The sequence below is a fragment of the Tyto alba genome, unplaced genomic scaffold, assembly GCF_018691265.1.
Source record: "Tyto alba isolate M040663 unplaced genomic scaffold, T.alba_DEE_v4.0 Super-Scaffold_2, whole genome shotgun sequence".
NCBI classification, from domain to species: Eukaryota; Metazoa; Chordata; class Aves; order Strigiformes; family Tytonidae; genus Tyto; species Tyto alba.
In genome coordinates this window covers 48,595,819-48,650,962 of record NW_024881282.1, presented here as the reverse complement: position 1 = coordinate 48,650,962, position 55,144 = coordinate 48,595,819, and the positions used below count along the sequence as shown (strand labels likewise).

Sequence of the window (55,144 nt, the reverse complement as noted above, 5' to 3'; positions counted from 1 at the left end):
TTATGCTACCTCACATTGCGGCACCTGATGTTTTTTCTGTTCACTTCTGAATCTAGAAAAAATCACATAATTAAAGATGTATCTATAATGATTACTTGGCTATGGTAAAAAAAAAGAAAAAAAAATAGAACACACGTATCCCCAGGATCCCCATCTCCTTTTCTCGTCTCCATCAAAGATAAAAAAAATATTAATCAAGCTATTTCACGAATACAAGATCTTCCCACTCTATACAGTGCCAGAAAAAATGCAAGTGGGTGTGGATGTGGCTAGATGCAGCGGCACAGCTATGACAAGTTGCAATCTTAGTACAAGACTCATAACATTAATGTTCCTCTCTGCTCCCAACTGACCTAATGCTCTGCATTATACATGGTGCTCATGATATCCCATATGAATGACAGAAGGTGGGATCAGCGGCTTCATGAGAGGGCAAAGATGCAGAAAGATTAAATGATTTGTTGTTTGGTGAAGCCAGATAACAGAGTAGCCATGGACGTGATGAATTCGGTGAATGATCTCCAGTCATGATTTATGCAGCCTTAGGCAAAGAAAGTGAAGTTGCTGGTTTTGAAAATCTTGAAGTCCTTTTGAAGTGTCTCCATTCAAGTAAATAACAGTGCAGAGTGGGAAGGACTTCTGTGGGTGCACGAACACGAGGAAAGTTGCTTACTGTTAGGCATCTCTGGTTTTCAGCTCATGCTTTTCCTATTCATACATCAGGAATAGAAGACTTTAACTCACAGCCAGGGTACCAAGATGCCTTGAGCAAGAGTTAAGTAGATTCAGTGCTGCACTAGGTGTCGTTGGGGCTTACACATGTGAAAATACTCATAAAATTTGGGCCAATAAGTGACAGGGTAAACTCCTTTCCTACATCTCTCTCTGTCATCTTCAAAGTCTGTGTCATCACCAGCCTGTAAACATTTCAGTTTTCCTCCTATAACCAATCTTGTCTGATATTTGACATTTCATAACCAGGGGTTCTGTCTTTTTGCTCAAGCCTTAAGGAAATTAACTGGTAGGAGTTTGGCATACATTTTCATGGGGAAAAAGGTTACCAAATTCATGAAGCACTGTTTTACACTGCTACTGTGGGAGGCAAGCCCTGGCAACCAAAGTACAGCAATTTTATAACACAGTGGTCATCATTAAGATCCACAGAACATGCACAGTTGTACCTTTTCCTACCCTTTTCCACAAAGAGCTCAGTGGGTGTCATAGTGCCAGTATCATGGTTCATTTATTTTCCAATGCACCCTGCTGTCAGTGGAACCTAAGATATGTAAAATGCTGTACTAGCAATTTCATTATTTTCTTAATTGATACATTCCCTTAGAGTCATTCTGCACCACCAGAGCAGATCAAAGAAGATCGGCTTTCACTCTCAGTCCCGTGGCAGAGCCAGAAGCATCCTAATTCCAAGCAACACAGGAAGATTTCTTAACCACCATCATTTGCATTTTCCTGCGTGCTCAGCTATCAGTACACGCTGTTCCCTTTGCTCGCTCTTCTCCCTGTTCCCTTATGAACCATTCCATTGTCCTTTTGCTTCATCTGCTCTATTCCACCTGTTAATAGAGATCTTTCTACTTTTTTATATTTATTTTTCACACTGTGCTATTGCTTCAATTTCTCTCCTTCCTGCATGCAAAGCCCTTTTTTTCTATTTGCTGTTCTCACCCTGGATTGTTCTTTCATAATCTCTCCCTCCTTCAAGCATACTTCTCCCTCTTTTATCCCCTATCTCTTTCCATTTTCATTGTCAAGACCTGTTATTCTTTCTATCTGAGTGCGGAAAAGGAAGATTGTCATGATGACTCTGCAGCCCTGAACCTGAAGGCCTGGTTAAAACTGGAGCCCCTTTGTGCCGCAGCCTTGCAAACATATCGGTGCCCAGTCCCTGCCCAAGGTGAAGTCCTTTTCCACAGGAAAGGATGTCAAAGGCTCAGAGGGGACTTAAACACTTGCCTTGTACCAACCGTCCTCTTGAAAATCGCAGGATAAACACACAAAGGGCTGGAGAGATGATCTGACTTGCTCAGAGACACAGACTGCAGTTGTGGAACAAGGGATAGGAATTAATTGCTCATGTTCCTGTCTGGTACATTAATGGTATGATAGAAAAGAGGCAGCAACATCAGATTTTTTTTTCCCCTTATGAAAAATGAACCAAGTAAATGAAGCAGCATTTGCAATTAGCCTCACAATATGTGCAACGGTCTGGATTTTTAAGTAAGAAAACAGTCTACATTTCCCCCACTCTGTTCAGTTGGTGGTTTAACTTCAGATAATCCTAAAATGACATCCCTCTGAGGCTGATGACAGACTTTGAAATGGCCTGCAGTATCCTATCTTCCCCTCATAAGAGAATGTTTTGGTCTGACTACCTATTATGCTAGAGATTTTAGCCTTTACAATTAACAGTGCCCCGAAACAATTGTATTTCTAAGACCCCAGCCAGAGCATATAAGCTCCTAAATAACTGAGGCAGGCAGCACCAGCTGCATTTCCATGCTGTTCTCCAGGTACTTGGGTCATTAGCTCTGGCTTTATCTTGCAGGTGCTGGACATGGCCAGAAGACACCATGCTCAATTAACAGCTATTCCTTCAATCTCTTCAGAAGTCTGCAAAAGAGTGGTGTCATTTCAGACAGGGGTCAAAGACACTCAAGGAGCAGACCCTGAGTAGCTATTGTCATGTTCTTTGCAGCATGGAAATATGAGCAGCGATTAACACTTCTCTTCTAGTGTATTTTTGTTGTTAATGAGCATTTTAGTTTCTGGTGTGGTTCCCTAAAAGTAAAATGCTTTGGACTGACTGTATCCAGCTACAAGGCTGTGACTCTTGATCTCTCCAACTGTGCTTTCAGCACAGCGGGGCTGCCTTTGAATTCCCCCCTGGCTTTCCCTTCTGCTAACACAAATGGCGAGGAAGCAGACCCACGTGGCTGAATCGTATTTGTGTATTTTCCCAGGCAGTTCCTGAATCCCGGAGCCTGCTCAGAACAGAAATGTCAGGCGCAGCGGGACTTAGTCTGGCATGTGGGTGGGTTTACTCAGGCATGGAAATCAAATCTGGGCCCAGGAAGCAACACTTGATGGCAGCGGGATGGGGCTCAGCCTGCAGCTGGAGCTGCAGTTCGACTTGCTGGGGTGGCACAGCACTGGTGGGAAATCATAGCACTCCTTTTCCTGATTTTTTTTTTTTTTTTTTAAACTCTGCTGCACTGGGTATTCTGACAGGCTCACTTTAAGGCTTCACAAAAATTAGAGAGGGAGAAAATGTCAGCTGAATTCACATCTTAAATATTCTGAAACGATGAAAAATAAGTGAATTTCTCATAACTTCTTCTTTCTTCAAAGTGGGAAGAAATCACATTTGTATATTTGAATTCTGAAATGTAAACAGGCACTCTGGCCCTTGGTGTTTGGTGTTATTTATTTTTAATAATGAAAGTAAACGAGAAAAGGAAAACACCTGTCAAGCATGCAAGCACCTTTTGAACATGCTTCATACACCTGTGAGAAAAAGACTGGCAGATTCTCCCTGCCCTTGAGCCCAGAAAGGAAATACACTCTGGAGGAGGCTAAGTCTAAACAGCCTATACTGTGCTCCTACCCTCACACTTCTCTGTCTGCCCAGAGAGAGGAAAAGGCAATACGTGGGCTTTAGAATTTAGCAGGAATAATTTGCTATTACACAAACACTGTTTCCCCCAGATAGATAAATAAAGAGAATGAAACAAAAGGATGCATTGCCAAGGAGAGAGAAAACTCCGGACCATCAGTACCAGCCCCATCCCACTGGATCTCCAGCTAGAGCAGTTCTGCTAAAACTTGCAATACTTACTTCAGGGACTTCACAAGCAAATGTGATATGCACTTTCTGAAAAGCAAGCAAGCCAAAACCTTGCTGGTTTGTATGAAGACCTACCTCTGCTTCTTCCTTGTTTGACAGCACGTGTCTGTGCATCATTTCATGACATACCTAATGGACCACGAATAGCTATGGCTCTTACATGCAGAAGTTTCAATAACAAAGATTGCCATGGACATCAGAGATTCTGTAAGGATATAAAACTTCCTGATTAGGGGTTTTCTGTAGCTTCACACATCAAGATGAGTCTACCTTTAGTCAAGCGCTATATAGGAAAATGTTGGCAAAACTCTGTAAGGCAAACAGCAGCACTGTGAATCAGCAGCAGCCATTTTATAGACTATAGCACGGATAGATAAAATTGTTCCTAGACTATTACCTACTCCTACCTGAATGAATTACCGTGTACACCACTGATAATATCTTGGCACACATCAAAGGTAATGCTGACTTTATACCATTAGCTGGTAAACACAGCAACAGGAAAAAAAGTCTTGCAAGTCAAAAACTAAAGGTCATTTGGTAGCCTGACTCCTTTCCCTCTCATGTCAGCAGTGGACGTCCCAAAAGACTTCATGGAAAGCTACTATTTCATTTGGAAATGTTCCCTTCTTCCCAGGTCTCTCAGAGCGCTCTTATAAGCAAGGGAACCACTGCCAGCTTCTTGCAGCTATCCTGAGCTGTGTCACCAGGTCCATGGCCTCAGTGTCCAACCCTGCTGTCTACAGGCGCCTTGGTGAACAAGGGTGAGCAATGCTGTGTCAGCTCTTTGGATTTCAGCAGTGTCCGTTCTGCATGTGATTCAGAACCACAGTCTACCCACATACATCATCTGTATAACCACGCAATCCTGTTTTTGTTATGCCTGCCATTCCTCCCACCTTCCTTCCTATTGCTTGTGTCATTACCTTATTGCACCTCAGCCACAAGCAGACTATGAATTCTTCAGGACTTCTTATGCTTCCATATCTTCTTGACTAATGTTAACTACCAGAACTCAAATAGTCATTACAAAACAAACATAGACCTCAACAGCTGGGATAAATAAGATGCATACATGTAATTTCAGCCCCTAAGGTCTGTTTGACCTAGAAACCCATATTCACTTCAAGCAATTCCTCTTGTGCTTCCTATTTTAGGTCAGAGATGAAGCTGAATCAAACTGCAAGGAAATGCAATAAATAAACACGATCATTTTATGAGCTGAAAGTCTGGTATGCTTACATTCAATTTCCTGGTCAATTGACAGCTGGATAAAATCCAAGGAGTGAACAAAAACATTGAAGAAATAAAATGAAGAAAAATTGAAGAAAAAAATCTCTACCAGGAAAGCTGCCTGGAAGGAAAGCAATTTATATATCACTGCTTCCTTGTAACATAGTCTTCCACAGACTCAGAATACTAGCTGCACCTTATTTTGTATTTTCAGGTTTAAATAAGATATGTGCAAAAAAGAAGAGGTGAGATGCCAAGAATACACACAATGTCCTCCAGCATTGGCTTTCCAACACAAAAGATTGAGTGCCTAGTCAGAGGAGAGTGATCCAAGGAAATGGAGGCGGGTATGTCTACATGGTAGGTGAGACTGGAGTCTGTGGTCAGAGCTCCAAGCACCCACCTAACAGGAGGGATTAGGGACATGCGTATTGAGTTGTGCACACCAACATGAGCCATCTTATCTACTTCAGCTTCTCTGCATGAGCTGCAGCTTCTTTCCTTGATGTGGGCCATGTGGTCTTACACCGGTGTGTAGGGAACTATGAGACCAACAGCAAAAGACTGAGACCAGATGTGTACCCAGATCTGTAACCCTAACACCCTGACCCAGCCCGGGGCTCCCCACTCACTGAATGGGTGCTTCTGTGCCTAAAAGGTCCCCTGTAACAATCTTCCTGATGCCAGGGTTAGTGAAGACGATGCTCTGCCTGAACAGCCAAACGCTGTCTGAACACCTCAAGGCATCTGAGGTCCAACCCTTGGCTCAGCCTCCTGATGGGATGTGCGTTTCCAAAAGGGATGACAGCTGTGTTTGCAGCAGCGTCACAGTCAGAGAGGCTTGGGAGCTAGGGTCACCCTAGCTGATGGGTGTGCAGTCTCACACCTCTTCCTTCCCAAAAGGGTACCTTAGTCGTCAGATCATGGGTGGATTTTGGAGAAATCTCACACATATGTCAAAATAAACCTGTGCTCAAGGGTCAACAGGATGAGGAAACTCATTATTGAGCATATTGGATCTTGCAGCAATCTGCAGATCTAATTGAATGTGGTCTGAAACAGGCTCTAAACACTAAGAAACCACAACTCCATAACGGCCTTTTGTCTAAATTTCAGCATGGGGATGAGGTATCCAAGCCAGTATGCCTTTGGCATGGATTTCTTTTCTTCTTTGCTCAACACTTTTTTCTGTGCTCAATGTACTTACCCAGCCAGCTGCAAACCTCCCCAGAATCGCAAACATACTGATGAGTCAGTGTAACGCAGTCTCCAGCTCTTTGCCGGGAAATCTGGCAGGCTTGCTGATGTTACAGCATCAAATCAGTTTCTGCTATCTTTCTTTGGCTTCCTTTTGCCTGTGTTGCCAGGGCTTGATTTTGCTCTGATTTACGCTCAGAAATTACTGCTCGTAAGAGATTTGCAATAGTGGAAATGACAGAAAAGGATTGTAGTAGGAGGGCAAGGAAGCAAAACAAATGGAAAAGCCCAAACCCACCCTGTGCTGACTGGTTTGTGAGGGCTGTGACCCATGGGGACCTACAGCTGCCGGGCTGCCGGTGTCGCCTCTTTGTGCCAGCCCCGGCACGGCTGCCCAAGCTGCTTGCCCAGCAGCTCATGTCCAGATGTCCATACACCAGGAGCAGGGTGGGCAGCTGAGGTGGAAGTGCTGTCAGCCCCCTGAACTCCCACGACGTGGCCCAGACCCCTGTGGTGGGTTCCCCAGAGCCACCACTGGCTCCTTCAGCCAGGAGGGCAGGGACACAAGCCAAAGGTCCCAGTTTGCCAAAGACAGTGTTAGTTCAGGGAGGGCAGGATCTGCACCAGGAACTTCTCTGAACATAGGTGTCTACTACAGGCAGAAATAAAACCAGCTGCAAATTGACCTCCAGCAACATTGTCTTGAGCAGCACTGGCCACACTCTGTACTGAAAGAGGAGACCCAGGCACATATGCCATGCAAATGTCAAAATAAACCTGTACTCAAGGATGAGAAAACTCGTTATCAAGAGAAAAGATGCTGGCATTTATAATAGTAATTACTACATGGCTTACATTAACATATGTTCAAGAACATCACCAGTGATCTTCTTTACCATCACCATATTTTAAAGAGAAGACTTTCTTTCCCCCCGGTGTGCTTGTGTAATGTACAAGCATATTAGATCTTGCAACAATCTGCGGATTTAACTGAATGTGGTCTGGACGTGGCAGGTCCTGCAGGCACCCAGGTCCACAGGCAAAGGGGGTGAGGAGACAGTGGAGGCGTAGCCAGCCAACGAGGGAGACAGCACCCACCCATCTGTCCAGCTGTGCTGAGGGGTCCTCAGTGGGACACCTCTCAGCTTTCTGTCCTTCCACTCTTAATGGGATGAGAAGAGCCCTGAAGGTGAGATTTCAGCTGCACAGCAATTTGAACTCAAGTTAGGCCAAAGACAAGAAGCCTGCAGCTTTCACCCTGAAGGCGTCTGGTCCAAAAAGACCTCAGTGCTGGCTGTCAGCGCAGGGTGAGCTTCAGCCCTTTAGGAAAGAAAAACTTTCAGTAGAGGTGAACACACTCTTACCGGCCATAAGCTTCCAAGAGTTAGACTCACAAATATGCTTCATTTTCTAATTTTTTTGCTGACTAAGCCCACAAAGTCCAACACTTCCTTTGGAGGAAGGAGAGCTGTGCATTACTCTTTCACCACCCACCCCAGCACTGACAATGCCATGCTGCCAGTAACATGGCAGTACTGTGCATGCCCACTCAGCAGGGCTGCTGCTGCCATATTATATATTAAACCATGTGTTTAACATTTATAGGTCATTTTGTCCTCATCTGCATTATAATTTTGTTGCGCATCATAAATGCAAAATGAGTTTCACTTCTCCCTATGCCTTTAGTTTATTGCATTTACATAAAGCTGTCGAACATTTATGAGGAATTTTATAACTTTATTAAATGAATTTCTTCAACCACTAAGGAGATCACATTTCCACAGTAATACTGTTATTTCCCAAACCCTATTTTCTGGTATCTTTGGCCTCACTGAAGTGGCACATTTTTCATTAAACTTAGCAGTACATAAAGTCATTAAGGTGACAGTAGTGTGCCATTATAGCTGTTGTAGCAATGCTGGGAGTGACTTCACCCTTGGGTCACCTGAAGTAATTATTAAGTAAAGTGTCAAGAGTTTTTGAATGACTTAGAAAACTTAGAATAGCCTTGCTGTAAGTACCTCTTCTGTGCAGAGAGCATAGAAATCTGACCTTCGTAGCTCAACTCATCCAGAAAAAGAGAGCAAGCTATCAAACACTGCAACCGATACAGCCAAATAGGCATCCTTTCCTTCCTCTCTAGTGTTCTTCATAAACCAAATCTTTTTTTACTCCCAGCAACATGTTTTCATTCTGATGTTTGTCTGCTTTAGTGACTAAACTTGCCTGCTAACCCTGAGGGCTCTGCTGATCTTCCTGCGTGTCACAGCCTGTCATCAGCGTCACAGTAGCTCTCATCTGATGAGGGAAAAATGGATGCAGAAGCAACAAATAACCTTCAGAAGTGGGAAGCAGCCAGCTAACAATATAAAGCCTACCTATTTCCTTCCCTGTACAGCATTTAAAACTCACTAGATGATTCAAAACCTTCTAAAGAGACATAAGTATATCCCTGAAGCAGCAAGCTGTGGATCTGGGTATTTTTCATACAAAGGTCCAAAACCACTTTGCAAGTGAGGGAGAGATAAATTTAAATTCACTTCCCAAAATATCTGAACAAGCCTGGAGTAATACAGAGCTAGTGATATCTCTTAATACTGTCTGAACTGGATGCATAAATTACAGGGCAAACTTTCTAGCAATGTGTCTCAAGGCGAACATTTCACCTTGGCTTCAAAGGATGATAATTTTTATCATATTGGGAAAACAACATTTATCAGACACTTTGCACAAGTGGCACAAGCACAACAGACACGTGGCAGCCCAGAATCATCAACGCTGTAAAATTTACATAACGTAAGCCTGTAGCTTTGGTTACAATGAACTTTTAAAAGTTGTTACAGTCAACATAACTTAGGATTTTCAGGGTCCAGTCTTAAAATTTAAATGGGTTCATTACAGAGATTTTTTTATAGTGGCATTCCTGAATCATTTATTATTTCTTACTTTTTGGAATTGCTGATGAACTCCATTTTTGGAGATCACTTACATGCTAAGAAGTCCTGAGTGCTTCACTGTGACAAGTACAAAACACAGCTGAGACTGTAAACTCTGCAGGGCAGGAAATGTACGTGCTGTACGATAAGTAAATGAGTTTAGGCACGATCTTGCAATTCATCACTTTAGGTAGGGCTGATGGGAGTCTTCTTTATCCTATTATGTAGACTTAAAATAAAAAACCCCAAATCCTTACCAGTCTGTAACAGTAAGTGTAGAATTCTTTTATTCTGGAAAAGAAGGGGGTGGTACTACCTCCAGCAGAAATTCAATGGAAAATTGCAGCCAAATGGTTCGGCCATTTCCAAATCTCACTCTCCTCTTGCCTGCTTATGTTAGTGTTTCCAGAAATGGTTTGTTTGAACAGCTGCAGCATCTCCCTGCTGTGCTGCAGGGACTTGAAATGCGACTGGCGATAGAGGGAGGAGGCAATAACCTTGGGTTTTGGGGGCTAAAGCTGTGAAAACGCATTCAGGTTTGGCCACATTATGAACCTTGCAGGTGATTTAAGTGTGTGTGAGTGGGGGAATAGGAAAAATATGCTACACTGATGTTCAGCATCATTACACCTGTGCCAGCTCAATCACCCAATCCCCCCTCCACCCACTCTGAACTAAATGGGGCAACTGCTGACCTTGCTGTGGTGAGGCTAGAATAGCTGCATGTAGGAATGCACTCAGATTTGGGAGAGGAGGGGCTGCTGAGGGAAACAGTCATCTGAGTTCAAAACATCTGGAGAAAGAAAGAAAAAACCTCATATTCTGACTCTCATCTCGCATCTGCTCAGCCAGAGAAGAAAGGCGAGGGAAGGAGGCACCTTGCCAGATGACCCAGTGTTGGCAGCAGTAAAACATCCAGTTACCTGCCATGACTGCCAGCACAGTGAAACAATCTGTGTCCCATGAAGATGTGCACTCGGCCAAGGAGGTGCATCCAGCCATGGAAACCTGCTCCAGAGCTCCCACAATGGTGAGGCACGCTCAGTCATACAAGAGTCAAATATAACTTCCCTCAGGTGAAGTGTGCTGGGAGCCTTATGGACAGCTGGTGTCACCTCTTGTGTAAGTCAACAGCACTGATTGCACCTTTGGCTCTTTCCCCGGTCACTGGGTGCTGCCTTTGGGGTGCAGGAAGCCACATGCTGCTGTCACGGGGAACCGTGGTGCCGCAGTTTTGTGACTGTGGTGAGTCATGGATCTGCGTTGCTGCTTTGCACAAAGTCTTGAGTTTCATGTTTACGGCTTTTAACAGAGACCAGACATAGCAGTCACGGCTTGGGAATGGCTGTCCTCCAAGGGTCTGGTGACATACCTGTTGTGACTGACATAAGAGCTGGCTCTTCCTGGAAGAAAAAAAAGAGGAGACAAGAAGGGACTGGGTGTCCCACAGGACAAACCAGATTTCCCCAAGTCTCTCTTCTGCTCTCCACCAATCTGAGAAGTGCCAAAGTTCTGGGGGTTACTCTAGGAGGCTTATGTACAGCAGGCTGCAATGGTGTGGATGTCTAGTGAGGCAGGTTTCTCCAAGGGTGCTGCCAAGCTGTGGGGAAAATGTGGTACCTGATGATGATACAGTTAATGTGGGGAAGACATGGGCTGTTCCAAAGGGCAGCCAAAGAAGCAGACACACAACTGTGCTTAGCATACAAGTAAGCCAGTGGATTTCACTTAAACTGGTTGTCTTTTAGCCATAATTTTGTAGACAGCAACAATTTCACTCAAAGCATTGGAAAACATCCCAAACTGGCGAAGAATGTGGTTGTTAACATAGTTGTCACTATAAATGTAAAATAGATCTTTCAGCTCCATGCTTAAAAATAAATGGTGGTTCCCTGTCTCTTCTGTGAGCCATCTTCAGTTGCTTCTTCCCTTTCCATTGAAGCTCTTGCTCTTGTTGCTTCACAACATGATTATGCTGTTTCTCAGGCTATTTTATCCCATGCATGCACAGCCATATGTGTGCACAGCTATATATGCTATTTATACATCTATATATAGCACACAGTTATATGCATGCATTTCTATAGATAGAGGAGACAAGGACAGACTTTTGCCTTCTACAGAGCTGGCAATATTTATGGTGATTCCTGTGCTCCCTATCTGTTTGGACATCTTATATGTCCTTCATGTAAGCTGAGTTGCCATCATAACTGCTTCCTTCATCTAGCTCAAGCACCGGACATGTTGCTAGTGCTTGTAGTTTCTAATCAGGAGCTTCACGATTTTTGATGACTTTCCTGAAGCCTCAGCTCTGGAGACGAGGGTTTATAGGAGAAACTTTGCTTTCTCCAATTTTTTTTTCCCTTTCCATTCCTTTCATTGCCTTGCCTTCCTTCTTTCTTTCTCTGAAGTAATCTTCAAGACTTTTGACTACAAAAACATGGACAAAAGACCTTAGATACTAGAAAGCAATTAAGGTTCTTATTTTATTTGTAAGATCTCATGGGCTTGAATCACCCAATTCATAATTTTTCAATGCTTCAGAAGAGCAAAAATAGAAGTGTGTTATTTTATTGGCAGTTCTCTGTTTAGAGAACCTTGTTTACTATCTACCAATTACTTGATAATTTCTTCTGCATTCTTCATTAGCGATAATAAAGGCCCATTACACTGCCTGTTTGACTAGGCTGGTTTAAGTAATTTCTTTGGGCCATTACTGTTACTTGCAACGACTTGTCCGGCTTTGTATATTTTTTTAATTCAAGGTTTTTATTTTGTATATCATTATTGATGCAGTCAGAAATGAGTAGTTTTTAATGGTGTTAATTAATCTAAGATCCTCTATATCACTGCTTACTTTACCTCAGATCTTTTGCCTCGCATATTTTCTGTCTTTACCAATTTTCTGTGCATATTGTAAGTGGAAGTACATAGCCTCTTTCATGGACATCAGGCCTTTTTTTTTTTTCAAATGTGCCCGTTCTTTCAAAGAGCAGTCACATATGAGAGCAAGACTTATTCCAATTGATAGAGCGTAATCTATCTCCTATTGCTGAGATCAGTCTAGCTAATTTATTGCTTCTTGTTTACAGCCTGAAAGAGAACAAGATCTTTTCTCATAAATCTTCCCAGGAGCCTCTAAAATGCAATATTTATTGCTCTTAAATTTCTGGTTAAATAATATTCAGTCATCTCTGAAGCAGTTTCAAATGGAGAATGTTCCCGAGGACAGTTAAGAGTTAGCAATGTCTTTTCATAGTGTGGGATGACATAAATGACAAATGATAAGTGAAGACACCATTAAACTTCATAATTTCTTTAGATGAGTTTGCCTGACACCTGTTTAAATTGAACACCAGCATTTTCAGAGTGAATACCAATTTTCTCCACAAGCCTTCATATGGAATTTATAGGGAGAAGAGTATTTTGATTGCACAATTTAAAAATTCCAGAACTAAAAGAGAGTTAGTATTATGCATAAACTGTGAAAGATCATTGCATGAAACCTGCCCTAAATGTTCTGCAAATAAGCATTCAGTCTAACCAAGACAGAGTAAAAGCAGCTGTGGGGGATTTCAGTGTACCCTGGACATGACCTGTGGGTCTTGGTACACTACATGGTGAACAGTGATCTATTTCAGGCCAAAGCCACACTGACCTCATCTGTTCACAAACAAGCTGGCTTCCCTCTCAGATTAAGAGGTCTTTAATGACAGCACCCTAATTACCTCTAGCTCATTAGTGTGCAGCAGAAGTGCTAGTTTAGTTACTTAGACAGATGTCCTTTCCCAGGTCCAGCTGTGCCGGTGGAATAGGTTGCCTTTCCCCATCTGGGCCAGATGGTCACTGCTGCCCTCTTGCCCAAGGTCACCATTCCTTCGGTGTTACCAGAGCAAGGGCTCCAAACCCAACTCAGTTAAAATAAGCCAGGTTCACAGAAACTAGCAGTTTAAACTGTACACTTGAAAAATATTTGAAATTAGCAAGAGAAGCAAGAAAATAAACTTTCAAGTATATTTTATAGCCATAAACCTGCCTGTGATTTTTGGCACTCCGGGTTTCATACAAGGCTACAAAGAACCACACAGCTGAATTGGGCCTTCACCGGAAGGTCAAGGTCATCTGACAGACCGCTGTCATGGTTGAATTGGGTCTGATGTCTCAAACATTTATGCTAATTTTAGACATCCCTCGCACTGCTCAGATGGGCATGTACTTTTAGAGAACTTGATTCAACAGCCCATCTCACTTAAGTTTCAGCGTCCTCAATGACAATACAGTCACACCAATGTACATGTGAGAATAATCTGGCCTCTAAAACCCTTATTGGTAAGAACAAGTGAGAAAAGGAATAAAAAAGAGAAACCAGAGGCTGAATTTTCAGAGAGGACTTCAAAAAACCCCGACTCTTCCAATTCTGTCATGAGTTAGCAGAACATTATAGATAACAAAATCCACATATGTTGCCACACGCTGTCCCTTGTGACCAATGCAATTAATTAAAACTCTTTCTAAAGATGTGCAGCCAGATAAATGCACACTGGTTGCCTGTGCAGATCATATAACAGCACAGAGCCAAATCTCACTTGCCTGCCTTGTATAGAACTCCTGTTCTAGGTAGAAGCTCCTTGCCTGAGGAGCAGTGGCCTTAAAGATATGAAATAAAGCCCTCAGATCCAGTGGTACCAGTCACACCTGTGATCAGTGCTGTCCTTAGGAGCCCTGTTGGATCTTGGTCTTCATGCTTACTTAAAATATACAAATGTCTCGCTTTTGTAACAAAAGCCAACTGAAGGGGGTCCATTTATTTTAAAGTATTTGCTGTTTTCAGAAGTCCTAGAAGGTGAAATGTGCACCACTTCTAGGAAAACCCTTTCTCTATTCCTGTACCCATATGTGGCTTTGTTGAAACTGCATTTACCTGCAAAGAGGTCTCCTTGAAGAAGTTTCTGATCTCTGTTGCTGCAGTGAAGCCAGGATATTTCTCCCTGCTGGATTTCCCCACTGCAAATGTGTTCCAGATCTGTCTCTCAGGAGCCAAGATTCAACAAAAATGAGTTGCCAGCTACATGAGAGTTTTACATGTGTAGCAAGAGTAATGGAATGAGTGTAACAGTTTATTTGTAGAAGTAAAAGCAAGCAGTCTAAATAAATGAAGCAACTGATAATTGTTTAGACATTCAGAGGTTTTGTAAACATTTCATTAAATTGATGGGATCTAATGCATCCTTCCAACTTTTTATGACATGGAAATTTATGTGGATAGGCCCTTTAGCATATCTCTCTTCAGCATTTTGTTTCCAGGCTAGTTAAGGCACTGAGACATCTAGTTCTCAATTAGCCAACAGGTCCATGACCTCTGTGGACATCAGTTTTGAAATTCCTAACCAGGGAATCCAGACCATCCCACAGCTATGCCTAGACAATTTATGTGCTTGCAAATCTTCCGCTGCATAGAACTGTAATAATTTATTGTTCTTCAGTGGAAAGCCTAACCTTAGAGGAAAGCCATGAGGATCACAAGTCATTGTCAAATATTTTTTATTTTTCTAAGGAAAAAAAATGAACCTCAACATGGTAAGCTAGTAACTACTTAGAAACAGAAGGAGTGTCTAGATCTAAAGCTAAAGGTTGGAGACCTACTGCCTTCAGCTGTTATTGCATCAAAGTGCCTAGTGATCCCAAATGCAACATCTATCGCCATCATTCAGGGGAAGATCAGACCAAATGAAGTCAGATCATCTACAGCAATGCAAAGCCCACATAAACTCTGACATTCCCCTTCCATCTCCACTTCTCTTTGATTACAACTTTTGGGGTGATTTTTTAAGACCTCTGCCTGCAGTGCTGGCAAAAGTTCAACTATGTTGGTGGCACCATATAGCCGGCAGAAAACAGCAAATAATACTCTTTATCAAAGAAAACTGGTCCTGAGCAGAGCTGTTTGATTTATGCATCAAAGTTGGAAAAAGGAGAAAAATGCATCCTCTAACCATCTGGCTGGGGTTGATAACACAAGCGCAGGTGATCAAGGCCAGTAATGTGAGTTTCTGTGAAAATAAAGCCAGTCTTCAGAAAAGGATCTATGTGTTCTTCTGCCTCTCCCTTGTTTAGGTTCACGTCCTGTGTCCTTGCTGCTTGCGCTCACTCCAGAAATTTGCACAATGCAGAAGTGAAGCGAGTGCTGACTGGGTATGTCCCGATATCTGTATAGTGCTGGATGGTTCCTTGCTTCCCTTATGTTTGGTTTTCAGCTGGGGAACTGAACAGACCACAGAGCTAATGGGGTACAAATGTCTTTGTTCTAAATTCAGGGAAAGGAGCTAGATGAGCAGGACCTCACTATCCTCACTATCCTCTTCATATTCAACCCGTGGTTCAAACTTTGTGCTCTTGGGATCACCTGAGGTCTGAAGCAATTTCTTTATTTTATGCCTTTTTGGTTTTTCTGTTTGATTTTTTAGAAAATACATGGGAAAGGTCAAATATCCCTTATAAAAACCATACTTTCTGTTAAAACATGAAGTCATTGGAAGATAAAAAGATGTTTTACTTTCACAATTTTAAGATTGTGGAAACAGTAAACTGGATTGTGGAAAAAAATGATGAAACAAATCTGAAAGGTTACCTTTTCCCTCAGCTGTTCAGTTTAATTGCCATGTTTTTAAGTTAGTGAACACAGAGCAATATTTTTCCAGAAAGACCAGTCTGCCAATACTGATCAGTTAACACACCAGAAGGTTCCTCTTTTGGTCACATGACAAAACAAATGACATAATTACAATAAATCTTCCCTGTAAGTCAAGAATGTATAAAACTACGCTGACTGCATACTGCTGTAGAGTGTAACAAAAACAGGCGTAGAGGTGACACATGCATTACTATCAAATGCTGAAGACAAGGAAGAAAAGGTGGCAGGGTGTGTTTGTTGTGCTTCTCTGGAGGGGTAGAACAAAGATAACAAGATAAAGGAGGATTCTCAGACTATAAGAGTCATACTTCTGTTAAGCAACATTATCAAATGTTTAATTATTGAAATATGTGAGGAACAAAGTGCAGTATGAAAATGGCCATTACCAGCCAGCTGTATCATCAGACTTGTAAATCAAAAAACAATCAAGGAATCCGTTGCGAGAAGCTGAGGTCAGTATCAGAGCTCCATCATTTAATGATGCACCTAAGAAGTAGTATGAGAGAATTACTAACACTAACTTGATCCATTCACTAATAATAGACAGCAGTATTGAAAGGAAGTGAGGATTGCACAGGGGAGGTTTATCATTTCCCAGCATGGGCTATACCTGAATGTCATATAAGGTGGTGGTAGCAGCTCAACTGTCCATCCTTGCACTGGATGAGGGCTATATATGCCTCTCTACTGCCCAGCCCAAAAAACACATTCTAAACGCATGGTAAAATAACCAATTCCAACCTCTTTATGGTCATGGCCAACAAATTCCCAGCAGTTATACAATACGTGCCTCCAAAGCAATATTTCTGTAGCAATATTTCTGTAGCCCTGTTAGCTCTGTAGTACACACAACACAAAACACAGGAGATTAGACTTTTAACACACAAATTCTAATAGCTGACAAATAATAATCTTTGGCTTTCAAAGCTTTGGCAGGGAGCCATTTAAGAATTATAGGCTGAGCTGTGAAAGAAAAATGTGTTTTGAAATCCCATTTTTATTAGTTAAGCTATCATTATTACTATTCAATTATAGTACAAATGTGCAGCTTTCATAATGCAAAATACCATTTCAAAGTCTTTTGACAAGATTAGCTGCAGTGTGCTTCTCCCTATTCAGGCCCAGTTCTTCAAGATACCAGCATGCCCCAAAACCCCCCTGAAACCTACTGACAAGGCAAAATAGAGGGGATGAGACATCTAAGAGCAGCACAAAGGATCAGACAGGCCTTCCTTCTAATTAACAGTGGCAATAATTAATAATAGTCAAAAATATCATCTCTGTTGGGTTGTTGCTGGGAGAAAGACAAATCAACAGGACAGACTCGCCGTTTTACAGGCATAAGAAAGAACAGTCAGAAAAGAGTAATCTCTGATCAAAAATGCTGAGAAGGAGAGGTGGGATGAGAAATGAGAAGGAGCCCTCTGTTTCAGTAATGCTGCCTTGTTGATCTTCCCTCCCTCCACCATGTGGTTTCTATTTTCTTGTATTAAACCGTGCTTCCCCTCCCAACATTTTTTCATGTGGTTGCCAGTTTGAGGTCAACAAGTACTAAGAATGGACTGAAAAGAATTTCCAGGATGTTTTTTAAGACTATTAATAACTTTAGCAGCTATTCAAGCAAACAGCTCTCTGTGTACATCATACTCCAGGGCGTAAGCTCATTACTTGAGAAGGCTGATTCAGAGTTTCCTCATGTTACAGATCATACAGACAGTCAGGTAGGTTATGGGCCTTCGGAAACAAGATGTCACTTCCAGTGGGATGCTGAAAAAGAAGGAGTCAATACTGTACCCATCAATGGCAACGTTTTTCAAAGGCAATAAAATTCCAGAGACGGGTCTCACAGGGAATTTTTAAGTGTTGACACTTACAGGAGTTCACTTCTTAATTTCAAGGCACCCCACTGCACATCAGGTATCCTCAGAGTCCTAAGATGTGAGGTAATCCTCAACAACATGTAGCAAGACTGAGGTACCTACAAGTGAGATGTGCAGAAGACGGCTAAGCCAGTCAGGCTGCTGGAGGTTACAGGTAGACGTGGCACTTCTGGAAATACGTGATTAAACTCCATCGGTCCTGTGAGGTGAAAGCCCTGAGCAGCATCCCTCACCACAGTGATGCAGGGGGATTCAGCTGGGACTTGAAGGAGAAAGGCAGCGTCAAGCCCACAATGCAGTGAATCATTCAGACTAAAAGGGATCTGATCAGCAATGTTCAGGACAACACACCTCAAATTACACTGAAGCCTTGTGTAGGGCAGACTACCAACCGGATGATGACCTGTGCTTCAAACAGCACAGAATACCTTGGCTTCACATTGCCCCAGTACACTGTTTTAACCGATATAATGGGAAATGTGGGAAGACATAGTCATTCCTAGCTGTCTTCTGTGTGAAGCCTGACCTGGTAGATATGCTCTGAGAATGCCATTGGGGAAAAAAAAAAAAAAAAAAAAAAAAAATAGGAAAAAATCAGGCCTGGAACATGAGAGAGGTCATGGAGGAGATGATCCGAGAACACCATAGAGGCCTGGGCATGAGGCAGCCTGAAGACACCAGGTGTGGCTGCTCACACAGATGTCTCCGTTCATGTGTAATCCCCTCTGCTTCCAAGGGGATTAAACATCTGCCCTTGAAATGCTTAAAAACAGGCCCCAAAGTCTATTTTAAAGCTGATTTTTATAAATCAGAAGATGATGTTTACAAAAAAAGAGACTGAAACTTGCACAGGAGGAAAAGAAGCACTATGCCAAACTTCAGAGTGATATACGAGGGCATAAATCACATGTCAGAAGGGGAATATGAGGGAGTTAAGTGATGAATTCAAACCCAGAAGAATATGTTCTTGATAAAATGTGCTATCTTGGACTCCTTCAACAGACAGCAGCTTTTGGGCATCCAGGGCTTTCCAGCATCCTAAGAAATTATGCAAATTACTAATTTTTTTTCCCACAGGCTTTGCCTTGTGTTTTCCCTATTGATTTTGTATTTCAGAGAGTAAAAGAAAAAAAACAAAGGACTGTTTGGAAGAGATATTCATTTTCTTTCTTGCCTCTACCCAAAATGACACAGTTTAACAGAATAAAGATCACAGACATATATGGATTTATTTTTGAGGTCCAAAGTTAGGTCTGATTTTTATATAAGCACCAACACACCTCATCTGAGTTTCAGAAGTTTCCAATACTCATTCACAAAGGTGACTAGAGCAGAGGAGTGAACCAAACCTTCAGCTGACAGGGCTAGAATGGAAGGGCGGTAAAGCATGGCTCCCGCAGAGAGAAGAACGACATTCCATCAAATAATGTGTCTAAAGATACAGCTGAATTGTTCCTCCTCCATAGGAACTGAAGCCCTCTTTATTTTCCAGTTTTCCTGCCAGCTGTGCCTCTGAAGAGGCATTTCAGGCCTGTACACATTACACCAATTTACCCCAGCTAAGAGCCTGACCCAAGTAAAGAGAAACTATGGAGCAAGTTGTCTGGTTGATGGGTGTCGAAGTAGAACATGGCCATACCACAACATATCGCAACACCATGGGGAAGATGCTTACTCTTTTTGTATTGAGCATTGCAGCTAAGTTTACTGCTCATTTCCTCAACAACTCACATTTCCTGGATACTGTGAATCTCAAGAGTACTGTCGGCGTTAAATGGGTGCTAAATACATACCATAAACAAACCTGGGTCCCTCCTTTACCCACCGCCTCTGCAGCATCAGAACCCCCTGTGCTCATTGACCTCCTCGGGCAGCGGCATCGTGCCCCGGCAGAGGCACAGAGCACGCACATCCCTGCACAACGGGAAGAGCTGCAATGTTGAGCTGGGCTTTCCTCCACGCTTATTTGTTATCTTGGGCAAGTTATCTAATCTGCGTCCCAGGAGCCCAACCTAAAAGCAAAATGGTGATAATCGTTCTCAGCAACGGTGTTTTGCCTGGATTTTCTAAATGTCCCTCAGGCCAGGGACTTTTTCTCACTAAAGCTTGTTCCAGCCATGATCCAAATGGGAAAACAAACACTTGTGTGGCTCTTCTTTATCGTACCAGGCAGGATGCTCCCATGCAGAGGAGTGCCCATTCCTCTCTCCTGCTTAACTCTCCCTTATTTCCCTCTGCATCTATGCAATGACTGCTCCAAGGCATTTGCATTTCAGCTGGTCTGATGCTCCCAACATTATTTACTCTTGTCACTGGAAATCTAATGGCATTTTTTCTAGTGCACATACATGTTTTCATTAACTGTGGTTAAATTCCAGCTAACGCCTTAACATGAACCCTACCTTCACTGGCAATTGCAGGAGAGTTAATATTGCATTTTCACTTCCTGCCTTTAAAAAGGAGACAACTGTATTGTTTCAAATTGCTCTGTGCATAGCACATTCCCTTCATAGTTTTGCAAAACCCGTGAAAGCTTGTGAGATATGCTAAAGGTCAACAGAAATATATTGCCCATGGGATATCCCTAGAACAGTGTCTCCATTGAATCGCTTGTGATGAAGCTTTGGGCTCTGGTGTGTACATGAGTGTGAGTGTTCAGAGGAAGGCTGGCAAGAGCCATCAAGTTTTGGGAGGAGAAAAGGGACAAAGTGGCATTGAAAGCAAATCTAAATAGGTAAAGAACAGATTTTGTGTCCTCTGAGCTAAAACAGTAAGAGGAGGCTTGGGGAACACTGTACACCAATTTTGCTCACCTCTAAAAAGGCAAACACTGCAGAGTTGGATGTAGCTGTAATCCTGGACACAGGCATGGTATGCTGTTCTGATAGCTGTAGAGAGACAACAGCCTCTATACCTCTTAGCACAAAGTGGCCGCACCTCTACACCTACCCCTCAGCAACACCACGCTCCCTGTGGAGGCACCCCCTGCCCAGTGCCTCTCTCCAGGCTGGATCTCTCCAAAAGCTCAGCCCCTGCAGCCTCCCCCTGCCCTCAAGAGGCAGAGTTGTGATGAAGGTCCTTCCTTGGGGGTCTTGAGGAGCAGAGAGGCCAAAGTGCAAAGCTCCTCCAGCAGCTCTTTACACAGTCTATGCCTCCTGACACAAGCCCATATTGCACACAGTATACATACAGGGAGTATGGGGTGCAACTCCACCATCCTCCCCCTAGTAAATCCACTTCTGGTTATCACAAATTAAGTATGTGGGAGATCATAAAGAGTGGATCTCTTGGTCAAGGGCATCACCTTTTCAGATCAAAAGCATGTACTTATATCCTGAGTAGATTAGATTAGGATTCAAAGTGGGCACGGATCTGCAATTCAGGATGCCTTTTCCTGTTGCTTTTTCCCAACAGATTCCAGGACAGAAGTTGGATACATTTGGAAGACAGTGGGTCTCCCAAAGGCACACTGTAATCTTTCCCATAGAGATGATGAAGTCAAGATGCCTAACATCAGAGTCAGAATGGTACATCATTTCTCTCATCCATGATGGCTAATCACTTCTGAGGCTCCTAGGCTCAGCTAGGTACCATTCACTGAGCTGTTCTGATTTACAGCTGCAGTTAATTTTATTTTAGGCAGGTGATTGCTCATTCTGTTTCACTGACTTTCCATTCCTAGATTTTGGAAGACCACAATGGCTTTTTATGCTAATTGGACTCCGCTTCCTCAGATTCTTACACAAACATTTAGCACAAAGCACAGACTGCTCTTTCCTCAGCCATCTGGCAGAGAAGCTGAAACCAACAATTTTCCAAGTCAAAAATCAGGCATCTGAAAATAGTGTTAATGTACTCTAACCCCTTTATATACACTGAACAAGTCAACAGGCAAGTTGGAATATAAAGAACAGGCTGTAGGAAGGGCACACTGTTCATCTTGCCCTTCAGCATCCCCAAATAATCACACTAAGGCTGCAAGATTAGGAACTCAAATCTGTCCTCCCCAAGAAAAGCAATGCTGCCTCCAACCCAGCATTTGCTACACCAAAGGTCAGGTGAGGGAACTGGGTGGTTTTTTTCAATGTATTTATGCTGACAAGCAGAAATGAACATGTATACTTAAATATACACATGCATACGCACACTTCTATGCCCAGGATGTGGATTGTTGTTTGCTGTCACCACATTACATCCTACTTGCCTTGGTAACAAAACCTTTCTAGCTAAAATTGTTTATAAGTCCCATAGTCCACACATCTATTGGTCAGGCGTGGAGAGACTGTCTTTCTAGTGTAACATACTCCAGTCTCCTGGAAGACAGAGGACTTAAATAAAGCTGGCAGGAAGGAGGATGACAAGACAAATTACTGACTGGTGAAATGATTGCCTCTCCCATGTGACACAGCTAACAGAGGAAACCGAGAACTTGATTTCAGCTTCCCGGAGCCCCCTGGCCATCCCAATGCACAGCAACAATAGAAAGAGGAACTCACCACTGTGTTTAACACCAGTGATGCGCTAAGAGGTAAACAAAACTGCACTCTGCAGTCAAGGCATGCAACTCAAAAGGACATATGCAATATGCATGTGATAAACCTGTCCTGTATACATATTTTTGCTTTTCATATTTACCTGCATAGCACAATGTAGTTCCCTTATAGTCCACAGATGTGAACTGTGTATCCATCAGGAATTCTGCTTTTGCAGGACTTTTTCAAAGAGGAATAGCCATATAAGACAGTTAATGGGACAATCACAGTAGTATTGAATGATGAGGCCTAAGAAACTGCCCAGGAGCAAGAGAATTAACATTTAGCAGAATGTTTTTCATCCCAGACCTGTCTCTAAATGAAAGAATGTCTTCATACAGTGGATCTCTGGAGTAGAAGAATCTGTAAACTCCTCCTGATCATCTCTCCAGCAAAGAGATTTTTTTTTTCCTCTTTTAAATTTAAACAAACACTTTTCAAAAGAGTTTTCCTTGCTCAGCTTTTCTAAAACATCTACTGCAAGATCAGTGCTCAACACTGTCATTCACAATACACGACAGTTTTTCCCATGTGTCCCACTTGTCAGCAAAAAAAAAAAAAAACTATGCAGAGCAGCAAGTACTTTGCAGCAGGGAGAAACCCACTCTGTTCCACAACACCTATATGTTTATCCCACAGTTTTTGTATGTGGCCATCCAAAAGGCTCATGAACAAAAAATTACAGACAGTAGCCTCTGCATTTCCAATTTCCATTCCCCATTCTCTGTGAATGTGTCAAACCAACACCACGACATACTGGCAGGAGAACATAATCTCCCAAGTAAGTCTGAAGGGTTAAATTCCCACTGAAGATGGTGGGCATTTCAATGTGCTGGGGACCTACTGGTACCTCTCCATTATCATTGTACCCCTTCTTCGATAACAATAAGACAACTATTGAAAGGAAACAACACCCTCTTTGTCAACATGACTTTACTGTTAGAACGGTTTTCATAGCTTAAAAAATGCTAGGCAAAATTGATCTCAGAGGAGGGTATCATCCCTGTACAGCCGGCGAGGATAGATTACCATCAGCTTTCAAAAGCAGCAGTGTATCTTTTCCAGCCCTGTGAGCCAAGCAGACGGATGCCTGGATGGACAGTGTGGGGGTAGCCATAGTAACCATCATCCCGTGAAGCTCAACATCTCTCTTTCTATCACAGCTGGGGAGAAAAGCCAATAGCTCGACACTGGGGCACAGATATCCGGTCAGACCTCCGCCTCTCAGCTCAGCTGGGGCTTCCCTTCCTGTTCAGCAATTTTCTAACCTCACCTCGCTTGTCTGCACTTTATAGATCGGACTAAAATTCAGTCCCAGGGGAAGATCCCTCGAGCAAGCGGCTTCCGAGCTGCTGCAGCCCATGTCGTGGGGGGATGTGCACCAGCAGCTTTCTCCCCCTTTCCAGGAGCAGGAAGCCCCTCAGCCTCCTCCCGAGCCCAGCAAACACCTCCACCTCTCTTGAACTCACCCAGAGTACTGCACGGCATGTGAAGAGAGATCAGGGTTGACCCAGTTCCCAGGCTGCATGCAGCCCGTCAGCCAGCATTCATTGAGAAGCATGGGGCTCTGAGCAGCTCTGTGCTGTACCCATCCCCACGGGAGCTGGCTGGAGGGTGCTGTCATGTGGACACTGACCTGGCTTTTCAGAAGGGATAACAGCCCAGGGTGCTGCAGCCTGGAAGGCAGCTGCTAGGCTTGGATGCAGAAGGCTGCTCTGCCAATGGCTGATGGTGTTATCCACCCTCATCGTTCACTTAAGGTTTTATCATCATTTCCATCAAGAGCAAAAACCTTTCCTCAAAGCAAAAAATTCTGTGGCACCCAAGGCAATGCGTCTAACTACCTTGGATGCATTCAGAAAGGTATTTTAAATTTTAAAACATGACTGTTGAAAAGCAGATATAATCACTTGGGTGACCAAAACCTGCACCTGTTTCAGAACCACAAAATAGTTGAGGCTGGAACTGGCCTCGGGAGACTGTTTAGTTCCATCCCCTCATCATTGTCATTGTATGTAGCCTGTACTTCATCAATTTGTCTGTGAGGATATTACGGGTGACAACATTGAAAGTCTCGCTAAAGTCAAGATAAACAACATACTGGTTTCTGCTCACCTACTGTGGCAGTCAATTCACTGTAGAAAGCTACTGGGATGGTCAGACATGATCTTCACTTTGTAAATCCGTGCTTACTACTCCCAGTCACCTCTTATCTTCCATATATTTGGAAATTATTCCCGGAAGGATTTTCTCCATCACCTTCTCAGGGATCAAGTTGTGGCTGACTGGCCTGTAATTCCCTGCATCTTCCTTCTTGCCCTTATTGAAGAAGGCAGGACATTTGCTTTCTTCCAGTCCTCAGTAACCTCCCCTAATTGCTGTGACCCTTCAGTGATGATTGAGAGTGGCCTCGCAATGACATTGGCAGCTCTCTCAACAATTATGGCTGCATCTGTCAGGTCCCACAGCCTTCTGTATGTCCAGTTGGTTTAAATATTCCCTAACCGGATCCTCCTCCACCAAGGGTAAGTCTTTCTTGCTCTAGACTTTCCACCTGGTTTCAGGGACCTGGAATTCTTGAAGGCAAATCTTAGCTGTGAAGACCAAGTGAGTGAGTGCACAAAGACTTGTGAGAGTCTGCAGCCCCATACTGCAAACCTGCTTGAATTGACATGTGTTTGCTTTGTGTAAAGAAACTCTGAAAACCAGACCTAGGTCATAATCACATTAAGCAATTGCCAGCTACTGCTGGTGACCTGATCTACCTTCAGGAGCTTAATTTGCACAGCAGTCACCTGGAGTCAGTCAGTATTGCTCACTACAACTCCGCCCTTCAAACAGTTCTTGGGCCTCGGCCAAAACAAAATTAAAACACTTCCAAATCAGTTTTGCGAACTGCGAGAACTTGTTAATTGTAAATCCCAATGACAATAAATAGATTAGGTTCAACAGCCTGTTCTGAATGGCCTAATCCAAGTGTTCCCAGCACACAACTTCAAATACCATTGACTTTACTAGCATGCACGGCAAGAGCAGCCATAAATTATTGAATGTATTACAGTTGCCACCTCCTTCCTTCTCACCCTTGTGAAGACCTGGAATTGGCTAAAGCGTGGTATGTTTACGGTGGGAAAAGGGCAAGTGAAGGGAGTTGGAAACCACCCATCACCCCCTCACAGAGCAGCAGGCACCCCATCCCAGGGGAAGGGCAGGGGCCGCACAGCCCCGCTCACCCCTCAGTGCCACGGTCCCATGCAGCCCTCCTGCTGCCAGCATGTGCGCCCTGGTGCATGCTATCCCCCACAGACTTACAATTAGATAAACAGCTAAACATTTAGATTTATTTGTATATTTACTTTGCAAGGCACACATCTGAAATCAAGTCCCCTCACACTAGTGAAATGGCTTTATATCGTGCCTTAATCTTTTTTTCTCCTCTCCTCCTTTCACCTGAGTCTTGCAAAATTACATTTGTGAAGCACAGAGGTACTAAGCAAGGAGTGCTGCACAAAGAAATGAGTAACTCTGTATTCATAGCAGAGCTTGAATAATGTCCCTAGAACCACATGCTGTGAAAGGAGGAGAAAACCAAATACTGAACAGCTGCTCATTAGAAAAGCACCGGCCAGCCTGAGCCCTGAAAGACATAGGAGTCCTGTGAGGGGAAAAACACTGCGTGACCATGTAATTAAAGGCTCTATCAGAGTGTCCCAGGGGGTTGCAGCAAGGCTACCCAAGCTTTGCAAATCTGGCACTCCTAAAACACAACTGCTTCTCATTTTCTGGGGTCAAAAACCAGGAATCCAGCCCCTCCCCCCCCGCAGCTAGAAATTGTGCTGTGTGTGGTTCCAGGGACACCTTCCATGGGGGAGTCAAGAGCTCAAATGAAGGGACCTCTGCCACTTGAGCCGACAGGAGAGCTGGCAGCAGAGTGTTTGACATCCTCTTGCTCATATGTATAGCTGGGGTGAGACACTTTGTGCTGGCACATATCTGGGTTCCTCTGGCACTTGCCAGCAGCAAAAGGACCCTGAAATGCCAGACATTGAGTGTGGCTCACTGGGTACATTAGTGAGGCCGGAGGTGGGACTCGGTGTGCCTTACCTGCACAAGTATATAATTCTGCTAGGATGTTTTAACACAGACAAAATAATATGTTCCTCTCTGGCTCCATTTTTGAAAACAGTGAAACTACTTTGGCAGCAATTTAGAAGTGAAAAATCAGCCTCAGACAGACACTCAACATGAAAAATTTTATGTCTGATGGGTATATCTGACAAAGGCATCAGCAGTTTACAACAGACATTCACACAGAAGCGTTGAGCAAATACATTACTAGCCTTGCCCTAAAATAATACTGTTCAGACTGAGAAGCCATGGTTTTACTGTTTTTGTGGAATTCAGGTGCTTAGATGGCATAACTGATCTCCAGATGTGTTGGAGAAGGAAGAACAAGTGCTGTTGGATTGTAACCGCTCCCAAAGCTCTCCGCAGAGAAACGCCAGAAAAGAAGGCATTTTTGTAATCTACTGAAATATAAGAATACCACAAACATGAACCAGTAGAACTGACATTCTGAGTCTATAGTTATCGTGCAATAATTTTGACTCAAGCTAATGGAGAATTAGCTCCAAAAGTTAATGAAGTCCAAATGCAAAAGGATTCACTGGAAAATTGCCAGGGATTAAAAAACCCATGAAGCTTCTGCTGTTATTTCCTGTGGTTTGTTTCACTCCTTGAAGCTCTGCACTGCACTTTTCAAGCTATACAAACCATTGACACCTCTGTCATGCCTAATCCTGTCTTCTGTGGCTTCAGCAGTAGTTTTTAGCCTATAGCCCAAGCTGGGAAAGGTGCAAAGCCACCTTTCTGCAGGGGTGAGTAGGAAGAAAAAGGTTCTTTGTAAATTCCCCCTTTTCAACATGTGAGATTTATTTCCTGCTTCCCCAGGGCCCCCCGGGGAGGCACCCCAATGGCCCCCAATGCTGTAGCACTGCACTCACCTTGCCTCCGGACATTTCTACTCTGCTCCCTCCTGTCTCAGCTTGGTTATCCACTCTGAGCCAAAGCCTTGTTCTTCCGCAGCTCCCTTCTGAGTCACCTTCGCAGCCCTGGCATCTTTTGTTGAAAGCAACAACTTTTTTTTTGTTTTTCTTTTTGCCTTCTCCCTTCCCTTTTGTTTCCTTTATCACTGAGTTATGAACCTGCAGAGATGTTTTGCGCCTACGGATTTCCTATGTGACTAGCTTTAATGTAAGGGAGTAAATACTGTAGGCCTGTCTATTAGTATGAATAAGTCTGTATCTATATCTATCTATACACCATTATTATTATATGTGTATATATGTGGAGAGAGCAATGTAAGTACACATAATTAAAAGTATGTAAATATAATAGAACAGTGTGAATCTAGTGAAAAATTTATGATTTAAAAAAAAAAATTAAGCTTCTAGACTTCACTAATGCATAAGGCATCTAGAAAAGCAGCCAAAATGCTCATTTTAATACCAAAGTAAAAAAACCCACAGACTTCCTGTTCGATCCAACTAACTGTGCGAAACAGAGTTTCGCCAAGATAAGGCTGTTTGCTTTGAGAAACAAAAGCCTGTGTTTGCTCTGAACACGAGTGCCGACGCTGTGCCCTGGGCAGCCGATGCCGCAGCCCCGGCGGAGGCAGATGGCAGCCGGCGCTCCCGGCACGGCTTTGATCTGCACTGACTGGTCCCTCCGAAATCACTCTGCAACAGAGGCCTTCGCTTCTGTGTGGAGTGAGGATATTCTTGGAGCCCACCGGCGGCCGGGGTGCATTCACAACCCCACCCACAGCCCCCGAGAGCCGGGCACCGGCCTCCGCTGGTATGCGGGGGGTTACGTTAGCAGACCAGAGCTGCGAGGGGATGCGAGAGCCTTCCAGAGAGAGGAGTTATTTCATAGGGACCTGGGTGCCACCACACATTTATCTTCTGCGTCAACACATGGTTTACCTTAGCCATGCAAGATACAGGGGAGATCCAGCTCCAGTGCAGCTAGCTAACTAATGCAACACCAACCATGCTAAAGAGACAGCACGTATCTCAGGAGCAAGCTCCAGTGGGCCAAGGTTGACACTTAGTTCGCATCAGTTCAGCTCTAGGAGTCACCAGGATGCTGTATTTACACCAGGTGAGAATAATTAGCAATAAGCCTACAATGTACCATGAAAAAAAAAAAAAAAAAAATCTGAGTCCAGGTCTCAAATAAGTTACGTCTCAGTATATATACCTGTGGGAAATAAATGTGCTTTGGAGTTTTTTTCTAGAGTCCTCAAGAAAGACAATGAATATCCATGTTATGGTACAAAAAAAACACCACCAGAAATCCCATTATTAGTAAAGTCTAAAGTTTTGAGACCCAAAAGTACAACCCCTTTTGAAAGTGCAGGACAACTCAAGCTGCCCACTGTCTCACAGGCATTTCCACTTGGATTTTTCTTCCCCTTAAAAAAGGTGCATAAGGAATATATCAATAAAAGGAATATACAAAGACATCTCCCCTTCAAACTACATGTTACTCTCAGAATTGCAGGTGATGCTGGCCTCATTTTGTTATTGCTGCTTTGTACCACCAAGGCAGCTGGACATGGTTAGGTTAGTGTATTTATAACCCTTTAAATAAAAAAAGCACTCACATTTGACTGGAGCACCATGTTCCCATCTTGTGTTTGCATCCCCTCAAGGGGTAAACTGGCTTCCAGGGACTAGCACCTACTCATATCAGGGCTTCATTTTGTCCTTTAGAGAATGAGAAGGCTCAATTATGAACTGTGAATATTGAGAGGATGGAGATATAGCCAGACTTCTGACCTGGGAAGAGGCCAGGAGGCAAAATCCAACCAAGTAGCTGTTGCTGACGCGCCTTTCCCTCAACTCCATATGCATGCTGGCTCCTTGTGAACACAAGTAAGGTAATACTGAAGAGACTATTACCATCTCACCTTCACCCTACCATGCTTGCACACACCTTGTACACTGAATAATATGGCAAGTCCAAGATGAGGAATAACTCTATGGCCTCCCATGTCACCATCTTCATGTCTTCTTGGGCAAAATAAAGGTTTTTCTGAGAACTGTAACTGTATTTCACTGCAACTTAAAAGCAATAACTTCCCTCAATTTCCCCTTTCCTGCTTTCACACATGCAAAAAATAAAAAAAAAAGCACCATTTTCAACCCAGCTGCAAACATGAATGCAGCCTATTTGTATCACCTGTTCCTCAGGTGAGAAAGCAAATTCAGGTTATCTGCCTGATCCCAGCCTTGCTGAAGTTGATTGCAATGCTTCTTAGCCCAAAGCCTGGCCCTGTTGCACTTCCCAGCATAATTCCCACTGACTTCATCGGGGTCCCAGGTTTGGCACAATAACTCCCGCAGGCTTGGCACCAGGCTTTAAATCACTGTACAAAGTCACTCGAGAAGCTGTCGGCAGTCAGAAATGAGTCATTAGTATGCTGCCAACACAGTATTCAGTGACAAAACCCAGCTGCCACTGTAGTCAAGAATGCAGTTTCTTTAGTACTACTGTAAGTCTTATTAGCATAGAAATCAAGTGTATGTATGTAATTGAATTTCTTTGTCGCATCCTAGTATGAGATTTTCCATCAATCCTGATTGTTACTAAATTTGAACTAACAGCCCATATTTGCACTTAAGCAACATCTGAAAGAGGGCTACACAAAGAAAGACTTTCCTAAGTCAACACATCCTAGAAAACAGCAGCTGCGCAAAGGCAGAGGCAAGCAATATTTCATTTTCCTCCCCATAGCACCCTAACTTCTGCTTTAAAACTGGGTTCTGCTGGCAGCCTTACATTTTCTCTCTGAAGAAAAGAGCTGCAACGCAGCCCATGCTAGAGCAGGGGCTGTCCCCAGCAGGAGAGTCTGTCTGTCAGGATGTTGTGGTGCCTGTTACTGTTGATTAGGAACTGAGATAATACCATAAATACAGTTCATTTTAGGCCACTGATTAACCTCATCTCCTGGAAAAGAAAGAAGTAATAAAGCTAAGAGGGGAATACCAAAAGCGTTTAGGAGCATAATTTCAGGATTAATGTCACTGATATAGGAATGACTGTTCAGAAGCAAAATGAGTCTCAGAACAGAGATACAGGGGTTGTCTCTGTGGGTTTGGGATGTGCTGACTAACCTAGCCTGGACTGAGAAGGCAGCCACCATCACTGTGGCTGCTTTTTCGGTGATGATTTCTCAAGGGACTATATTAATCCAGATGAACCGTACAGCAATATTTTCCTATATTTTCCAAACATAACTGTGGTCAAAGCCACAGACACCTGACGAGGTGGAAAAAGATGGTGAGTGAGGAAATTAAATATCCCCTCCCCGCACAGATGGCCATTGCAGGCCTTGACTGGGTTGTGTTGCTAACAACTGTGCTGTGAACATGTCCCTCCAGCTTTGCTACTAAAACGGTGCTTCACCAAAGTCACTGTCCAAGCAATCTACAAAGCCATCAGCACTTACCCATGAAGTCAAGGAACCAAGTCTTGTAACCCCCAGGCAGCCTAACACCAGAGAGGGGCAGAGGCCAGGATACAAGATGGATCCAAAGTAGAGTCACTCTGCAAAATTTCACAGTTTAATCTATTGCAAGATCCTGACATGAACCCAGACGGCCACAGAATTTCAGGAAACATGACTGTTACTCCTATAGCTCTCAGGACTTTTGCAAAGTGGGATTTTGCTCCTGGATTTTTTTTAATAGAGGTAACTGCAAGAAAATAGAGGCAATGGGAGCAGAATAACTGCTAATGTTGGATGCTCTGCAAGTGGCAGATCATAGTCATATTTTTCCCAGTATATCGTAATGCCATATAATACTGTTATTATGAAATGGATGTCATCACCCACTCCTGGGAGTGGACAGACACAGAGTTCACTTCAGGGTCCAAAAGTTCCCACTGAACTTTTTCTTCCACAAGCAATAAGCCCCAAGATCAGGACTCCTCTCAATCAGTCAGAAGGAAGGAGTGAGCTCCTACCTCCCTTGCCATAATGCAACCGTACAACAGAAACCAAGAAACATCCAGGAGCAGCTAATTCCCACCAAGAGCCATGGCCCCTAGCCTCGGCTTCCACTGTGCAACCTTAGGATGAGGGCAGGCTGGACTTTCGCTTTGGGGAAGCACAGGGAAAGGAGGGAGTGGGTAGGCCATGTGTGGGTAGCATAACATTTTCACTGGAGTTTCCATCCATGCTGTTGATTAGTTGCACCATCTTGGTCAAACTGTGTAACTGTGCCTCCCTTTGGACCTCTATAAGACTGACTTTTGTTCCAGGCTTGATCTATCATTATTTCATTTTTCACTTCTCCCAGGCTTTTCTTTTGCTACCTTGATTTCAGTTACTGTGAGCTCAGTCCCTTTTCAATTTTACACAGCATCTTATGTGTATAAGGTAATAAATTAGGAAAACGTAAGGATTTCAGAGAAAGGAAACCCTGATCTGATGGTTACTGCAGGGCATCATCAGCCAGGGCTGGGAGACCTCCCACACTATCCTGTGGCTTTCTTTGCCTTCCTGGTTCGACAAGCAGCAACTAGCCTACCCTCTGAAAAATAGGGTGAATCAAGCAATGCTCTTTGGAGGCACGAACTAACTTCAGTTAGCATCTGTAGAGTGCTCTACAGCTACTCTGCAACAAGGCCTTACCAGGTGTTTTTGCAGAAGCGTGATCCTAACTCAGTCCCTGAGTTGGTAATATAAACTGGGTTACCTCTGATGTCAGCACTGCATTTGTCAGCTCCTCTTGCAGATACTACCTCCTAAGGACATGTGAGTGCATTTGCTCCAACAAAACTTTTAGCATTAGCTGACATTTGTGCCAGTCTGTTTCTCCTGGGGACTTGATTCTTTTTTGGCTAGTTTGCTAATTTAGTAAATATTTAGAAATCCACGTTCTTATAGAATTTCCACACTGGATACCATCCCCTTTTGTTCAAAATTGTTTACAGAAATAGGCACAATTATATTAAGATTCCTAGTTAATACTCACTGGGTAAAAGGTAAGAGATCTTAAGTAAAAAAGGGGTGAAGTGAAAAGTGGAAATTTGTTACAGCAAAGTTCAGCAGTGCCTTGAAGCCCTCGTAGCTGAAGCTCTAACAGAAAGCCTGTTTCTAAACAGAAAACAGAGTTCAAAAATCAGGCAATGAAAATTAATACCCAAGACAGAATAACAAATGCTAAACTTCAAAAGGTGACAAATAGATGGGAAGAGGTCGCCTCTAGCACATGGCACAGAAAGCCAGGTCATGCAGAGAAAAAGTCTGAGGGGCACATCTCCCAGGGAGAGGATGTCTTGTGCCCAGGGAAGTGCTTCTGCTGAGCCCAAGCCCCCAGGCTGACTACCCACCTCTGCTCCTCCCAATTCCCCAACTGGGGACACTTAAGATTCAGCTGTACAGGGTGCTGGACCATCTTTGTCTAGACTGAGTGTTGGACCAGATGATCCTTAAGGTCCCTTCCAACCTGGCATTCTATGGTTCTATGATTCTGCTGCAACCCACAGCGTGTGCTTGTGCCCTCCAGCCTTTTCCCTGCCTGCAACGGGCCAATGCCCCTGCCCAAAGTGTTTGTATCCGAGGGAGTCAGCAAACCATGAGAGCAGTCACCCAGTGTGGGGGAAGAGGTCTCCAAACCAGAGCAAATATGGCTGTTGACACCAGACAGCTCATCTGCAAAGTCCTGACTTGTTTAGGAGAAAATTCCCAATTCCCACAAATCTTTAACAGGACCGAAGATTAAAGAAAGGCCAGAATGCAACCCAAAACATCGGCAAGGAACCATGGTGCCCTCAAGGAAAGAAAATGCACCTTTTTTATAATAGGCACACTGGGCTTAGCTTTGGACTACCTAGCCCAGGGAATTCCCATTGGCCACAGTTGCATGGCTTTTTCTCACTTCTCCCAGGAAGGCTTTACAACCTTTGCTGCTGTGGCCATGCTGTGGGCAGCACCCATGGTAGCTGGTTAAAAATCAGTTCAGCTGTGTCCAGAGGAGTTGCAGCCACCTGTAGCTGCTTATGAAAGATCCTGGAGCTTATATACTCTCACCAACAGCAGCTGGCACCACATTTCTTTCTTTTTTAAAGAAATACATTGCTATTTATCCAACCTCTGGAGCTAGATGAAGATAAAGGGGAATGGGACAATGCAGAAACAGCCCTGCTTGTTAGGATCCAGTTAGGAAGGTTTGCCCAACACAGACATAATGTGGTGGGATAGCACGAATTCGTGCTGCCTTAGACAGCAAAAGGGTTTTCACACTCCAGCATGGAAAGTCAGGTCCAACTATTCAGCCAGACCGCAGTTCCACCCTCAAGTGTCCAAGCAAAGGTCAGTAACCGTACACCCTGAAATTACTTTAATTATGAGACAATCACTTTCCAGTATTGAATAACCACCTATTTTAGACAGGACCAGCCCCAGGGACTCAGCTCCGCTTTGAAAGGAAAGCTAATCAGCATGGTTTACAAAGCACACACATGGATTCTTTGAGCCAGCTTATCAAGATGGGTCTTTATGGGAACGTAATTTATCTTTTCACAATGCAAGTCAAAGCATGAGACTCTCAATGGAAAGGCTTCCTCCCAGTTGACAGACTGGGGAGGCAGTCTTCTTGCTGACTTTGATAAGGATGCAAAGCAGAGAGTTAGGAATTCACATTACAGTGTATCAAGTCCCCTTTTCACCTGCCACCACAACCAGCCAGGGCAGAACAAAGAGCCGGTTTCAAAGGGCTGGAGGTGCAGCGCTTCTGCGCAGTGTAGCACCACATCCCCAGTACGAGTGCTCCCAGGGATCCCCTGCTAAAAATCCACTGCAGCTCTCTGAATGAATAAGAAATAATTATCCTCTCTTCTGTCAAGAGACATGAGACAATCCATGGGATATGTCTCTCTGCAGATGCTTTTGTGGATGCTGAAGTTAGTCCTGAACACTACTGAGGAGTCTGCTCTTCTTTCATGGTGCAAAAATCTCCAAATGTAAAAGGAGCCCTCCTATCTAACACCCCCTCATATGCTTCTGCCCCTTAACATTTCCCATCTGGTTTCAAATCTTTGCATTCCTCCTCTCTTTAAAAATATAGTTTAATAGGATTCAAACTCTTCTACCACAGCAGGCTAGGTGTCTCCTTCACAGAGCACTGGAGGGGACAGAGAAAAGGCACTCTGGAATGAACTACCTGTCTTTAGGTTCTCTGACATGTGAAAATAAAGCATGACAGACCCCATGGCACATAACACTAGAATATTGACCCTACACTCTATATCTGAAAAAAGCACCAGGTATCTTGTGATCAACAGTATAATTTATGTGAGCCCCGGTACACCATTGCAATGTACGTTAACATGTGCTCATCAAAATAACATGGAGAGTTGAAACATATTAGGACAGCGTCTGTACCTGAATCTGCTGATTCAACTCTCAAAGCTGCATTAAGCAGCTGTACTCTTTGAGCCTTGCAGATGTCTATTTTAATCATCTGTCTTAAAATATCAGCTGGTTTTATGCCCTATTCTGAAGCTTACCATCCCTCAGAGAGGCTGAGCTTTTTTCTCTAAGCACTGCCATCCAATCAAAATTGCAAACAGGCAGGAAAGAGAGAAAATAAGAACAAGTTACTTTCAATTTTGTTTATTCCCACACATCTTTCACAGCTTGTGACTGAAACACCTTGGGAGAGTGTAGCTGCAGAACCTGAGCCTGCTATCTGGATGAGACCAGTGACACACTTTTATTGGAGGTCTGAAACACGGCCAACTGAGGTACAATCCTCATCAAAAGCAGAGATTCAAGTTGGCAGAGATGTCCCTTCTCCAAGCCTTCTTCCTTCTTTTCTGACTTACTGGCTAAGAAACATGCTCCTGTACAGCAGAGAAGCTGTTCCATTCCATGGTAAAACATCCTGCCACAAAACAAGCTTGAGGGTCCTTCCTAAACCACGCTCACAGCATCAGCTCACTGATTTCTTCACTGTCTTTCAGTTTATTTTTTAACAAAAATTAACAAAAACATTTTTTTCAATAATCTTGTTCCTCTCTTGAAGGATCTTCTCCCTCTCTCTGCTGTGCTGCCCCTCACTCTGACCTTCCAAGGTGTGCTGGGCTCATGCAGTCTAAATATTTTAGCTATCCTCATCATACCTGTAATTTGTGCAGACACAAAGCCGAAGATCACCTGTAATCTTGTTAATTGTGGCAATTGGGGTCATTAAGGAGGTATTATAAAGTTCACTGCTAATAGGAGCTTCTGTAGACCTTTGTAGCCAAATCAGCCAGGGCCAGCTCTCTACACACAGCTCTTTATGACTCCCAGAGGAGGATGAGTGTGAACTGTGCAATCTCATGGCCCTGCCCTGCACTCTTAACCAGGGAGCTTTGCTTATTCATGGCCTGCGTCTGTTAGTTATCATTACAAAGACAAGGCCTTCAGCAGGTCTCCTTCTCATGGCTATAAGAAAGCATACACCCAGAAGAGAAAATTGGAGAAAAGTATTCTAAACTCTTGTTCTTGGACCTTCCCCACAGCCAGGCTAAACTAATTAAGATAAAACATTTAAGCACCTCACACTTGCACTGCAGAGCTTTTCTGCTTTGAACAAACAGGAGAAAATTGGAGCTGTAAGATTTGTGTTTTGCCTTTTAAGATAACTGCTCACAGTCCCTGGTTTCAAGGAACCTGACATATCTGGCTCAGAAGCACAACTACACACTTGCTTTCCCTCCAGTGACTCATTTAAGAACTCCTTAAGAGAAAATTACTACTACTGGGACAGCACAGACAGCCTCCCAGGCACTGTTATGATCAGCTGTGTGGAGAGGAGCTGGTGAGTATGAAGGGGTGAAGATGATGCCTGGGAGATTGGGCCAGACCCCAACAGCTGGTGATGGGCAAAGTGTGAATGGCCCGTGGACTGGTGGCCCACAGCTGTGAGGAGAAGCTGCTCTTTGGCCTCTGACCTTGGCTGGTTTCACACTCGCCCTGGCCAGAGACATGCCCAGCTTTAATATGGTAAGAGCGAGCGAGGTAGCTCCAACCCTCGTGCCATGGTGTGCCCGAGGGAGGCAGTAGCCTCGCTCCCCAGGGTGGCGAGGGCACTTTGGGACCAGCTGAACCATCTGCTCAACTCACAGCGATGTCCCTTACTACGCTCAAGCCCTTCAGGCTGGCGTTTAGGCTCTTCCTCTGGTTAGCCAGGCCTCCCAGAAAGCAAGCCAGCCCCTTGCAAGACACTTGTGTTTAGGTGGATGGGAGGAGGCTTGCCCTCCAGAGGCAGCAGGCTCTCACAGCAAAACACCTCGAGTGAGTTTCTCATGCGGTGGCATGCAAAATTGCCAGGCTTTTGGCATGTGAGTGACTGTCTGTATATCTCAGCAAGACAACTTACAGATTCTGAAGGCTTTTATGCTAATAAAGCTCTGCTTTTGTTGCTGTTAGTTCAGAAATCTTTATTTTAGCTGTTGTTTTCAATTTTCAAAACTGCTTTGTCAGTGAAAACCCTTGTCCTCTTAACTGTGGCGTGGAAAACACTGCTGATGATTATTCTGCAGTTACAACACACCACATTAGGTGGTCCTATCTCAATGCGGTAGACAGCTGATGGGTGGGGAGGGGAAACTGATATAGTCTAATCATGAGGTCTCACTGCCTGCCTGGGAAATAAAGGACACCAAAATATAACTGCGTGGGAAGGACTTCCAAGAAGAATTTGTCCCAAACCATTTCTGGAAACAGATGATAACATTATTTACCCAAATACAGGAAGCTCGAGATTGCAATGAATGACGAAAGACAAGAACTAAGAGTAAGGGAGAGAAATGTCCTTCCCCCTCCCCTTTCTCAAAAGACAGAAGGAAAAACACCACCAGCAAACCACCCCCACCCCCACCCCCCGTCCCCATTTATTAGGTTGTGCACTCACGAGCCGATATATCCCTCAGTGTTTGTGCATGTGCATCTCACACCCACACACTCCTGCCCGGCCCCCTTTGGATCCTAATGCCAGGGGCTCTTTCCAAAACCAGGCATGGTATCCTGCGGAGAAGAGTCCAGCTGTTGGGATCCTTCCCAGAAATCAAACACTGCTGCATTCAAGCCTTTCTGGTTTTTCAGTAGTTAATCTGGGTATACCCAGACACCCGAGAGCAAAGCAACCCCCTCCAATGAGAAGGGATAGGAAGCGATAGGGTGTGCTTCAAAGCCTTTGTATTTATTTATTTATTTATGTTTATGTAAATTTCGCATAAATCTGGATTGAACTTTGGGAACTCGAGCTCTCAAATCCAGAATCCAGCTGTTTGAAATCACAAGGAATGTACATTCCCACCAGCAGCGTAAATCCGAAATATAAAAAGGCAAATAAGCCCAGCTAGCCAAAGGAGGGGCCAAGGGGGGATGGGCTCTCACAGAATGACATCCTATCTTCTTGTGTTTTGTTGTCTGGGTTTTTTTTTTTTTGTTTGTTTGTTTTGTTTTGTTTTGTTTTGTTTTTTTTTTTAATGTTGCTGACTGCTCTGTAGTAAAAAAGAAGATGCTGGTTATTTTGGAATCCACAGAGATGCAAAGCATCCCTCAGTATCTGCTCACAACATTTCCCAACCATAGCCTCTGCTGTGCTCAAACCAAGTGAAAGCAGCACAGACTCAAGGTTTTTTATTATGGTGACTTCCTGACTGATCTGCATTCCGCAGCATTTTATTTATCTCGGCAGCACCAATCAGCCCAGCCACTGTGAATCTGCTGGAAGACCAAAGGATTCCTTCTCATCACTGGCCATGTCTCAAGGTCCCCAGGGCCAAGTCAGCTCTTCTGGGAGTTTAGAAAAGCTGCAGATTGCAGTCACTCTCATCTTGACTTCATGGCACACTGACAGCATTCCAGGTCTGGTTGTGGGATGCCAAGCACCAAGTCAACACAAATTCATAATTTTTGTTTGTCTGTCCTCAAAACAATTCATCTTGTTAACTTTGTTTGAAGGAGCTTTATGTTAGCCTGGGTATCAGCTGTAGTTCCCTCTGCCAGCATCCAGCCACATCCTCAACATACGCTCCACATCGTGTGTTTTTAAATTTTTACAGCAATGTCAGCAGATGCACATGCACATATCTGAGGTGAACATGAACTTATGATGGGGCACTCCAGTGAGCAGCTGCAGTACTGGTGACCACTGAGGTTCAGGCTGCCTCTTATTGACTTTAGGGTAAGTTGGATCTGTCCCTTAGGCATGGAGACACATATAGGATCTCTGCAGAAGACATTAAAGTACCTGCTACAGAGATCTGCTCTCCCTTCCCTGTTATTGCTTTATAAAAAGGGAAGAAGTTAACTTTCTAAGCCTTTATTTAAGCTCTAAAGAAATTATCGGCTTCTCAACAGTGTTTTTTTAGTGAAATAGTGAAATCTGTGATTATAGTTATTATTATAGTAAAGATTATAATAAAGATTTTGACAATCTGCTTTGAAACCTAAATGTGGAATTGGGATTATAATGCAAAAATCTCAGCTCAAGTGGGAAAAAAAGTTAATGTATCCTTAGGGCAAGCATATACCTAGCCTTACACCCTAAATGAGCTACACAGTAAGTATAAATACATGGATTAGCAGTTCCACATTTTCTACAGGTAGGCATTTCTATACAGGCACAGAAGTGCATTGGCAGAAAGGAATAAGCAAAGCTAAAGCTGGCAATTCAGAGGTTAATTACTATCATTAAGAAAAAAATCCCACTTCAGACACATCAGCTTTAAAGCTAGTTGGAAGTGGCCCTCTAAGAAGTGGAAGCAGTGGACAGCCATAAATAGAAGCTCTTCAGTCTATGATATAATAAGTGTGATGTGATACAAAGTCTGTGATAAAATTTCACTGTAAAAGCACCTTACAAAACAAGAGAAGGGGCAAATCAGTTCAATGAACTCTGAGAGCCTCTAAACCCAACAGGATGTCTCACTGACACCTAAGATATTTTCTCCCCTGGCCTGGCACAGGTCTGGGGCTGTGACCAGTAAACTGGCCTGATTTATACCACGACTCCATTCACCAGTAATGGGTAAGACCTGGTCCCTGCAACATCAGGACCTTGACTTTGCCACCACAGAAAACTCCCTGTTTTCTCCCTGTACGTACAAACTCTGCAGCCTGAGGGCTGATGCCATCCACCTGCCCAGCCCAGTTTTCTCTCCTCCTGTTTCCCAGGCAGGAGCTGAAAGGGAATGAAGCTCCCCCAAAGCTCCCCTGGTGGCTCTTCATCCTTTCAGTATCCAACAGCATCTTTCCTAATCCTCAGGATGGTCTTTGCTAGTCCTTGCTAGGTGAACAGCTGTGACTGAGCAGAGGTAGGGATATCGCTTGGTCGATACACCTTGGGGACAAAGTTAAGACTTCAGCTGGGCACACGCAATTGCTTCATGGTGACTCTGAGCGTTTCAATGTCAGACATCGCATATTGGTGGTTAGGTGACAGCTTTTTTTACAGTAAGAATGCCTGTGTTACAGTGATACCCCTCCAGAGCCCACTGGTGACTGAGTGCTGGTAATTATCCAGACCATCCTTAAGCAGGCTATTTACACACTTATTTCACCATGCCTTTTCCCAGTGAAACTGCCTTGATGACACTTTCCTTAAATGCTCCTGTGACACCTGCAACTGCAGAGAACCACTAAGGAATGAATTACAGCAATGATTACTTTCAGCTAAATAGAAAAGAAAATGCTTGAACTAAAACCCATCACCTGTTTTGATGCAAATTAAAAACATTGGGTTTTTTTTCAGTAAGGCAAAGCTCCAAACACTGAAGCACCCTAAATTCATGCAGAGGTTATTTATTCACAGCTATCTGCTATTACTTTTTCCTCAGTTAAACAACAGTGCAGTTAGCAGAAGTCATGTGAAAGGGGTTGATGTTAGATAGAGAATGTCGTTAATGTTATGGTTCAAAAGAAACGTGAAGTTTCTTTTATATTCATTCATGGCTGCAGCTGATAATTGCTTCCTGTCTTACACCTACACAAAATCCATGAATATAATTACAGCAGTGCAGTGCAGAGCTCAATCAGAAGGGAGTATTGATTTGTGTATAAATCAAAAGCCATCTTCCTCCAGTTGTATTCACATGAAAAAAAAAATAATAAGACTTTTCTGAAAAAAAGCTGCATAATCAAGAAAGGGTAATGTATTGCAGAAAACCTCACTCATAGATTATATGGCCAGAAGGGAATAATATGAACATCACTATATGATATATTGAGGCCACAGGATTTCCCAAATTAATTAAGCTTTGATCTACAAAGTATTTTTTTGAAGAAAAAAAAAATCCACTTATTCTGGTAGATTTTTTTAAGTGCATCATTTCATTTATATGCACATAAATTATTACCATGTTATTCCGTGCAGCAGAGCCTGCTGCCTGGAAGAGAAGCAGATGCTTCTGTTCTTAGGGTGCACAGCCAGGTGAGTATCACCCAGCAGCAAAGATGGAGATGCTGATCAGCACTGGGGTTGCTAACAGGAGTGGGGAGGAACAACTATAATTTTTTAGCTCCCTCACCTGCTTCCCCTGGTAAAACCTCATCAGGACTGGGAGAGGCATCATGAACTTTGCAGTAAAGACAACATTTGAATGAGAGGATGTTTCCTTTCTTGATAGGTACTGCACTTTGGGGGAATCCTGTCTGTGGGACTATGAAATTAAAGGGGATAAATCAGAGGAAAGTCTGAATTTGCCATTGTGGAGCCAAACCCAAAACCCAGAAAGGTGCATCCCTTGCATGGGCTGGGGTCCAGCTAGGGAGGGTCCCTGTTCAACACACAGTACCTGCAGAAAAACAGCAGACTGGCTTTTTGCACCTGAAACTAGCTGGGGGGAACACAAACCTATTTTCAGCTAGATCTGCTGTGCCAAGAGCTCCCTCCTACATGTCAGTCTTTATTAAAGGTTGATCTGTTCTGCTCTCTCTTTGTAAGTAAATGGCATCCTCCACTGTAAATGCTAACCTTGCCCCAGAGAAAAGGGCAGCATGCTCCTCCTTCCCCATCATCCAAGCTTCATAAAGATAACTTGCTCACCTATATAATTTTCTTCAGTTTGTCTGAAAGGAGCCTTTAGGACAGAAAGACTGAGCAGAGACATTTCTACAGCTTCCTCATTATTTGAGCTGCCAGCACAGGCTTCAGGAAGGACGCAAAACCGCAAGGTTTCATCTTTGCACAGGGGTTGAACTGGGTAGTAACAGAGAACTAGAAAGCGGCAGAGGCACATACTATTATGAAGGCATTTACACAGCTCAGGTTCTACGAAGGAAATGGAAGAGGGTGTGTAAGTGAAAGATCATGTGAACCCAGTAGAGCTGCCACTTCTTCAGAAGGTTCAATAACATTCATAAAAACCTTCTTTTTCATGCTCTCTAGCTACACCAGCACAAAATGAGACCACACTGGTACCTCTGCTAAACATCCATCACCGAGTACTCAGCTCAGATTAACTGTTTTGGGAACACTTGCAGTATCCTAATTTTTCCTGGGGCTACTAGCAATTAAAGCTCATTTTTGTCAGCTGAGAAGGAATCGATCAGAACTGATGACTGCATTAATATTTTTCATTGCCCCCTGAAGATTTCTTTCTAGTAAGCCACCTAAATAATTAATATTAAAATTGATTTTGTGAAGCATTCTCAGATGTTGTAATAAATGTATACTAACAGTCTATTTATGAGGCCACAGTGTAGAAGGATTAAAACCTGATCAATTATGACATGCCTTCATTTTTGAATAGGATCTTGTTTGAAGAAACACAGTCTATGCAGAGTATAATTACATGTATTAAGTTACACTACAGTCTGTTCTGTCACTGACTGAGTAGTGTCTGTTAGATTAAAAACACTGCTAGGAAATGGCTAACCAATTAATCAAACTGGCTCATTTCCAACAGCTTTCTTTTGATCAATTATGCCTCACATCTATTTTTATAGAAACAGTCAACCAAACAGAAAAAGTTACTGCAATGGAAAGACGGGAGCAGCATTTTATTTTTTTTTTTTCACAGCTTTAACTAATATGAGTCAGAAATTTTTAAAAGTGTGCAAATAACTTATTTCCAAGTATGAAGAAAAGATGGTGGATGAGAACTGTCAAAGCACACCCTATATATGTACATATACACCAGCTATCCTGTTTGACAAGAGCCATCCTCCATAGATAAAAAATCAGCATAAAATACTTTAAGTCTTCTTAAGACTTAGGAAGCTGCATTGTATTAAGCACTTGTGTCACTGAGCTTGAAGAAGATACACAAAGCTGTTCTTGTACCTCAGGAATAGTTATAGCTAGGTAATTAAGGACTTAAAGCTATGGAACAGCCTTGTGGGATTTCCATGAAGTTTCATTGTTAGTAAGACTCCTGACAGATTCTCAAAGGCTTTAATGTTGTATTCCTGTGCCTAGCAAGGAAATGACCAGCTCTACAGGGGGAGTCCATAGACTAAGGTTAATAGCAAATGCTCACACATAACCTAGGAGAAGAGTTTAGCACCTCAGAACGGGATCCTAAGCAGACACCATGTAGCTACCCAAGAAGATGCTAAAAGACAAGGGATGGATCCTGCTGCTTTCTCAGATGTAGCATCCCATGAGCCACTGAGACACAGCAACAACCCCCGTCTGAGGATGAACATGTTGTCCTGTGGGGCATGGAGGGCCACGTCTCCATTTTCTCTGTAAACAAAGAGCACGTTAGCAGTCTTGTTGAACCCAAGGCAATCTAAAGGATGTTAAAAAAAAAAAAAAACCAAAAGGGAGGATAACTTAAGAAAATTAGCAATTTTTCAGCAATGTTTCTAACACGGAGTTTCTAAGACATATTCTGCTGGTTAAGAAAGTAATATCTAATGAAATTAAATATTTGATCAAACAACTGATAAGAAATGCTTCCTCAGAAAACAACATCGAAAGATGTGATAACCCCTAGCTTTTGGCCTTGGAGCCAGAATACTCATAGTGACACCCTGGGGAAAACACTCCCCCCCCATCCCTTCCTGTGAAGAAAGAGCAGTAGGCAGATGGGGCTGGGAAGGTGATGAGACAAGGCAGAAACTAAGCAAGAAAATAACTTGATAATGTAAAGCGAAAACCACTGTGTACAGACCATAAAGAAGACAGTCCCCTTGTGAAGTCAGTCACAGACACACAAGTCTTTTTAGGAATATATGATTTTTCTCCTACTGAATCCAAGAGGATTTAAACAGGGAGCCTATCAAGGTGCTTTGGAAACTCACTCAATAGCATATGCACATATTGACTTGTCTACCAGCTTGAGAAATTGGACCCTGACTGTTCACAGCATGACAGCCTAAGTTGCAAGAAGGTGACGCTGTCTTCTGTGTACAGAATTAGTTAATCCCCATCTGCTGGTGTGCCTACAATTCTAGTCATTTCCTGAAAAGAGATTAAAAGCCAGGCAAATAATTAAAACACAAAATGTTTTAAAACACAAAATGTTTCACTCAGGCTAGCAGCTGAAATAATTTTTGCTGTTATGTCTTCTTTTTCTTCTCTTCCCCAAACATTTGGTGAATTTGCATTCTGACAGGGATGTTCACTAGACATTCATGTTTTATGAAACTCTTAAGGGATATTTATAAAAGGCAGATCTCAAATATGTCACCATCAATGTTTGCATTATTCAGCCTACACCTTGCCAGTCAGGAGTCAACTGCATGTCACGCATACTCACTGATGAAGTAGAACGCAGCTGAGCAGTCCAGGGATAAAGAGAAGCGTCAACAATTTAAATGGGAACAGTAAGTTTTACAGATAGGCCAATATATTCCATAATTTGAAGATGTCCATTTGACCAGGCGACATCATAAGCCTAATCAGCAAGCAGGATCTTTAATGAATACATAGGTGAAGAAGTACGTAGGATGAACATCGGTAAAGCCAGATCAGGACAGTACAGGGCAGAGTCCCCAGAAAGACCATGGCCCAGTGATGGGCAGCACTTTGCCCCATCCCTTCCAGGGGCCAATGTCAGCTGTTGTTACACAAGGACATGAGAAATCTTGGTGCCTCCAACACAGGATCATACTACTGTGGCTGGGCAGGTCGTGGGTCAGAGCTGGCTTGGGTCCAGCTGGCCAGGGACAAGCCACTGCTGGCACACATCCATGCGGGCACTCCACTGAGGACAGTGAAATTTTAGGCACCTCTAAGATCAATTAGCATTTTAGCAAGGGCTTTGAAGATTGCATTTCTCAGTAGTGTGATGATCCTACAGTGGTACTGAGGTGGTTCCTGTTCGTTTGTCCGCCTAAACCCCAATTATTTGAGAAAATGTTCCTGGCAAAGTTACAAGGAGTGAGTTGTATTCTCTGTACGCTCAACATATGGCTAAATTCTGCTAAAGCCCCTTCCAAACTCCATAGTCCTTAAATGACTTGGAATTTGAACCATCATACCAACTAATTAGTTAATATCTGTGGCCCAATTTGAAGTAATTATGGTAGTTTCACCTTCATTTACTTGAATTAGAGTTCATCCTAAGTACAGGTTACATAAAATGTGAGAGACTTCCAAAGATTAATTGGGTTACAAATGATCCCTGCCTAATTAATTTTTGTTCAAATGCTTACTGAATTACACATGTATGTCCCATAATAGAAATTTTGTCTCCATGGTAAAAGTGCCCTGACATAAGGACAGTTCAGATTCCCCAAACGCATCCATTTGTTCACAGAAGAGATCTCTGATTGATTACAGTCTCCCACTGAGACCCTCCTCAAAAACAGGACAGTTAAAATCTCTTCATTTCCTACCAAGAAGGTTTTGTGACAAAGAAATCTGGAAAAAAATGGAAAGCTCTTATAATATTTTAAATTTTTTTTCCCTGGAAAACCTAATAGTGAAAGTTGCTAATAGTTGTCTAAACATCGAGGCTCGGAAATACTGTCCTTTTGTCCATCTTTTTCACAAGGCTACTTTCCCACATGAGGTTGATGTATGCTGTTACATGTGTCTATACAGATAACCATCAGCGGTGTCCACAGGAAACTTGGTACATGATGAGAACATTAGGGTGAATGAGACAAGTCACCTATTAACCCTACAAACCCACATTGAACAAAACATTTCAAAATATCAACCCAGGCTTGACTCCGGTTGTGACAAGGGCAAAGCCCCTTACCTCTTTCTGACTCTATATTTCTGTCACTCTGGGTCTCACAACATCACTAAAGTCCAGCCTTCTCCTACTGGCATCATCAAGACTCTCTCCCCATGATAGTAGGACAAAGCTCTTTATTAATACACTCATTTGGCATCTGACTACCCTGTGATGAACTACCTGAAGTACAATGGCATGGACACAGTTAGTCTCCAAATCTAGGGGATCTTGGTTCAGAGGAATCCTCATTCCTTCACCTTCCCTTATGTCTTTTCCTCACCCATGGTCATGGGGATCTGAGTCCCCATGGGCACAGTCCCGCACGGAGAGGTTCAAAACAGAGGTGGAGGCAGGCTCCTGGCAATACTGCTGCAATCTGCAGGAAGTTTAATGGACCCGTGGAAGGAGGGTGAGAATCAGAAGGCTCCTTGCCTACAAAATGGGCATCACAGAGGCACCCCAGCAATGGAGGTAACATGCAGGAGGGAACGTGGTGAGAGGATACGTATGGGTTTTGTGAAACCCTTCTTGTGCCCACTGTTACCCAACACATGTGAGATTGCAGGGATGCTCTGCTATTTGACCACCACTGCTACACAGTCTGTGTTTTAAATGTCCTTAAACTGAAAACTATGCCTACTGAATGTTGCCTGAAGGTAGCTCTCTGATTTCCCTTGTAACACCAATCTGATATCAAGACGAGGAAAACAAATAAACCAAAACTTACAGTTAAGCAGGTAACAGCTCTTCCAGCTTGTTGTTCAAGGAGGAAAACTAGATAAGAGTTGTGTCAGCCAGCCCGGGCTGATGCTCCAGGCTGGACTGGGTTTCCCACTCGATGCCGTGGGGTAGGGCTTGCACCCAGCAGTGACAGCGTGTCCATTGCAGGAGAGGGGCACGTCCTGGCCTCCTGACCCGCGAGGGGGTGAGCCTCCAGGGCAGCCAGGTTTCGGCATTCAAACATGTGCAGAGGAGCACAAAGAAGCTCTTTTATGCCACTGCAATTGCAACATTAGATTTCAGTTTTATTCCCAAACATGAGCTGAGCTCTCAGTCATAGACAGGCTTTTTAATCAGCCCTGGCAGAGATGAAAAGCCTGAGAAAGAGAGGCAGTGTCTGTGTGAGAAGGACTCATTTACATTAAATAATTATCCTGAAGGAGAGTAACAGCAAGGGAGTGATTTTTTAATTATAAAGAAATAAATGCAGTCTGAAGCAGTATATAGAGTCCTAGCTTTGTTCCCCGTAAGTTACCTATTTGCAGTAAATCCCAAACAGTAGGTTTGAGAGGTAAGAAATATCTGCTTTTTATTGTTTTCAAAACAGAGTGCCGTATGAGAAGGAAGACAGGGAAATACTTCTGCAATCCCAAAAGGCTGCTGCTTTTATAATGTCTCCTCTGCACAGCAGGACATAAAATCAGTATCACAAACATAAATGCTAAAAATACAAGAGCTGACATACAAACACATTCTGTAATAGGTTAGGAATGACTCTGTCATTGAGTGTGTGTATGTGTGTGTATGCGAGAGATACAGTGTTGTGGTACAAGCGTATCTGCTGCACAGCCTGCTTGTGTAACCTGGTACATGCTTTTTCTTCTTTGATATTGCTTATTTAGTAAAAAATAGAAAGGATTTCACTCCAACATTTCCCCATAAAAAAATACTTTTGAGCTGAGATGAAGAATAATAGTACCAAGTCCCCAGATTAGGAACTTTTTTTTTTTTTTTTAATTCTAAGGAATTTGCAATAGGGGCTGCAATGTATGCTTGTGCTTTTGGGATTAATTCCCTGGATGGAGCTGAAGTACTGAGCCTCCTGGCACCTAGCACAAGAGCATGGTTTTGGGGAACGTGAGCACTCCACTGCAGGCTCTATTGCTTCCACTGAGGAAAGTGCCAAATCCTGGGAAATCCTGCACGTTCCTGTTGCAGAATGAGGGCAGCGCTCAGCAACTCACAGCTGCTCCTCAGTACAGGGCAGGGAACACACTTCAGCTTTACATGGGCAGCTCATCGCCCGACCAGTCTGGGAGATGGCCAGCAGTAGTACACCAAGTATCAACATGAAGACAGTCAGCAGGGGAGAGGGAGCTCCTGTGTTCAGCGCTGACCCGAGAAGTCCCTCACCAGCACATCCTTGGGCATGGCACGTGCCGCAGGGACACCAGCGGGGACCTATGGGCAGAGCAGCCCGCAGCACCCCTGGGTGCCCTGCTCCCCCATGCCTAGCTCCTGCCCCCAGGGTGTCAAAGTTACAAGTCTGCCATATATCTGCTCTCAGTTGGGCTACCTCCAGCTTCCATCCACCTCACCTTACTGTGCCTTCTCTTCTTTAATTAAAGACCTGTTTAGTAATTACCTCCAGCAATGCCGACAGCTTAAAATTTTTGAAAAATATTATTTCACTTTGAAAAAAAGGAGAGGAGTGGTAGGGATAGGAGAATCTAGCAGAAAAGAGAGTCTAGAAGGAAAGGAAATGGCAGGGGTCACTGGTGTTTGGACACAGGAGGGAAGGGCTCCCAGAATCAGGAAAAGGGGCAAAGAAACAAGGCTGGATTTCCACCCGAGAGCACACGTTTTACACCTTAACAACCACTGTTTTACACCTTAACTTTTCCCTGTCACCAAAACCAAGTGATGGCATGCTTTATCAATTCACGTAACCCTGACTTAATTTTTACACCGGTAAAAATTCTGAAATACTGGCTTCTCCCTGTAAGTGAAAGCAGGCTGCAAGCCTGCAGATAAATACCATCTCCCTGCAGTGGTCAAAATGGCTGCTGCTGAGTTACAGCAAATGTCATCAGTACATAGCTTTTGTATTGCATACATTAGCAGAAGAAGATATAGACTCAGCTATGCAATTACATTGCCTTATAGAATAAAAATAACTACATTAATTCCTTCATTAGCCCATTCTGATTTTTTCTTGTTTTCTTAAGCTCCCAGTAAACCTCCCTTTCAGGCCCTCCAAGATACAGCATTAGATGACTTAAAGGCTTACAACAGCAGATATACCAATCAGACTGTATACAAATATCACTGGAACATGACCACCAGGAATACCAATTTACATTTACAGCTCAAGAAATAGAATTTAATGTCATAGACTGTGTCAAGTAACCAGGACAGCATAGCAAAAGTTAATGTGCATAATACATTAAGCTAATGGGATTCAGTCGAGGGTGAACATGTCTTTTTGGGCTAAGAAAGCTCTAAGTCTGCCCACGTTTTCTGAATACTCTGCAGCCTGCCGAGTGCTTCTGCTATAGGCATGAATATGAAACCAGAGCAGGAGAGGAAAGGAAGCAGGGTGCATCTCAGAGATGTCAGGGAACACTAAAAATTGCCAGTCCTCTTCAGCAGGGAAGAACAAGGAACAATTTTCCTTCATATGCCCATTTTGAACCAAATCCATCCCTGAAAGGCTAACATTTCTGCCTTGCAAGAATATGGTCAGAATGGCATTGTTTAAGGTGAAGTGGATTCAAAACAACAAACTTACTGTTTACAAACAGGGGTGAAAATGATGCCCTCAAATTTTTTATACAGATAACTTCCTCCCACTTCTACTTTACCATGGAAGTTAATAAGTAAGTATGTTCAAAGAAGACTGAAAATTAAATCTGAAGAGTAAAGATAAATACTGTTGATTTAATCGATTACATTTCAACCTGAATTCATAGTATTTCAGAGACTAATACAAACAGAAGGCCTCCCCCTTTATCCAGAACTTCCATCAAGATGTTCCTTGGCTTTGTCCCCTTCCTATAAGGAAGGGAAGGGGGAATTTGCTTAAAGACAGCAGATGAGGCAGGTTCCCAAACACACGGTGCAGTCCAGAGTACAACTGAGAGTTTCTCCTGCAAACTCTCTGCTTCCAAGGACTGAATTGGCACTCATCCTCAAACATATATACATGATTTCTGAGGTCAGCTCTTAAGAGTACAGCTTTTCAGCTGTTTCGGATGCTAATATAGAATTATGTTTCCTGTGTGGTTTGTCCAACAGCATTTTTTATGGTAATGTATTTTATTGCAAGTCTTCAGCATTTTCTATTATTCTCAAAGAATTTGAATTAGAAATGCCGAGGAAATTCATCTTCATAAGGTGTGAGATAAAATATGGATAAAACTTCCAGCAAAGGACATTCATGTAAGTATTAGTAGGACCCTGTATATGCCTGTGTTTGTCTAAGCTCACTATGTCTTCTGATCCAACTCCCTGCATTCATATTCTTCCTTCTGGCTATCTGCTGTTTGCCTTGTCCACATCCCACCAGCCCACTCAGGTCTGCCTCTGCTTTCTCCAATTTGGCTGGCAGTCTGATCTCAGGCACTCGTAACTCCTCTGTACCACCGTAACAGCAAGGCTGGAGCCTTTCAGGAAAGGTTTCGTCACACGGTGCCATCACAAAGACCGACGTGTAGGATACGCAGGGCCAGAGGGGCCACGTTTGCACCTCTGCTACGAGATGGCTTGAGTTTGCTCTACAGACATTCTCTGAAGGTTGTGGGCTTTTCCCCTTTGAATATAGGCTTTCATCAACACACTTTGGAAACAAGGCAAGTTTAAATGTACGTGAATGAATGTAACAATGGTGATGCCCTAAATAAATCAAAGTAGCTGGTATTACAAACTGTTGATACATCTAGAGTCTTTCTAGCCTGACTGCAAAATATGGATGGGCTTGTTTCTTCCATCCTTCCTTTAGCACTTTATTCCTCCAGCTGTCTCAGGACATACAGCATTATCTGAGGAGTGAACAAGTGGTTCAGAAACTCACATGCTCAAATATGCAGGTAAATATATTCACAAGAATCAAAAAGCAAAATGAAAAGTTGAGGAATGTAGAAGTGCTGCTGTCCCACCCCCTCTGCAGAAAGCAGTCACTGGTCTTCGGGATGATGCTGAGGCAGCAGCCCCCTTCCCACTGGCCATCAGCTGCAAACGCACAGAGGGGAAGAGTGAACACAAAGAGGTTCTCTCACAGACCATGTCAAATACTATGATATTCTTGAGAATACCAGATTCACTTTTAAATGAGATTGACAATTACTCAGCACAAGGGAAACCATCCAGTATTTCCCAATGGATAGAGATGTTTAGTTGGTTGATAGTGTTTTCCTGATTGCAAAAAGGCCAGATTAAACACAGATATGGTCATAACTGTAAACTGAACAGTAAGTGGCCATCAGGCTGTAACACAGATGTAATTATGTGCTTAAATATTGGTCTAAAATGGCAGAAAAATGGCTATCTCCAGAAGATGCATCATACATAATAAGTGACCTCCTCGGGAATTCAGGAGAAAGTTTAAAAAATGACAGATCCAGCTTTGCAATCCAATCACATTTTAAGGGAAGACAGAGAGATCAGGACAGAGACAAGCTATGAAATGTTCAGAATACTTGGAGGGTTGGAGCAGTAAAGCTTCCTTGTCAGCAAAAGATATTAAATCATGAAGGCCCAGGTTATGCTGCACCAAGTCATGCCCTGGAAGTAGATCCACAGAAATAAATAAAATAGAACAGGACTATTCAAAGGTTTCATTATTGTTCACCAGAGTATGTCAAAATCTGGTCTCAAATAAAGTAGGTTCTGTTCCTTCCCCTCATTCATCTTATGAGATTATTTGCAAAGTTATGATCAGTCACATGGGCCAGTTTTTAATTAAAACCAAAGTATTATGTTAATATGAATACTGGTCATGACCTGAATGGCACTGAGATCTGAAATAAAAGAAATGAACCCTGGCAAGTTAGATCATCCTCTGAATAAAACCTGAGCAGAAATGTTAAACCCCCGTGAAGGGTGGATGCAGGAGAGACTAAGCTCCTGCCACCGGACACGGGTGAGCAGCTCTGTGTTCAGAGGCTGGCTACCAACCGGCTTCGTTCAATCCTTATTGAAACCCTGAATTAAATTCAATCCCTACTATGTGTGGTTGTGCATAAACAAAACCCGTCTGAAAGACAGCAAGTAGCAGAAGATCTTTCCTAGAAACAAGTAATGTACTATTTTAGTGGATTATTGTTGAGACTAATGCCTGATTGTACAAGGAAATGAGTGTGAGATAACGTTTTCAAAATAGACCATGACACTTTTGCTGCATCAGGTCCATGGTATTCTGATGAGTAATGTCCGTCCTTATCAATGCGCCGTGTGATTCATGCCCAGGAGCTGTGCAGACGTTAGTGGGGTCCAAATATCAGCCAATGCTGCCACAACTGCCCCGTTATGCGGAGTGGCTGTCGTTAACGGATGTAAACCTAAATTTCCTCCCTCAAGAATGAAAAAAACCAAATTGTTTGCCTTGTTTTCACAGCTCTCCTTGAACAAGATGCCCTAGGCTAGAGGGTTTCAGGGTGCAAACATCTTCCCGGGTGCCACCAGCCCAGCCACGGGGCCAGAGTGGCATTGGTGGCCCTTCACGGCTTCCCCCAGCACCAGACCTGTGTCCCCTCTCCACGGGGCTGTATCCTCACAGCACAGCTATTGCTGGCACCAGCACAGAATCCAGGAGGGCATTTCTGTGCTAAATTAGAATTCTCTTGCTCTGGAGACATGTCAGCTCTTCCACGTTGCCAGGGTGGCCAAGCGCACGGTGTGAATTGCTTCAGGGAAAGAAGTCAAAGACAAGAGGCATATGGAGAAGGGGAGAACAACTGGAAGGGTGAAAGCCATATCCAACATGATTTTGTTGTCCTTGTCCTGATAAGCTGCCTGAAAGGTCTGGCACTACACCCAGCTGGCCTCGTGTGAAATATGTCTTCACAGAAAGCAGAGTGGTGATGAAATATTCATAGCAGCCCACATCCCACACCGTGAGCAGAAAGAAAATATTTTAAGGCATGAAAAAAATCACAGCATCTTCTGATTAGAAAGAGACAACCCATGTTTTCATTGCTGTGGTATGCATGTTCTTATAGTCAACGTTTACAGTAGTAATAGAAATGGGTTTGTTACACAAAAAATAATAGCTTACATTTAAAAAAATATTCCTTATTCATTTCTCTGGATATTCATTCTTATTAATTGCTCTACATAGCACATGTCAGACAAAATCTCAAAATCATATCATTTTTTTTCCCCAGCAAAGTACATTTTTTCTTCAGTTAGTTCTAGATTTTTCTTCCACCATTTTCCCCTCATTCCACTACCCACATAATAAAAAACGTAACGTGGAAAATAAGAAAAATCAGATTGTGTATCTAAATAGGTGGACAACTCCTCAGACTCTTTCACAGCCCAGCCAGGATTCTTGAGTAGAGTGAAGGGGGAGCAAAGCAGCTCAGTACAGGTAACCTGTGTCACATTATGTTCGGGAATTACTTTTTCTTACTTGAAAGAAGTTACTCGGTAAAAGGAATTCCAGGGTATACCGACAGCCTTTCCAACCAGATACTCTCCTTCATGAATCATTTCCTCTGAACTTAAGGAGATGAGGTACACAATCGTATCATTGCACACACTTGTATAAAAGGTACAAAAGGCCTTTTCTTTTAAAGTTAATAGCAGGAGAATGAAATAATCTCTTCTTTTTTACAAGAGAATAGTTTCATTGTTCTGCCCACATACTTTATTTGTTGAACTGACATCTGTAATAGTGAAATGGAAGAGGAAAGGGAAGCGGATGAAAGAAATAAGTGAATTAAAATATTTGGGATAAGCTTTTGGAGAACACTATACGACTATGTTTGAGTAAACTTGACATGATCTAAGCAATAGCACAAATAACCAAACACTGAAGGAAAAAGTCCCCTCTGATCTGGTTGCAAACATTGACCTCTCTCATACATCACCCTTCCTACAGTGTTATTCTAATTTGCTTGTAAGACTGTTCCCTGAAGGTCCAATTCCCCTTTGTGCATAGACAAAATTTCCACTGCGGGCTCAGGGAGTTGGTTTTTACTGTAATATGTTTGTTTCTGACAGCAGCTCGCGGTACTGGCTTAACTCTCTCTACTTAAATTTGATTCCTCGGTTGTAGATACCCCGTGGGGTTCACACCATACTGCTGTGGGCAGTGCCAAAAATATCTGCTCCTCAACAGGGGTGAGCAGTCTTGCCCTTATCTCCAAACCTGGGTTTGGGTGAGGCAGCAGCCGCATGGCCTTGCAACGTATGAACCAACGTGTGGGTGAAGAGAGCCTTTACATCCCATTCCTGCCATAGGGGACCAACACGGGCCCAGCACCACCATCTCCGGGCCACTGGTGATGGGGATGAGGTCCTGCCACCACGAGCAGGGGGATAACTCATGCAGAACGGGGCTGTCTGGAGGGCCGGCAGGCGTCTGGCTCGGTGGTTCTGCTCCTGCTGCCAGGCACTGGCATTTGTGGTGGAGAGGAGGAGGAGGAGTCCGAACCGCAATGGAAAAAAAATACCCCCAGTTTTGCAAAGTTCTGCTGAAGAAGGCAGCAGTCCTTGCTTTCCTTCCTTGTGCCAAAGACCTTGCTGAACCAACAAGACTAAGGACCTTGCATAGCAAATTAGAAGAATTTGGCGCTGTGCAAGGAAGCCCCCCAGATTTTGCCAGTATTCCTCAGCAACGTTCCTGCTTGTTAAATATTCTCCAAGTGTAATGCAAGGTATAGATTAATTAGCACATACATTTTTATGTGGACCAGCTGTCTACTCTGTCCGTTGTCAGAAATGCATAGTCCTCTGGGAATCCCTATGAGAAAACACACTTTGTCCTCTAGGAACAGAATGGTTTTCTTTTAATATCCACTTCAACTGTAACTCATTTAGCTTATAAATCTTGACAAGAGATTCTGGCCACTGATGTACTGTTTTCTTATGCTAAGCCTTTTTTTTCTCTCCTTCCTCCTCGGATACCTTATACTCTGTGTTTAAATGTGAGACACAGCTGTCTCTGCCAGCAGGAGTTCACATTATAAAAATCACCAAGATTTACGCAACAGGTGTTCTACCAACCCACTGTGCTAACATTTTCTCCGTGCAATGAAACAATATACTGGGCTGGGATAAAAAATAAATCAAATTAAAAGAAGAAGAAAACATTTGCTGGCTGGAGATTTAGACTTGGCGCAACTTCAGTTTAAGAGCTGAGTCTTTAATTTTCTCTTACAAGAAACCTTAATAGCTTCCATAGAAGTGGATTGGTGAAGTTGGTCAGGCAGAATATACATAAAGGAGTGACAACCCTGGGACAAAGTTTAGTAGAAGGAGGATAATTGGGAAAAATCTTTTTTTATAATATATGCATATCAGTTGTCCTGATGCCACTTCATTGAATAGTCCAGGGACACTTACAAAGCAACAGAAACAAGGCGATGGACTAATGTGTTTCAATCTCTTGCAATTTTCAGTCCTTTAATATTTTTCCAGTCCGTGATGTGCAGAGCCCTGTGTAGAGACTTTTAAGCTTACTGGCTTTTGTTTTTTTCTTGTAGTGCCTTTTCGCAGATCCTTCAATTACCCACAGATCACAGGTCTAAAACCATTGCTCCAGCCAAACAAGCCTCATCGTTGATGAGAGTTCCTTGCATCCCCCAAAAGCTGAAAATAGCTACTCATAATTTTAAAATCTATGCTGCGTGTATACAGTATATGCATATACACAGAGTCTATAT

At 43.2% G+C, this 55,144-nt stretch overlaps 1 pseudogene; it reads left to right on the top strand.

Moving 5' to 3' along the window:
• The first annotated feature begins 10,156 nt into the window (after window positions 1-10,156).
• On the top strand, window positions 10,157-32,984 carry LOC122153471 (annotated as a pseudogene).
• Window positions 32,985-55,144: the final 22,160 nt, after the last annotated feature.